General features: G+C 35.6%; 1 protein-coding gene across 1 annotated transcript; it reads left to right on the plus strand.

Moving 5' to 3' along the window:
• Positions 1–1,779: 1,779 nt before the first annotated feature.
• On the plus strand, positions 1,780–55,233 carry LOC101891318 (galactose mutarotase). The gene is made up of 7 exons (XM_059122112.1): positions 1,780–2,284; positions 11,583–11,676; positions 32,264–32,637; positions 37,321–37,568; positions 37,830–37,932; positions 52,082–52,171; positions 54,941–55,233. Exons 1-7 carry the CDS (start codon positions 2,174–2,176, stop codon positions 55,040–55,042), a joined length of 1,122 nt encoding a protein of 373 aa, XP_058978095.1. The 5' UTR covers positions 1,780–2,173; the 3' UTR covers positions 55,043–55,233.
• The last annotated feature ends 16,856 nt before the right edge of the window (positions 55,234–72,089 follow it).

Here is a 72,089-nt window from a genome sequence, read left to right on the forward strand (position 1 = left end):
AAGCGTGATTCTATTCACGATGATTTTTCAGAGTATGCTGAACAAATAAAGAAAAAGTTTCATCAAAATTTAATTTTTTGTGTTACTTTTTACAATTCAAAGTGCATTCATCTTACATTTTATCTGTGACCCTCATTCCGAATTAGGAGCTCTAGCTCCACTGGTTCGTCATAAACAAAGGATACCATATTGATAGGTCAAAACGTGCCTAGTCGAAATAACAGAATCCGAAATCCAGGATAACTCTCAAAGGCAGTATCCGATTTAGTCCAATTTAGTACATCGTAATATTTTTGTCAAACTTAGATCGAGTTCGGAGATGGGCAATATCGGTCCCCAACAAAAGGCCGAAATTTTCAAAAAATATATTTTCTTTTTATTTTGAATAATTACAACTCTTTTAAAATGTTCACACATTTTAATTAACCAAAGGTCTGATGTTAAGATGGAATATATCGGACCACTCCTTTTCTTACCTCCCCCACAAAGGGCCAAAAATTTTGAATATCTTTGAAAATAGTAAGACGCGAAATTAACATTCAATTCGATTCAGACTTGGCATATCTAAATACTTCTATCAACACAAGATCTGTTATAAAGATGGTACAGATCCAACCATTTCTTCATGTAGCTTCCCATAAAGGGTCAAAGTTTTGAATAACCAAATCGATTATAAAATCCGAAACAAGCATCCGCTTCTCTTCATATTTCACATATCTCATTATTTCTTCTAACACAAAATCTATCAATACAAGATCGTATATAAAAATGGTAAAGATAGGACCATTCCTTCTAGTACCACCCCCAAAAAGGGTCAAAGTTTCAAATAATAAAAAAACGATCATAAAATCCGGAAAAAAAAAACATCCGGTTCTCTTCATATTTCCCACATCCCATTATTTCTACTGATCACATGATCTGCTGGGAAGATGGCATATATCGGGCTACTCTTACTGGTACCTTCCCCGCAAATGGTCAAAATTTTGAATATCCATGAAGCTGATAAAACGTAAAATTAATATCCGATTCCATTCAGACTTGGCAAATATCAATATTTTTATCAATATCAATATTTCTGTTAGAAAGATGGTAGATATCGGACCTTTTCTTCATGTACTTCCCCCACAAAGGGTCAAAGTTTTGAATAACCAAAACGATTATATAGTCCGAAATAAGCACTTTATATTTCACACATGCCATTATTTCTACAAACACATAATCTGCTGTGAAAATGGGATATATAGGCACGTTCCTTCTGGTACTTCCCACAAATTTATATATCTGGTATCTCAAGCATATTTCCACATTTCCCTATAAGGTACAAGAAAATATCACATATATAGTGTAGGAAGTAGATAATATAGTCCAAATATGGCACGTTGTAATACTTACCTCTGCTATAAAGGGTCTACACTGTGAATAACCATAACTCAAGGTTGGGGGTATAATATGTCGGCAATACCGACTGATACTTTTTAACATGTTCTAACAGACATTTTCCCCCCAGTGTAAACCGCAACTTATTTCAATTGATTATTGTTGTTGTTGTTGCTTCCAATCTCAAACATTTGCCATTCTCCCGCATTTCTTGCTTGCAAATAAATGATGAGTGTTTGAGCGACAACAATGCAAACGAAAAGAAAACAAAACAACAAAAAACAACTCATTCCATTGTCTGGAAAAGATTCTCCCACTTCCATTCACATAGAGTGGGGGGGAGAGTGAGGGCCACCAGTCAATCGACGATGTTGTGCAAAATACAACGCTCACTCACTCAAAACTGATAAGAACGCATTTCGCTCGTCGAATGAATATAAAAATAAATTTCTCTTCGCATTGTTTGACACTCGATTCGGTTAAGTGAACATTTAGTGTTGTTAGGTTGTGGCTGCTGCCGGCATTTAATCGGCTCATAAAATTTTATTAATAACGCCAAATACCACTTGAAGCGTTTTCCCCATTCAATTCTTAGTCGCTGCTTTAAGAGACGAGACTGAAGCAAATCACAAAAAAAAAATACTAAAGGCAAACAGAACATTTTTAAATACTTTTACATATATCGCGATTTGGAGTCGTGGAAAACACTTGAAATTGTTTAGACGTGTTACTCTCGTCGAAGAAAATCTATCCATTTGCAGTTTTAGAATAAATCTCAGACAAAAATAACAAAAAAATGGTGCGCGTAATCGAAGATACTTTTGGCACTGCCATCAATCCCTTGACTAAACAAATGGAGGAAATAAAACGCTTTACCATCACAAACGGTATGCAAATGAAAGTGCAGGTGAGTTGGAAATTACGACGACGACCAAGAAGTAGAAGACGTGTGGCAGAGTGCGACAAAATGTAGCTGATTATGCAGGTTGTTTCTTTGTTTTCTATTTTTTGCTGGGCGAGAAGTAGGAGCGTTTAATGTAACGCCTATTTCTGGGATGGTAAAGTTTAAGGCGCTGAAGTTATATGCGAAGTAAGGCGATTACTTTTTGTTGTAGCAAAATGTAGCAAAGTGTTTTTTCCAAGTGTTTTGTTTTTTATTTACTTTTCTATTGGCATTTATAAAGGCCACGCTGAGATGTGATGACATGGGTTGGCATGTGACAAAATTGTATTATTTCTCTATAAAACAAGTGAAAATGTCAATACCCAGTTTCGGTATATGAGTGAGTTCTCTTCAGAGCTACAAGTACCAAACAAATCGATAGAAAATGTGGTAAAGTCTTAAAACATATATATGCCATGGTCATATCAAATTTTATATATGTATGCAAAAATTTGCCCAATTTACACCTTCAACAGTAATTATACATTTTTGGCCAAATCTTAAAAAAAAAAATTTTATCGGTACCGAAGAAAACGTATTCTTTCCAATTATTGTATTGTTATATTCTACAACAGTATGTGTGGAAAGTATATATGGATCTTCCGTCTGTATGTCCGTCCGACAGTCTGTCCGTATGTCCGTCTGTCCATGTTAGTTTGTAATCAAGCTACAGGTCGCAATTATGAACCGATCCACACGAAATTGAAAATGGAGGTGGGGTTATGGTCAGAATAGAACCCCATTGTTTTTGGAGATAATCGCACGATATTTAGGGGTTGAAATGGACCAAAAACAGAAAAATTTCCTGATTTTGCAGCTGCTCTATAGGCCACAATCATGAACCAATCGACGCGAAAATTTACATGGAGTTAAAGATTAGGAGTGGGCAGAAACCTACAAATTTGGCCAACAGAAGAAGTCAATTGTGAAAACTCAACGTGCTTTTAAAACATTAAAGAATGTGAGAAGTGCGCCTTCTAAGAACACCATTAAGCGTTTATACGAAAAATTTTCGACTGGTAAGGCTCTTTCTAATCCGAAGAGGCCATATAAAAGTCGACCAAGGCGATCGGCCGAGAATATCGCTGCCGTACGAGCCAGTGTTGAGAGGTCTCCAAGAACATCCCAAAACCGCCGTTCTCAGCAGTTGGGCATGGCTCGGTCCACTTTACAACGGATTATTCGCATTGAGTTGCATTTGTTCCCGTACAAAATTCAATTGACGCAAAGAATGTTGCCTGGGCCCATGGGCCCAAAGAGTCATGGGTCCGTCGAATATGGGCAACCCCCTATGTATAAGAATTGATCTTATTTATTCTGCTTATAAATCATGAACCGCTGGGACGAATTTTCACAATTCCCATCAATTCGGAATGGTCTCTTGCCAAAAAACGATAAAATCTAAGAAAATCGCGGAAAAATATACCAATAAAAAAGTGTATATATTTTGTCTAATTTTTTAAAATTTTGTTATATTTTTTATCGCATAGGATTTTTTCAATTTGACTTACAATTTTGAATTGAAAATTTTCTAAATTTTTACACCCCCAACACTACGCAATTATCGTCCGATTCTCAAGAAATTTTGCATGGGGGTAGGGTTAGGGTCAGAATTAAAGCCTATTTTTTCTTAAGATGTACATTTAGAGGTGCAAATGGACTAAAAAAATTTACTTTTTCTAATTTTTGTAGTCGCTCTATAGGCCACAATTGAAAACTAATCGACACGGAATTTCGCAAGAGAGTTAGGGACAGGGAAGAAGTCTAGCATTTTGGATGACCATTGGATTTTATTTAGCTGTAAAATGGACCACAACTTTCGTATGAAATTGTTTTGAAGACTTAACAACACTATGAAGTGCGTAAATATTGGCCAAATTTTCCGGGTCAATTAACTAAGGGTAACCTCTGGGCGGGGCTCTTTGACATTATTTCAAAAACGAAAACTTCCAAAATGGATTTAGATATAAGGGTACTTCAAACATATTGTGGTGTTGTAGGGTATCACATGGTCGGCCCCGCTTACTTATTTTCTATTGTATTTTATTCCTAAGAAAAATCTAGAGAATATCGGACCTTACAGTTGTATGGGACAAATTAGAAAATTCCAGTCGATCGGACAGATGTATACCCTCAGCCAATATTCGAGTATTTAAATATATTTTGAATTCAGTTATGATTATTGTAATTGTTGACTCTCTATGGAGTAGGTTCCGAAGGAATGGAGCAATATTGTCCATTTCGTATCGGAGCTAAATAAGTATATTATAAATATTGAAACGTGCCAAGTTTGGACTATATTTAGATAATTGTAAGGAATCGCTGACTTGTTTCGTAAGTTATGATAGACAAAAGTATTGAAAATTGTGACCCTTTGGGGATGAGGTATAAGTGGGGTTCACAGATATAAATCATATTCGCAACAGATCTTGTCTTAGCAAAAATTTTTGTATGTGTTAAATTTGAAGAGAGTTGACATGTGTAAAATTTAAAGAAAATCGAACATTTAATTCCAATTTCATCTGAATAAATAATATGCAAAATTTTGAACTTTTGTGGGGAAGGGAACGTTTCAGAAGGGGTTGGCCGATAGATTCCATATTCAAATCCGATCTCCGGTTGAGAGAGATATTTAGCTACCAAGTTACAAAAGCATCGCTGACTTGTTTCGCAAATGATGAAAGATGCAAATATTGAAAATTATGACCCTTTGAGGGGTGGAAAGGGCTGATATATTTTATATTCATACTAGATTTGCTTTGCTGGTAAAACATTGAGACATGCGAAATTAGAAGACAGTCGAATACTTATTTTTTATTTTATGAGAACTATAATTGTTAATTAAAATGTTAACCTTTTGAGGCGGAGGTGCGAGAAAGAGACAAATTTCTGGTTGAAAAAATATTAAGACATGCTAAGTTTGAAAACAATCGCTGACTTGTTTCACAGAAGGAGTGGACCGACATATTCCATCTTCAACACCAGATCTTGTTTTAAAAAAATTCTAGAATGTGTGAAATTTGAAGACAATCGGACTCTTACTTCTAATTTTGTAAGAGTTATGATTATTCCAAATTTTGACTCTTTGTGAGGAAAGTACATGATGGTGTGAGCCGATATTATCCAGTTTCGCTACTGGCTTAGCACTAACAAAAATATTAGGATGTGCAAAGTATGCACAAAATCAAATGATCCTCTATCTTTCTATGAAGATAATTGTTTTTTTTTTTTTTTTTTTTTTTTTTTTTTTTTTTGAAAATTTCGACCTTTTGTGGTGGATGTTCCAGAAATAGTGGACCGATGTTGCCCATCTCCAAACTCGATCTAAGTTTGATAATGGTATTACACTCTACGAAGTTTGGACCAAATCGAATACTCACTTCTGTCTGGATGCGCACTAGCTAGAAAAACAGCCGGACGGACGGACATCGCTGGATCGATGTCCGGATTTGGTCCAAAAAGAACTGGGGTCTAAAAGCGTTATTTCGATGATGATGATGATATATACCCTCTCTAGTCATATGACTGAGGGTACAAAAAGTAACAGTAAACAGTGTAACAGTAATTATGTTAACACAAAATCTTCCAAATGTACATGTTCTGGAAGCTATTCCTATATTGACTATTGATTTGTAAGAAGTTAAAATACCCAATTAGAACCCGATATATATTGTTATGTAAGAATGTACTCGTATTTGAATGTGAAACAATATTTTCACCAGCAAAATTTTCTTAATAGTACTGCACATATCTATGCCAAATATCATTCAATTATCTTGAAAATTATAACCTCTAACCATCGAAGGGTTCACCGACAAAAAATGAAAATTTCAAGCAAAATTCTTTAAAAATGTATAAAAACCTGACATATCTAAAGGGGATCCCGGCCCCGCCCTGGCCTCGTCGGTGCCTCTTTCTCTACCTTTATCTGGATTTCGACAAATGGACGGCCATCCTTAAATCGACTAATACTTATCACAGATATGAACTTTATAGGGTCTGAAGCGAATGTTTCATCTGTTATCTTTTTTTATGTTTTTATGTGAGAATTCAATCATACACGTTGTGATTATAATTATAATTTAAAGTTCAAAGGACAAATATGCCGAAGCATTTGTATCTTTTAAATTCGGACTTGTATTGCCCATTTGGTGCAAAATTAATTTGAAATCGGAAAAAATATTATATGAGAGCTATATTCAAATCGGAACCGATCTCGATAAAATTTGGCAAAGATATTTGTGAGCTGTATTTGACATATTCCCTAAATATCGTTGTTACGGAGTGCATATTACGGCTGCGGGTAACAAATATAACAAATCGGATGAACAGTATATATGGGCGCTATATCTGAACCGATCTTCACCAAATTTGGCATACTACCTTCTAGACTCAATTCGGTCGTATGCGCCAAATTTCATCCCATTTGGGCGAATATTAGACGTTTGGTGCATAATCAAAAGTAAATCGGACGAAGTTATATATGGGAGCTATATCCAAATCTGAACCGATCTCGATAAAATTTAGCAAATGTATTTCTGAGCTGTATTTGATATATTTCCCCAAATATTGTTGTTACAGAGTGCATATTACGGCTGCGGAGGACAAAAATATCAAATCGGATGAACAATATATATGGGAGCTATAGCTTTATCTGAACCGATTTCGATAAAATTTGGTATACTTATTTTCAGGTCCAATCTGATCGTACGTGCAAAATTCCATACTATTCGGACTGATATTACACGTTTGGTGCACAATAATAGGCAAATCGGACGAAGATATATATGGGAGCTATATATCTAAATTTTGACCGATTAAAAGGTTCGTCCTTGGGTCAAACAAATGATTTGTGCAAAATTTCATCTGGATAGGGCAATAAATGCGAACTGTACATTGTTTACAAAAATACATGGACAGACGGACGGACGGACATGCATAAATCGACTAAGAATGTGATTCTATGCAGATCAGCAAAATGAACTATGGGTCTATCTCGTTTCCTTTTGACTGTTTCAAACAAATACACAAAGCCATAATATCCTGACCACCTTGTGGTGTAGGGTATAATCAGAACACACTAAGTAATGTAAAACTTGGCAACCCTTTTGTAAAGAGAACTGATTTAAGTGTTTCGATTGCAAAAAGCCGCATATTGAGTGCAAAACAATTTACACCGCACTGCCAAAACGATACTCCCGATATCTCACTGTTTTGTGTCATAATTTCTTGTTCTTTCTTTTTGTTTGCTCTTAAATATCGCCACTATGAGAAAACGAATAGGTATGACATTACAAACAAAAGAAGTACATCGAAATGGTCAATTGTCCCAACGGATCTAAATTGCACAGTAATTTAATTATGTGCAAAGTTGAAACTATCTAGAAACCCCACATAAAAATTACAATTTTTTAAAATGTTAATTTGTTTTAGGAGGGGTTCCAAAAGTAGTAAGCCGATGCCAAACATTTTTCCAGCCGACCTTAGCTTTATTTTACGACGTGCAATGTCAGGCTGCATTGGCTACTCCCTTCGCATTGTTTGAGACACATGCTTTTGGCAAATGTTAATGAACCGATATTTTTAATTTCCATTTTGATACAAATATTACGACGTGCAAAGTTTGGACTTAATGTATTGATAATTCCAATATAATAGGAAATATGATATGCCGCAATTCGAAGAATGTTGGGAAAGAAATTTATTATTATTTCATATTTGAACCCCATTTGCGGAATGATACTTATATTGTACCCATAAACCTGAAATGTGAACAATAAATCACCAAAGGCGTTCAACCTTAAAAAATAAGGAAGCGACATCGACTACAAGTGACTTTTAAATTATTTGTCTGTCAAATTTAAATAACTCGTTTTGCACTCATTAATCTGCAAATGCATATCAAACATTTGCTTAACTTCTTCAACATTCTGATAACAATATCTAACAAGTATATAACAAATACATATGAATGTATATACAAATCTTATCTGGCATTTTTTATATCAAATTTCAAATAATCTTAATTGACAAAAATCATTTTCTGATGGAGTGATCTTGGAAAGCACGACACACAGTCGTGAAGATCACCCCTGTGTATAGAAAATCATTTAAAAACCTCTTAAGGCAATAGACTTGTTGAATGCCTTATATAGGTAGATGATCTTTCTGAAATACGTGACTGTAAAGATATTTAATAGATAAGGTCATCTATAAACAGGAGGGCTTTAGACATCTAAAGGCTAATAACCTGGTAAAATCGGGTAAGGAAGATTACCTCTTCAAGGAGTTTTAATAACAGAAAACCTTTTCAAGGTTTCCTAATTGAAAGTACTTTTTTTAGGTATTTACAAGATTTTGTTTAAGAGTTCATCAAATGACCTTTTATAGGATTATTGGAAGCAAAAGCCATGTTAAGGTCTTCATAGACAGAAAACTTGATGAATGTCTTTACAGTCGGTAGACCTTTAAAGGCCAGAACACCTTTTAACGGTGTTTTCTAGACAAAAATATTTGTTCATGTTTAGTGTTCAAATGTCTTCTATATACAAAAGGCTCGTTGATAGAAGACTTGTTTGCGCCCTGTACAGAGACATGATCTTACAATGATTTCCAATGGACAGAAGTTCATTTTAAGTTTTATGAACGAGAAACCTTTAAACGTATTCATGGCAGAGGATCTTTTTAAGGTATTTTCCTGACAAAATACCATCATCAGCAGAAGAACTTTTAAAGAACACCTATGGGAAAATATTCTTTATAGCGTCAACTATGGACAAAAGACCTTTAAATATCTTCAATGGAGAGAAGACCTTTTGAAGTCTTCTAAAGGCAAAGGACCTCTAGACAATGATCCTGTAAGGGCAAAAATTCTCTGTGGAAAGCAGACTTCTTGAATTTATTCTGAGGGCAAAATGCCTCTTGATGGCATTGATTGGACAAAAGGTCTGTTGAAGGACGTCCAGAGATAAAACCAGTAAGACCAAGTAAAAAAACGACAATTCCGACAACGAAAAGCTTCTTTATAGACAAAAGACATTAAAGGTCTTCTATTTAATGAAGACATTTTAACGGTCTTCCATGGACAGGAGACATTTTCAAAGTTGTTTGAAGACATATGACATCTCTTAAAATTCCCTTAAGACAGAAGTTCTATAAAAATGCCAAACTTTAAAACCACGGAAATTATCTATTGAAGAAAAAAAGATTTCTAGGCCATTGACTACATTTGATCTTTCCGAAAGAGTTATTAAGAAGACTATGGGGGCTATCTTAGCGACAGTTTCATTTTGGGAGTTTATATGTATATAACTTAAATTAACCCTAACCATGAATGCAAAGAACTTTCCATTTGCACCCAATTGAGTTGTAGACAAAACCATATTCATTGCTGGTCAAACAAATACCAATAAAGGATATAAATTTTATGACAGGTAGGTGACATGCAATCTTTAGTTTTTCTTTGCATTTCTCTCTCTATCTCTCCCTATCTACAAGTTTATGTTCCGTTCGGCTATAACTTGTTTATCCAGGCAATGAATTAAGGAATCATGTCCACCACAGCTATTTGTTTTTATCGAAATTTCCCCCAAAGGAGCACTTTGATGAAAGTCGAGACAATATCGTTTTGTTGTTGTTGTTGCTGTTATTGTTTCACACATCTATTCCAGCCAGGCCATAAATACCAGAAATGAGAAATGACAAAAACAAAAGAAAAACAAATGGCAAGAAAAAAGAAGAAGAAACCAAGAAACTTTATGCCATCCATATCTGTTACAGTATTTGTTTTGGATAATGCCGGATTGTAATATGTTCGAGAATATGCCATTGCCTGGCGAGCTATGAGATTGTAGAGTTACTGTAGAAATATGTCGAGACGGATGGTCATAAAAAGAAAGAAATAGCAAAAAACTTCAAGATTGCACTGAAACTTTCTTAATTCTCACATTGTTCGTTCACTTTTTACACCCTACACCACAAGGTGGTCGGGGTATTATGTCTTTGTGCATTTGTTTGTAACAGGCAAAAGGAAACGAGATAGACCCATAGTTCCTTTTAATGATCTGCATAGAATCACTTTCTGAGTTGATTTATGCATGTCCGTCCGTCTGTCCGTCCGTCTGTCCATGTATTTTTGTGAACAAAATGCAGGTCGCATTTATTATCCGATTGAGATGAAATTTTCCAAACAACATTTGTTTGGCCCAAGGACGAACCCTATTGAAATTTGAGATAATCGGTCAAAATTTAGATATAGCTCCCATATATATCTTCGTCCGATTTGCCTTCTATTGTGCACCAAACGTGTAATATCAGCCCGAATAGTATGGAATTTTGGACATACAACCAAATTAGGCCTGCAATCGAAATCGGTTTAGATATAGCTATAGCTCCCATATATATTGTTCATCCGATTTGTTATTTTTGTCCTCCGAAGCCGTTATATGCACTCTGTAACAACAATATTTGGGGAAATATATCAAATACAGCTCAGAAGTATCTTTGCCAAATTTTATCGAGATCGGTTCCGATTTGGATATAGCTCCCATATATATTTTAATCCAATTTCAAATTAATTGTGCACCAAATGGGCAATACAGGTCCGAATTTAAAAGATAAAAATGCTTCGGCATATTTATTCCTTTGAACTTTAAAATATAATTATAATCACAGCGTGTATGATTGAACTCTCCCATAAAAACTTTTAATTGTTATGCGGAGCTCTACCAAATTACAAAGTGGTGTAGGGTATCATAAAGTCGGCCCCGCCCGACTTTAAGACTTTCTTTACTGGTTTTCTTTTCATTTCAATTTTTTCTCACAACTTTAACAATTTTTGCATGAATGCCATGGAACCCAAACACCAACAACAACGATGGCAACAACAAAATCAATATTCGAACATGAACACCATTATGGGTAACGAACAAAAATCCACTTAACATGGGACTTGGACTGTGTTAAAATCTCTCTCCACTCTCCCCTCCACTCTCTCTACTGGATGATGGGTATGACAATGATGATGATGATAATACTGCCAATGATGACAATGGCATTTCATGCTGACGACGACGACGATGATGATGACGATAATGATATTCCTCTGCTACATCTTCTTCTACTTCTTGGCCAATTCAATTAAAATACATCAACTTTTTTCCCTAAAACAACAAAAACAACTCCATTTCACTTTGAAACTCTGTTGCAAATACTCACTTGCTGATATGTTTTGTTGTTGTTGTTTCTCTTCAAATCACAAAAGGTTATCACTTTGGGTGCTACCATTGCCAGCATTGAAGTGCCCGATGCAAATGGCCATGTGGAGGATGTTGTGCTCGGCTATGATGATGTTGCAGGTAAGTGCAATGCGAAAATCTAGAAGAAGAAGAAAAATAACATTTAGCATTAATACATACATACATATTGCATAAAGCTTAGTATAAGTAGAATTTCAGATAACATTCTGGACGGAGAGATTTTCAAAACTCTCAACGAATTGAATGAGAAATTTTGTAGATCGATTTGCTATTCAGGGTATTTTGTCGTTTTGCTTTTTTTAGTACCATTCAACTTAGTTGGGGACTGTTTAGGGCGGATTTGGAACCACAGTGTCAGTAACTACTTACATCTCATTATTTTTATACCCTCCACCTTGGAAAGGAGGGTATATTAACTTTGTCATTGCGTTTGTAACATCCTTAAATATTCGTCGTAGACCCCACAAAGTATATATATTCATAATCAGCATAAATCTCTAAGTCGATTTAACGATGTCCGTCTGTCTGTCCGTCCGTCTGCCTGTCTGTTGAAATCACGATACAGCCCACATTATATGACGTAGAGCGCCAAAATTTAGCAGAGCAATTTGTGTTGTGCCTAGGATGGTTGGTATTGAAAATGAGATATATCGGTCCACGATCTGGTATAGTCCCCATACAACGGTACCTCCCGATATTCGGTATTTTGATGATTTATGCCACATTTTTTCACGGATTTGTCTGAAAATTGGTATTTGTAAGTCATAACGGGTTCCTGAGCGTGTGGCAAGACATTGCATGTATAGGTCCACGTTTTGGTATAGACCCCATATAAAGGTACCTCTCGATATTCGATATTTTGATTATTTTTGCCACATTTTTTCACGGATTTGTCTAAAAATTGGTATTTGTTGGTCATAATGGGTTCCAGCTCCGGTAGCGAAACATTGCATGTATGGGTCCACGATTTGGTATAGTCCCCACATAACAATACCTCCCAATATTCGACATTTTAATGGTTGTTGTCAAATATCTTCTAATGTTTCCTTTACCCTAAGGTGGAGGGTATTAAAAGTTTGGCCCGGCCGAACTTAATGTTTTTTTACTTGTTTAACATTGATGTGTTATAGAAAGTATGTACTATGTACAAAATGTCATTAATTCGAACATCTTTATACCCTTCACCAATTGGAAGAAACTTGAATAATCCCAAAAAAAATCTTCCTAAATGAAAACCGTTATAAAGGGACTATACCATAATATAAGTATTATTCTGTCATAAGTTATAATACTCATTACAAACTTCAAATACGAAATTTGAATCAATTCCGCTGAAAAATTTCGTTAATATCATCAAAATAACGAATAAAGGGAGGTACCATTTTATGTGGTCTAAAACTAGAAAAAGGTCTATTGAAGGACGTCCAGAGACAAAATCAGTAAGAACAAGTAAAAAAACGAAAAGTTCCGCCAGATCAAACCTTTTTGACCCTCCACAATTTGCAACGAATTTGACAATTTTTAAAAACAAGAAATTCGTTAAAATTGCTCTTAAAATCTCAAAAATACAGAATGTAACCATTAAATTAGGGTCTGTACGACGATGTGGACCTGCATAGGCAACTTCTTCCATTGGCCATTACAATATTCAAATACAAAACTTGAATAATGTAGCTAAAATCATTAAAATACCGAATATAGGGAGGTACTATTATATGAGGGCTACACCAAAACGTGAACCTGCATAGGCTATAGTATCCATTAGGAACTTCAAATAACAAATTTTAAACAATTCCGGTGAATAATGTCGCTAAAATCGTCAAAATACATAATATCGGGAGGCTCCGTTATATGGAGGCTATACCAAAATACCAATACCAAAAGTCCTACAGACATAATATACATTTGAGTGAATTTTTATCAACCTACTTAATTTCGTTCGGAAGCTAGATTGATTTCCGCAGACGGACAGACGGAGGTGGACAAAGGGATGTACCATAATATGTGGGCTAAAAATCGCTAAATCCAATTAGAATTTTACGCTGATCGTGAATATGAGATGAAAAAAGGCAACCAACTTCAGACTGCTGTCATTTCTAAGTCACTTGTCCAACCCCTGTTAAAATTATTCCAGTTACAGCCCATAATATTGTTTACAAGCGTACAAAAGCATTTTGGTGAGAATTTTCCAGAAAAAAAGTTATTCGTGATGGAATTCAAGCGTGATAGTATGATTTCTTTATATTTGGCTGGGAAACCACAAGTGGCTATCGTTAGGGCACTCCAGCATTTAAATGTGAATGAATCTTTTGTGTCTCGTACCACCGCTCGTAGCCCGACGTCAAGGAAGTGGACGGAAGAAAACAGCAGTGACCGAAAAATGGCTCGTGAGCTGAACATATCGGAATATTCCATTCGGCAAATATTGAAAAATATTGAAAAAGTTCGGGGTAACGCCACCGCAGCAGAAAGAAAATATACTCAAACGAGCCAAAGAGTTGATATGCTTGGCCGAAAGTGGTGATCTGCCGAATTTGGGTTTCCCCGATGAGAAAACATTCGTTGTCCAGCAGTTTGTTAACAACCAAAATAATTTGGCTTTATTATCCGGCCATGGTGATGGTGTGGGCCGCCATAACAGCCGATGGTCGCTCTCCGCTCGTATTAATCGACCGTGGCATCAGAATTAATGCCGAATAGTATCCCGAAAATATTATGACACGCAAATATTTTGGAAGCAGACCTTCGACATTCCATCAGTATTCAGCACCATCGTATTCAAGAATGGTTACAAAATGAGGTTTCTCGCTTCATATCCAGCACACAATGGCCACTAAAATCTTCGAATACCAATCCGTTGGACTATTGCGTCTTCAGTATTTTGGAAAGCAAGGTTGGCACTAAAAAATAAAATAAATATCGATCACCTCAAGCAAGCGGATTACCGGGAATGGGCCAAAATATCGTAGAGCAACATTCGGGCAGCGTGTGACGGTTCTATTAGCCGTTTGAAGGCCATAATTTGTGCCAAAGGTGATCAATTCGATCAGATCTAAACTTATTCTAAAATTTGAGGCCATTTTCGACATTTTTTGCTTTCATTCAAAAAAGTTTAAAACAAAAATATAAAAATTATGGTGTTTGACTTTGTTGCAGTTTTTTTATCTCATCCTGTATAAAGAAGTCACACTATCACGCTTGAATTCCATCACGAATAACTTTTTTTCTGGAGAATGCTCACAAAAATGCATTTGTACTCTTGTAAAAATATAATGATCTGTCACCGGAATAATTTTAATAGCTGTCGGACGAGTGGCTCATATATCAATGAAGGGCATGTTAGTTAGACCGCTTATAACTCAAGAACGGTCATATATTTTATCGCATGAGTTTTCTTCACATTTGCCTTAAAATATTGAATTTTACGTTTGGTAATATTTCTTCACCTTACAACACCATGTTTTGGGAGTGTTATATTCATGTCGTCATTATCATCCGATTCTCAAAAAATTTTACATGGGATAGAGTAGGGGTCAGAATTAAAGCCTATTTTTGCAAGATGTATATTTAGGGGTTAAAATGGACCAAAAATTAAAAGTTTCTCGATCTATTTCTACAGGTCACAATTAAAACTGATACAGAATACAATCGATACAGAATTTTGCATGAGGTTAGGATTTAAGACAGCACAGAAGTGTAGCATTTTGGACGACCCTTGAATTATATTTAGGTGGTAAAATGGACGACAACTTTTATGTGAAATTGTTTTGGATACCTCTCGGCACAATATAGAGTGTAAATATTAGAAAAATATCCTCGATAAAAAACCAAAGGTAGCAGGACAGTATGTGAAAAATGTGTTTGGACCTACGGAGGTTGTCCAATATTTTATAGTGTTGTACGGTATCACATGGTCAGCCCCGCACGATTATAGCCTTTGCTTACTTGTTTTTAACTTGTGTTTGTGCGTTTTCTTTAATAGATTACAATATTCCCAAGAAACCCAACATCCGATTCATTTTGAATCATGCTAACGCGGGTATGCTTTAATACTAATTTTAAGCTACAAAGTCATTGTACAGCGCAGCATCTGAAAATTGTCAACTTCGCTAAAATACATTGCACTTCCAATTGGTATTTCTGCAATTTTTCTTTTAATAACGCGAACGCAATGACAACGTCTTTTTTTCGCAATTTTGACCAGCTCCATTTAGAGGTTAGCCACATCCGATGGCTTGCGAAAAATCGTGGAAGGGGTTAAAGACAAAAGTTTTAGTGCTTTGACGTTTTTCAAACGCTTAGTCACGAAATATGCTGTGTAAAGAATGATGATAGTTATTTCGTTTCTTCTTTGGTAACATTCTTCTTGTTTTTCCCCACTGGTTCTTTTTTTTATTGAAGTGCTGAGTTTTTTTGGTGTTTTGCCTTTTTTTTTTTTTTTTTTTTTTTGTTTTTCAGGATTTTTTGATGAACAGTCATATTTTTTGTTTTGCTTTTTGGTTTAACGTAGCTGGGTAGCACCATCACCGCTATCCGCTGATGGAGTAATAGTTTGGCCAACTATGGCCATAGCATTCTATTTTATGACCTCAAGTTTTTGTCTCTCGTTTGATGGAAGGAGTTTTATGACTTTGATGGCACAAGGAACTCTTTTTTTGGAAGAGCAGGAGGGGGGGTTAGATGAGGAGATATTGAAGAGTTGTTTCGTGTTCTGTCTCCATTGTTTGAAGGGGGGACAAATTTAATCTAGAAACCCAAAGAAGAGAATAAAGCCAAAACGACAGTTGGGTTAAATGATGACATGCAGCATTTCTGATGTGGTTGACATTGATTTACATAAAAGTGTTATGTCCATGTGCGAATATAAGATAATGGAGGGACATATGTATATGTCCTTTGTGCGAAAACAAAAAATCAAGATTTGTTTTGAATGTTACATCGTTTTCCAATACTTATATCACTTTGAATGATACCAGTTACAAATATTGTTTTGAGGGAATGTATTTTAATCTGTTTATTTAGGACAGAAATAATGAAGAAAGTCCAGGCATGGCACATTTTAGTTTGCTTATAAGATTTATAGCATATTTGGCAATATCTTGTTTAAGCAATGACAAGCTTTGAGCATTAAGATGTCGAAAAGCTCGCCTAGGGGACAGTCACTCCTGTAGTAGAAGTAGCAGTGTAGTACTGCGTAGGTATGGAATGCCCCGAAATGGTCTTATATGCCAAATAAATATTGTGACGTACCAGGTTTGGACTACATCGACTAGTTCCTTCACTTTATATGAGATATGTAATATTTTTTGGAAAATGTTAAAATTTACGTCAGGTACAAGATATAGCCGACCGAAGTATCCCATTTTCAAACTTCATTCAATACAGTAAAAATAATGGTATGTGCAATATTACAAGAAAAAAGCCAGTAAAGAAAGTCTTAAAGTCAGGCGGGGCCGACTTTATGATATCCTACACCACTTTGCTAATTTAGGTCCAATCTGATCGTGCGTGCAAAATTCCATACTTTTCGGACTGATATTACAGGTTTGGTGCACAATAAAAGGCAAATCGGAAGAAGATATATATGGAAGCTATATTTAAATTTTGACCGATTATCTCCAATTTCAATAGGGTTCGTTCTTGAGTCAAACAAATTATCTGTGCAAAATTTCATCTGGATAGGGCAATAAATGCGAACTGTACTTTGTTTACAAAAATACATGGACAGACGGACGGACATGCATAAATCGACTCAGAATGTGATTCTATGCAGATCATCAAAAGGAACTATGGGTCTATCTCGTTTCCTTTTGCCTGTTATAAACAAATGCTGAAAGACATAATACCCTGACCACCTTGTGGTGTAGGGTATAAATATTCATCATAGGTTTCTGGTGTAGAGAAATATTTAGATATAGCAAGTTGTAAAGAATCACTGACTTGTTTCGCAAGTAATGAATGATAAAAGTAGTGAAAATTGTGACCCTTTGTGGGTGAGATACCAGAAGGGCCGTGCAGATATACATTATGTTCACAACGGATCTTGTGTTATGTTTGTATGTGTGAAATTTCAAAAGAATTGGATGCTTGTTTAGCTTTCTTTGAGCATCTTGTTTTTCAAAATTTTGAACCCTGTCAGAGAGGTACCAGAAGAAAGTGTCCGGTCACTCCCATCTTTATAAAATATCTTGTGTTTATAGAAATATTAAGATGTACCAAGTCTGAATGGAATCGGATGTTAATTTATCGTTTTATGAGCTTCATGGATATCCAAAATTTTGACCTTTTTTGGGGGAGGTACCAAAAGGAGTGGACCGATATATCTCATCTTCACAGAAGATCTTGTCGCAGTAAAAATAATGACGTGTGTGAAATTTGAGGAGAACCGGATACTTATTTCGGATTTCATAATCGTTTTGGTTATTCAAAACGTTGACCGTTTGTGGGGAAGTACCAGAAAAAATGGTCCGATCTCTACCATCTTTATAACAGATCTGGTATTAATGGAAATATTGAGATGTACCAAGTCTGAGTTAAATCGGAGGTTAATTTCGTTTTATGAGCTTAATGGATATCCAAAAATTTGACCCTTTATGGGGAAGGTACCGGAAGGAATTGACCAATACATTCCATTTTCACATCAGACCTTTGGTTAATAAAAATATCATGTTGTGTGTAATTTGAAGACAATCAGACTCTTATATCGCATTTTATAAGAGTTATAATTATTATCAACTGACCTAGCACTGATGCAAATAAAAAGATTTGCAAAGTTGGAGCAAACTCGGATTATCCTTTCTTATTTTGTGCAGTAAAATGTTCTTTTGAAAATGTTGACCTATTTGTGGGGACGTACCAGAAGGAGTGGACAGATATTGCCCATCTCCGAATTTGATTTAAGTTTGATAATAATTTTACGATGTACCAAGTTTGGACCAAATCGGATACTCCTTTCGAGAGTTAACGTGGGCGCCAGCCAGACAGACGGACGAACGGACGGGCATAACTAGATAGACTCCAAATGTCTTAATACGGATTTTACTCTTTCTGTTCTTATATGTGGGAACCCTGATTTGTGTGAACGTATGTGTAACAGCAAACCGGTTTGGATGTTGCAGTGAGCTAAATAAGAGGTGGTGATCGTGTAAAAAGACGAAAAACATTAAAACAGTAGAAGCAAGGGGTCGGTGCATTCATTTGCTTTGTTGGTACAGATTATCGACAATGCAAAAGTAGAATATGTTGGTTTTCGAATGTTCGAACGAATATTCCTCTTACTCTACAACGAGCAAAGTATACTCGTCCTTATTCGAGCGAAACCAAAAAATAGAGTTTTTTTTTTGCTTACTCCCGAGTGCTCCCGCTGAAATTTGAGCTAATTTCTTCTCGAATTTTACGTAGTTTTTCGGAGGTTGTGCCAAGTTTAACAAGAATGAGCTGCTGATGTCGCGTTTTTTGAGCGTCATGTTTGTTTTTGTATTTTATAAGAGATATGATTTCTCAAAATATATATATATATATATATATATATATATAACAGAGGACGAAGAGAGTATTGCGTCTACGCTGAATTCGGACGGATGTGCCAAAATACTGGATTTGGAAATTTGAACAAATAATACACATACAGGGTGAGATAAAAACCTGCAACAAAGTAAAATACCATATTTTTTTATTACCCCCTGGTAAACATTACCATCGTTCTCCACTAATAAACAAACGTTGTTTTATAAAAACAACAATAAAGAGATAAAGCCTGACCATTTTGCAACAACAAAATACTACGGTATCCCGAAAAAACAAGCCAACACTGTTCTCTATTTTTTTTTTTTTTTAATTTTATTGAATGAAGGCAAAAATGTCGGAAATAGCATCAAATTTTAGAATAAGTTTAGATTTGTTCGAATTGGTCACCTTTTGCACCTTTGGCCTTTAAACGGCCAATGAACCGTCACCCGAATGTTGCTCTGCGGTATTTTGGTCCATATCCGTCGAAGCGCTTGTTTGAGGTGATCGACACTTTGACATTTTTTAGTGCCAACCTTGCTTTTCACAATACTCCAGACACAATAGTCCAACGGATTGGTATCAGGAGATTTTGGTGGCCATTGTGAGCTGGAAGTGAAGCGAGGAACCTCATCTTGTATCCATTCTTGTGTATACGATACGATGGTGCTGAGTCCTGTTGGAATGTTTAAGGTCTGCGGCCCAAAATTTTGTCGTACCCAAGGCTTTAATGCACCCTCCAGAATATTTTACGATAATATTCGGAATTTATTCTGATGCCACTGTCGATTAGTATGAGCGGAGAGCGACCATCGGCTATTATGGCGGCCCACACCATTACCATGACCGGCGCTTGGGTTCAGGTGGCCAACCGAAGGTGCACATTTTCAGCTGACCTCTTTGGCAAGTAAAAATGTTTTCTCATCGGAGAAAACCAAATTCGGCCAAGCGAAGCAACTATTTAGCTCTTTTGAGTCTATTTTCTATATGTTGCGGTGTAAGTTCTTGAAATGTCAATGGCAAAGGTCATTTTTCAATATTTACGGAATGGAATATTACGATATGTTCAGCTCACGAGCCATTTTTCGGCCACTGCGTCGCTTCTAATTTAGACAAAGTGTTTTACCCGCCAAGTATTGCCTTGAACCAAGTTTGAACTATATCGGGTACTCGATTATTTCATACTATGTAAATAAATGATTTTTCAAGAACTTTAAGTTCAGTGAGGGTTGTGCCCGAAAGAGTGGACGGATATATTTTATTTTCACACTAACTCTATCGTGGACAAAAATATTGGGGGATGTGCAAAATTTGCGAATAATCATATTGAACTATATCGAATATCCCGTTAACTGAATATGAGATTTGCAGACCTTTCCTTCTGTGGATGAGGTATCTTAAGAAGTAAACCTATAATTCCTATCACCGAACTAGTTCTAAGGTTTGAAATAATATTAAATTGTGCCAACTTTGGACGAAATCGAATACTCTCCTTTGAGACTTATCATGCACACAGGTAGAAAAAGGGACAAAAATATGGACATGCCTAGATTGACTCCAAATCTCCTGAAACGAATTTCGTGCAAAGAGGTGTAGGGTATAAGCCTGTTTTCGATTGGGCACATTTTGGCCGCATGTCATTGTCGCTATATGGTTCTGGTTAAAACAAAATTGAAATTGGAAATAATCGGTCAAAATTTATATATAACCCCCATATATACCTTCGTCCGATTTCCTTTTTATTCAGCACCAAACTTGTAAAGGGTGATTTTTTTGAGGTTAGGATTTTCATGCATTAGTATTTGACAGATCACGTGGGATTTCAGACATGGTGTCAAAGAGAAAGATGCTCAGTATGCTTTGACATTTCATCATGAATAGACTTACTAACGAGCAACGCTTGCAAATCATTGAATTTTATTACCAAAATCAGTGTTCGGTTCGAAATGTGTTTCGCGCTTTACGTCCGATTTATGGTCTACATAATCGATCAAGTGAGCAAACAATTAATGCGATTGTGACCAAGTTTCGCACTCAGTTTACTTTATTGGACATTAAACCAACCACACGAATGCGTACAGAAGAGAATATTGCGTCTGTTTCTGAGAGTGTTGCTGAAGACCGTGAAATGTCGATTCGTCGCCGTTCGCAGCAATTGGGTTTGTGTTATTCGACCACATGGAAGATTTTACGCAAAGATCTTGGTGTAAAACCGTATAAAATACAGCTCGTGCAAGAACTGAAGCCGAAAGATCTGCCACAACGTCGAATTTTCAGTGAATGGGCCCTAGAAAAGTTGGCAGAAAATCCGCTTTTTTATCGACAAATTTTGTTCAGCGATGAGGCTTATTTCTGGTTGAATGGCTACGTAAATAAGCAAAATTGCCGCATTTAGAGTGAAGAGCAACCAGAATCCGTTCAAGAACTGCTCATGCATCCCGAAAAATGCACTGTTTGGTGTGGTTTGTACGCTGGTCGAATCATTGGACCGTATTTTTTCAAAGATGCTGTTGGACGTAACGTTACGGTGAATGGCGATCGCTATCGTTCGATGCTAACAAACTTTTTGTTGCCAAAAATGGAAGAACTGAACTTGGTTGACATGTGGTTTCAACAAGATGGCGCTACATGCCACACAGCTCGCGATTCTATGGCCATTTTGAGGGAAAACTTCGGAGAACAATTCATCTCAAGAAATGGACCGGTAAGTTGGCCACCAAGATCATGCGATTTGACGCCTTTAGACTATTTTTTGTGGGGCTACGTCAAGTCTAAAGTCTACAGAAATAAGCCAGCAACTATTCCAGCTTTGTAAGACAACATTTCCGAAGAAATTCGGGCTATTCCGGCCGAAATGCTCGAAAAGGTTGCCCAAAATTGGACTTTCCGAATGGACCACCTAAGACGCAGCCGCGGTCAACATTTAAATGAAATTATCTTCAAAAAGTAAATGTCATGGACCAATCTAACGTTTCAAATAAAAAACCGATGAGATTTTGCAAATTTTATGGGTTTTTTTAAAAAAAAAAAAAGTTATCAAGCTCTTAACAAATCACTGTTTAATAGCATCCCAAATAATATGGAATTTTGCAAATACGACGACGAATTGGAAATGAGTATGGATATAAGTAAGCCAAATTTGTTTGAAATCGGTTCAGATATAGCTATAGCTCCCATATATAATGTTCATCCAATTTATTATTTTGGTCCTGCTCAGCCTCAATATGCACTCTGTAACAACGATATTTGGGGAAATAAATCAAATATAGCTCAGAAATATCTTTGCCAAATTTTATCGAGATCGGTTTAGATTTGGATATAGCTCCCATATGTATCTTTATCCGTTTTCGAGTTAATTGTGTACCAAATGCCCGAATTGAAAAGGCACAAATGTCTCGGCAAATTTAGTAGAAATCGATTCAGAGGATTATATTACTCTCATATATTAGATCCTTTGGACTTCAAATTATAATCATAGTTGGTATGAATTAATTCCCACAAAGTGGTGCAAAGTGGTATAGGTTATCATAAAGTCGGCCACGAATGACTCTAAGACTTTCTTTACTGGTTAAACTTCTGGTAATGCAAAAGGTAGTTTGTTTACATTACCTCTTAACGCCAGGCACTATACTTTATCTTTGGGTACTTCCGAAATGCAGAAATGTTGGAGGATCTTTCAATAATTGAATTTTTAGTCCACAAATTACATAAGGTATTTACTGTATATAATAGAGGCTCAACGAAACTGTTTCATTTGAGTTCAAATCTAACTTATCAATATAATTTGGGTCTATATACCATTTTATAACATAACTTCCATTTATATTCCTTTTTTCTTATGTTACTTCCTTAACAATGAAATTGGTTAAGAAAAAAACCTCACCCATTAACCACTCGAAATAGAACTCACAAAACTCTCATTATGGAAACATTAATGGCCAATACCACTATTGTGTGCCTTGGACAAAATGACACATTTAATGAAGTGAAACACCAAGCAATTTTGTAACTTACCACCACGGCGTGGCGGCTTCCTGCAAGTCCCGCATCACCCACTTTTTAACTGACCATAATGCTATTTCATGCATAACCCAGCAGCCCAACAGCAATGGCACTTTAAAAACTATTTAGTGGCCTAGGAAGAAGAGAGAACTTTTGTAGGAGACAAAGAGAGCCATGAAAGAAAAAAACGAACAAAACTATTCATGGTCAAATGTCCGCACCATTAATCAGAAATTACAAAGTTTGCATAATACAATGTTACGATGAATACTGAAACTGCTGCCCTTACATGGTTGGAATGCTCCGAAACTTTGTCATCATTCAATTTGGATAGAGCAGCAGCAATGGGGTCGTTTATTTTCCGGCACTTTTTTCACTTCTCATGATTTGCGATGGTAATCTCATTGATAGTTAAATAACTTTTGATTGTCGAGGGTCAATCACATAATCAGCAATGGGGAAAACTTTAGAGTTTAATCTTGGGGGCAGATCACAAACCCCTGGAACACTTATTCGAAATGGGATATTCATGGTGGTTGGTAAATGTTGTTAAACTTATTGTGTATTCCTCACCCTTTCCCCTTTCTTCCCTTCCCTTTCTGCAAAATGTCTCATCTCCGAATAACTTGTCCTTTGGCAATCAGATTCCCTCTCTTTGACTGCTGCAATTTAAGTTAATCTTTGACCATTTGCATTCATATTTTTTTTGGTGGTTTGTTTGCATGTTGCTCTCATCTCGCCTCTCGCCCCATCCCCACCCCTCGAATAATGCAACATAAACAATTGAACAAAAAGATTTTTCCAAAAGACAGCACACACAAATCTTCCATAAAGAGAAAAAATATTTAGGGAAAATATTTTTTGCTCCGCACTTGCATTCAAGTTCGCCACTCATCATTTTGAACAAATCTTTTCGACAACTACTTCAGACCATCAATTTGTTACTTTTGCTCCTCTTTCAAAGTAGCTTCCTTCAGCTTTGAGATTTTTTCCATTTGTTTGTTCCGACCACCATCATTTGGTTTTTTGGAAATCGTTTTTGGTCAGCTTACATGCTGCTGCAGAGACAGAAGTTACAAATCGATTGGCATGACGCTGGCATCATTGGGGCCAAAATGGCAACACTAATTTACACCGCTTACAAGTATTTTGGATTTGTGGCGTTTTGGTGTCCCCTTCTGCCTTCCCCTGGTGTGGGGGTCTATCCATGAATCGAGTAACAACAGATAAAACTCATAGGTCACAAAAATATCATCAGCGGGTGAAAATGAAAGAAACAACAAAAAATATTTCAGACACTCGAGGGGGCTAACATAAAGTGTCACTTGATGTCTGAACGTGGCTGTGCGGCAGCAAGGGTGGACATGGGATTGGAGGAAACAAATGTTTCTGCTCTAGTTTTTAAAAAAATATTTAAAAATAATAAAAAATATTCTTCAACAACATTGGATATTCTTAAAATAATTTCAAAAATCAAGGAAGCTATAAAGAAATTTCAGAACCAACACAGCTATAATGCTAAATTTTCAAGGACCAACAATAGTGGAACTATTACCAATTACCAAACGTGGATTTTTAACATAATATTTTCAAGGACCAAACGTGGATTTTTAAGACTTTTTTTCCAAGGACAAGGACGAAACGTGGATTTTTAAGATTTTATTTCCAAGGACAAGGACGAAACGTGGATTTTTAAGATTTTATTTCCAAGGACAAGGACGAAACGTGGATTTTTAAGATTTTATTTCCAAGGACAAGGACGAAACGTGGATTTTTAAGATTTTATTTCCAAGGACAAGGACGAAACGTGGATTTTTAAGATTTTATTTCCAAGGACAAGGACGAAACGTGGATTTTTAAGATTTTATTTCCAAGGACAAGGACGAAACGTGGATTTTTAAGATTTTATTTCCAAGGACAAGGACGAAACATGGATTTTTAAGATTTTATTTCCAAGGACAAGGACGAAACGTGGATTTTTAAGATTTTATTTCCAAGGACAAGGACGAAACGTGGATTTTTAAGATTTTATTTCCAAGGACAAGGACGAAACGTGGATTTTTAAGATTTTATTTCCAAGGACAAGGACGAAACGTGGATTTTTAAGATTTTATTTCCAAGGACAAGGACGAAACGTGGATTTTTAAGATTTTATTTAAAAGGATTTCGATTCGATTTCGAAGGATTTTTTAAAGATACAAAATATCTGCAATCGTTGATTTTTAAGAAATACTTTTTGAAGGATCAATTTTTTTTTAAAAAGAAACTTATTTTACGGCCTTATCGGGAACCTTTTGAGTAATATTTCGCAAGTAGCAATACATGTTGGAGGACCACATGTGGATTTTTCAAAAATAATTTTTAAGACTTTACATCGGTTTTTTAAAATATTTTTAAAGACCAATTGCGGATGTTTGTGAAAAATTTTTGCTATAAACTTAGATTTAAAAAATATATCTTGAGACAATATAATCCGTTGATTTTTTTAAGGACCAACAGATCTACACACCTTTATTTTTTAAAAGGACGCGTCAATCGTGATTTTTTTATAAATAAATTTTCACAGATTATGAAAGCAAACGCAAATTGATTAAAAACATATAAAAAATATAGCAAAGTAGCTTTAATCGTTATATATTTAAGAATACTTTTTTAAGAATAATTTTTTTTAAATATATATTTCTAAGAATGTAACAATGTTTTCAGAAAACTAGACCTTTAGAAGCCTAAGTAGATTTCTAAAACAATTTTCAACTAACAATAGTTACAAACTTGGATTAAAAAAAATGTCTAGAGACATTCGAGCTACAATCCGTTGATATTTTAAGAAATTTGTTTTGAAGAACAAACAGATCTACAAGATTTTTTTTTTCAGTGAGCCTATCGTGATTTTTTTATAAATTAAATTAAACGGATTAAGATGTTTACTGTCGTAAATTATTTTCAGGGACCAAACACGATTTAAAACAAAAGATCTTTATGAATCAAAAATTAAGATTTTTTAAAGAATTTTTGGAGACCAAATGTAAAATTCTTAAAATTTATTTTCTAGAACCAAACATGAATGACTTTCGAAAGAATATTGATTCAAGGACTAATAGAGCCACAAAAAGAAGATTTTTTTTAAATGCAGGGTGAGTTAAAAAAGACTGCAACAAATCAAACGCCATAATTTTTACTTTTTTTAATTTTATTGAATGAAAGTAAAAAATGTCGGAAATAGCATTAAATTTTGGAATAATTTAGATTTGTTCGAATTGGTCACCTTTGGCACGAATTATGGCCTTTAAATACGGCCAACTAAACCGTCACACGCTGCCGAATGTTGTTCTGCGGTACTATGGCTCATTCCCGGCTAAGCGCTTGCTTGAGGTGATCGACACTTTGGTATTTTTAGTGCCAACCTTGCTTGCCAAAATACTCCCGTCACAATAGTCCAACGAATTGGTATCCTGAGATTTTGGTGGCCATTGTCGCTGGAAATGAAGCGAGGAACGTCATTTTGTAACGATTCTTGGGTGGCGCGTGCTCAGTGCGATGGTGCTGAGTCCTGTTGGAATGTTCAAGGTCTACGGCCAAAATGTTTGCATTCTCAAGGCTTTAAAATACCCTCCAGAATATTTTCGTGATAATATTCGGCATTTATTCTGATGCCACAGTCAATTAATAAAAGCGGAGAGCGACCATCGGCTGTTATGGCGGCCCACACAATCACCATGGCCGGCGCTTGAGTTCTGGTGGCCAACCGAAGGTGCAAAATTTCAGCTGATCTCTTTGGCAAGTAAACACGATCATTTTGTTTGTTTACAAACTGCTGAACAACGAATGTTTTCTCATCGGAAAAAACCAAATTCGGCAGTTCACCACTTTCGGCCAAGCGAAGCATCTCTTTGAGTCTATTCATCACACATTTAAATGTTGGAGTGCTCTAACGATAGTCACTTGTGGTTTTCCAGCCATATATAAAGACATCACACTATCACGCTTGATTTCCATTACGAATAACTTTTTTTTTGACAATTCTCACCAAAATGGTTTTGTACGCTTGTAAACAATACAGGGTTGCCCATATTCGACGGACCCATCTGGCAACGCCATAACTTTTGAAAGAGATGTCACATCACTTAATGACATACCGCGTTTGAACGTCAGTCCAAGCAGATTTTTACCATGAACCAATACACGGCACGTGAGCGCTCTGAAATAGTTGAAATTTACATTCAACAGAAGAAGTCAATTGTGAAAACTCAACGTGCTTTTAAAACATTAAAAAATGTGAGAAGTGCGCCTTCTAAGAACACCATTAAGCGTTTATACGAAAAATTTTCGACTGGTAAGGCTCTTTCTAATCCGAAGAGGCCATATAAAAGTCGACCAAGGCGATCGACCGAGAATATCGCCGAAGATGACGAGCGATTTTGGAACAAAATTATCATGTCCGATGAAGCCCATTTCACATTGAATGGGACCGTAAATAAGCAAAATTGCCGTTTTTACGCCACTGAAAATCCTCAGGAGATTCAAGAAGTGCCTCTTCATGACATAAAAGTCACAGTTTGGTGCGGCGTTAGTGCGAAAACGGTCATTGGGCCGTCATGGGTCCGTCGAATATGTACAATGAGCTGTCACTGGAATAATTTTAAGAGCTGTTGGAGGAGTGGCTTAGAAATGACAGCAGTCTGAAGTTGGTTGCAGATTTTTCATCTCACCCTGTATTAACTATCTTCTAGATCGATCTGGTTTTTTAACACTATATTGTTGAGATCACTAAGCACATGGTCGAGGTGTTCTGGCGTTCGAGTGAGCTGTTGTCGAACAACACCTTTCTTCACTAACTTGCCTCTCAATATCATAAGACAAATCCTCTAACATCTTGATCTTCCTGATTCTTTGTCACCATTTTCCTGCACCTCGACGTGCCCCTCTTGAAGACTATATACTCCCTCGGAATTTAAAAACAATACTGCTTAGACCAAAAAATAACCACTGTGACCACCAATGTTCAAGCGTTGACACCATAAAGACCATTTCATAAATACTTGGTTGGCAACCAGTCATCTTAAATGTCTGATGGTGACGATGAACATAAAGTCAAATAGTCAATTTTTGTTTCCACCCTCTAAACGTTTGCAGTTTTTTGTTTGCTTTTGCTACCACTTGTGGATCTACTATTTTTTCGTATTTTGAGGTCTGGTGGTGGTAAGAAAGCCAAATGGCATGAAGGAGGCGGAGACGTTATGACAGAGGAAATAACACAACATCAAACTGCATCATGCCAAAGCCAATAGAGCCCCTTCTCCGCTCACCGCCCACCCAAAGGAGGAGAGAGAAAAAAGTAGCATATTTTTCTGTTACACTTCAGCAAACATAAGTGCGGAATGCTGGTTTGCTTGTTTTTTTTTTTGCGGTAAACGAGTGACAAATTTCAACTTTGATGGCATTTAGAGGGTTAGGCAGCAAATTCAGGATAGCGCAAATATTTTTAAGGATTTATCAGGATATATTTAATAAATTATTTTATTTAAAAATTTTAATTCTTGGGCCATTTTGAAATTTCGTATTCTTATTATGGCTGGTATATGATTTTTTAAGGACGTTTAAGTTTATAACATATTTGAAGCATGATGTAATTAACGGTAGTTTTTTAGTAAACTTTCACCTTTCAGGTTAATTATATTCTCAGGCCCTTCAAAGGCTTATATCGCCTGGTCTCCTATGAGAAGACCTTCCAGTCTCCCAATGTATATTCCCTATGGGCATATATTATTGATTTTAAGGTCACATAAATTTAGGATTATTGAATCTAACCTCCCGAATTATTGTCCCAACTCCGTTCCATGTTGGTAACAAATTCATTGCTTGCTTGTGTATCAGGGCTGTTGCAAGAAATTTCACGAAGAGTAAAAATAATTTTTATGACACAGAGAGAGAGCGAGTTCATTTTCCAGCCACCATTGTTTGTCATGGTTGCCGTGGCCGTTGGTGTTGATTTTGCTACCGTTTTGATTTTGTGCAGCAGCAACAACAACCCAATCCCAGCAACTCAAACACACATTCATTCGAACATATTCTCTTGCTCTTTTCATTAAACTCTCACCCACTTAGACAGTCAACCAGCCAGTCACCCAGCCAACCAACAACAAACGATGACGACATGGTGAACGTCATCATCGCCATCATATTGTCGTTCACATCGTCATCGTCAAGTTTTACAATGACCACTTCCGTTGTAATGGTGTGAGACAAACAAAAAACAAGAGCCCGTGGTTCTCGGCATTCCCAACCCGAACACGAACACCACCCAACACCAAACCACATCCAACATTCTTTCATTTTGTAAGCACTGGTCAGCGGAAGGGGGAAGGTTTTTGTTGCGAACCACTTGTTTTGTTGCCTTCTGGAGATTTGCAACATTACCCCCGGCGGCAATTTCAACAGAGTTGCAGCAGCGACAGTAACGACCGCAACCCTCCGCCTCGCCTCCATGAAAATCCTTGCACGAGAAATGATTTGTAAACGAGCAAAACGCTGATGTTGGAATGAGTTCGTTCCCCATTTTGGGTAACAAAACTTTTTTCGTCGACGAAAAATAACAGACTAACATTGCTTTGCAGTGAATGCCAAATTTCTAAGATTTCCTTGTAGTCAGATGTCGTGGGTGCCGGTTTTAAATGTAGAGCGAAATGAGTGCACACACACACAAGCTCCCATACCATCATATAGGCTTAATTTCAGAAATGAAAAGCGGGTAATGTTTAAAATGCTGCTGTCATAATAATTGAACACGTTAGACATAAAAGCAAAACATATAACAACGTTGAGGCAAAACATTTATGAGCTCCCTAAGAAAAATCACCCAAGAAAGGTGCTAATTGAAGTTATAAAAAAAGTCTGCTCAGAGAGACGCAGAAAGTCTTCTCATAGAGGAGCTAAAGATCTTTAAACGAAGAGCTAAAGGTTTTCGCCCAGAAAAGCTAAAGGTCTTCTCCTAGAAGAGCTAAAGGTCTTTTCCTAGAAGAACTAAAGGTCTCCACCTAGAAGAGCTAAAGGTCTTCTCCTATAAGAGCTGAAGGTCTTCTCCTAGAAGAGCTGAAGGTCTTCTCCAAGAAGAGCTGAAGGTCTTCTCCTAGAAGAGATGAAGTTCTTCTCCTAAAAGAGCTGAAGGTCTTCTCCTAGAAGAGCTGAAGGTCTTCTCCTAAAAGAGCTGAAGGTCTTCTCCTAAAAGAGCTGAAGGTCTTCTCCCAGAAGAGATGAAGGTCTTCTCCCGGAAGAGCTGAAGGTCTTCTCACAGAAGAGCTGAAGGTCTTCTCACAGAAGAGCTGAAGGTCTTCTCACAGAAGAGCTGAAGGTCTTCTTACAGAAGAGCTGAAGATCTTCTCCCGGAAAAGCTGAAAATCTTCTCCCGGAAGAGCTAAAGGTTTTCTAACAGAAGAGCTGAAGGTCTTCTCCTAAAAGAGCTGAAGGTCTTTCCCTAGAAAATGTTTCTCAGAGAAGATGAGAAGGTCTTCTCCTAGAAGAGCTGAAGGTCTTCTCCTAGAAGAGCAGAAGGTCTTCTCCTAGAAGAGCTGAAGGTCTTCTCCTAGAAGAGGAGCTGCAGATCTTCTCCTAGAAGAGGAGCTGAAGATCTTCTCCTAAAAGATCTGAAGGTCTTTCCCTAGAAAAGTTTCTCAGAGAAGATGAGAAGGTCTTCTCGGAAAAGAGCTGAAGGTCTCAGAGGAGACGAGAGGTTTTTCTCCGAGAAGCTTTAAAGAAGGTCTTCGTACATAAGACCGAAAGGACTTGGCATATAAAAACGAAAGGACTTCGTATAGAAGACCGGAAGGACTTCGTATAGAAGACCGGAAGGACTTCGTATAGAAGACCGGAAGGACTTCTTATAGAAGATCGAAAAGGACTTCGTATAGAAGACCGGAAGGACGTTGTATAGAAGACCGAAAGGACTTTGTATAGAAGACCGGAAGGACTTCGTATAGAAGACCGGAAGGACTTCTTATAGAAGATCGAAAAGGACTTCGTATAGAAGACCGGAAGGACGTTGTATAGAAGACCGAAAGGACTTTGTATAGAAGACCGGAAGGACTTCGTATAGAAGACCGAAAAGACTTCGTATAGAAGAACGGAAGGACTTCGTATAGAAGACCGGAAGGACTTCTTATAGAAGATCGAAAAGGACTTCGTATAGAAGACCGGAAGGACGTTGTATAGAAGACCGAAAGGACTTTGTATAGAAGACCGGAAGGACATTGCATAGAAGACCGGAAGGACTTCGTATAGAAGACCGGAAGGACTTTGTATAGAAGACCGGAAGGACTTCGTATAGAAGACCGGAAGGACTTCGTATAGAAGACCGGAAGGACTTCGTATAGAAGACCGGAAGGACTTCGTATAGAAGACCGGAAGGACTTTGTATAAAAGACCGGAAGGACTTCGTATAGAAGACCGAAAAGACTTCGTATAGAAGAACGGAAGGACTTCGTATAGAAGACCGGAAGGACTTCGTATAGAAGACCGGAAGGACTTCTTATAGAAGATCGATAAGGACTTCGTATAGAAGACCGGAAGGACGTTGTATAGAAGACCGAAAGGACTTTGTATAGAAGACCGGAAGGACATTGCATAGAAGACCGGAAGGACTTCGTATAGAAGACCGGAAGGACTTTGTATAGAAGACCGGAAGGACTTCGTATAGAAGACCGGAAGGACTTCGTATAGAAGACCGGAAGGACTTCGTATAGAAGACCGGAAGGACTACGTATAGAAGGCCGGAAGGACTTCGTATAGAAGGCCGGAAGGACTTCGTATAGAAGGCCGGAAAGACTTCGTATAGAAGGCCGGAAAGACTTCGTATAGAATACCGAAAAACCTTTTTTCAAAAGACGACCCCATGCTCTGGCAATTGTGATGCTTTAATAGATCTAGCTGATGTTACCATTTGCCTAAAGAGCAACTCACTGGTATTTAACTTTCCTGAATTTCTCAGAAAATTTTCTTGAAAAACTGAAAATGTAACCGAATAAACTGCAGCCAATTCACGTAGATTGAATGGCGAAGTTTTCCGCCTGGCCAACAACAAATCATTCATATTGCCCATATGCATGCATCTTGTTTTCGCATTGCTTCCAATCATTTCCTCTGAATTGCTTTTTTGAAATATTCTCCACTCTTCTCCCATTTCCAGGTTATCAAACGTCAACAAATCCATATTTTGGTGCTACCATTGGCCGTGTGTGTAACCGTGTCGGCCATGGCCGTTTCCCATTGAATGGTCAAGAGATACAGGTTTCTCGTAACATGAACAACAAACACCAATTGCACGGCGGCTTTATTGGCTTCGACAAAGTCCACTGGCAAGTGGTGGCCCAGCATCAAGACGGTGTAACACTTCAGCATTGTTCACCGGATGGCCATGAAGGATATCCGGGCGAAGTAACCGCAACAGTCAAAATCTCATTGACCGAGGACAATTGTCTGCATCTGCTGATGCGGGCAAAGACGACCAAAACAACGGCTGTCAATATGACAAATCATTGCTATTTCAATTTGGCCGGACATGTAAGTACAAATCGATGGATGGATGCTTGGATGGCATTCGCATTACGTTTTCAGATTAAGGCATATTTTTTCCGGCTCCCAGAAAATGACATGCAAAGGACAGTGAAGGAATGAAAGGATGCTTAGCTGGCTGGCTGACTGCCTGCCTGCCTGCTTGGCCATTGAGCACATATGTTAGAATCTCTCTCTCTGTCCTGCAATAGTTTTGCCATGATTGAGTTGAGGATTAGATTGCAACGGAACACGATAAAAATCTGTGCAAATAGGAAATGGCAGGGAATTCAAATGAAATTGAAATTGTCGGAAGTAGATGTTAGGATGTTATCGCAAAAAGGGCAAAACCTGTACACCTGTCGGCCGAATACAGAATATGTCGAAGAATTTTTCCGCATAAGGTGGTATGGGAACAAAAAAACAACAACAGCATTCTCCATGAGACTAAGATTTATGACCGGCATGTCACCAGCAATCCGAACATGTTCGAACCCAGTGCACTTAGGTGGAAGAAATGTAGCTCTCCTTGGAAAGGCACATCATGGCATGGTGTAGATCGTTGAAATTGAAAATGTCAGTTTTATAACGCCATAGGAATTTATTCAAATTGTATTAAGACATTTTGAATCAGATACAGTTTTCTTGATGCTCATTCAATGATATGTTTATGGCATGGGAAGAGAAGAGAAGAAAAGGGAACAACAAAATTGGTATATATTTGGATATTTTGGAAGATCGAACATGGGAAAGCATCTAGAGTCGTATTAAACTGAGAATCCATGACAATGACAACTTGGGAGGATCATGTTTGGGTATCCCAATAATTCTATATCCCATCCACTTTTGCATACTGGAATTAATGGCAATATCTGCTAAGATATGGATCTCTTATAGCATGAAGCACCAATAGAGCATCAACCCGAGATGTATTTTTATACCCTCCACCATGGAGGAGTATGGAGGGTATATTAAGTATAGAGGGTATATTAAGTTTGTCATTCCGTTTGTAACACCTCGATATATACATTTTAGACCCAACAAAGTATACATATTCTTGATCAGCATAAAATTCTATGTCGAACGAATTGAGATACAAGGCTAAAATTTTGTTTATTTATTATTTTTACAGTAGGCAGGTTAAATTCGTAAATGGGCCATGTAGGTCCACGTTTTCATATAGCCCCCATATAACGGTACCTCCCGATATTCGGTATTTCGATGATTTTAGCGACAATATTTACCGGAATAGCGACAATATTTACCCATATAACGGTATCTCCCGATATTGTCGTTCGGATTTTATTATTTGGTATTTTGATGATTTTAGCGACATTATTAATCGGAATTGTTCAAAATTTGGTATTTGAAGTTCGTAATGGATACTACAGCCTATGACAGAAAATTGTACGTTCAGGTCCACGTCTTCCTATAGTCCCCATATAACGACACCTTCCGATATTCGGTATTTTGATGATTTTAGCGACATTATTCACCAGAATTGTTTCATATTTGCTATTCGAATTTCGTTATGGATACTACAGCCTATGATAGAAATTTGTCTGTCTTCGTGTAGCCCCTATATAATGGTACCTCACGATATTCGGTATATAGGTGATTTTAGCTAAATTATTCACTGTTTTTTTTAAAAAAGTTTCGCATTTGAATATCGTAATGGCTTATAACAAAATTTGCCTAAGCAGGTCCACGTCGTCATATAGACCGTAATATAACGGCTACATTGGGTATTTCTAGATTTTAACAGAATTTTTAACGGATTTCATATCATTTTATTTTATTTATTTATTTCTTTTTTTTTGAAAATTGCCAAATTCGTTGCAAATGGTGGAGGGTATTCAAAGAACGGCCCGGCCGAACTTACAGCCTTAGTTAGTTGTTGTTGTTTTTTTTTGTCATTTCGATTGCTATATTTTGGGCATTTTGATGAGATTCCGCACATTTTTCGTCAGGCCCAACCTAAGAGCTTCATTACCGGTTTGAAGATAATTTTAGAATAAAATTTTTTTTTTTTTTTTGATTTTTTTTGGAAATCCCCAAAATAGCTCTAAAAGCAGTCAAAATGTTTTCTCTGTGTAATTATTAGAAAATAAGCAATGATATTCTTAAAATTCATATGTTAGTAACTAAAATCCTGTTTAAAAAAAATTAACCCCATAAATTAACCAAACATTTGGCCAATTTCATGTTATTCTCAATTAAACGGAAATCTAAACGATTAATCAACCCCTAAATCTAAATGTAGAATTAGAATTGTATCCCTTCCCTCATTATTAATGATATTAAATATGAATGGAATATGCGAAATAAATCCTTTTATGACATCACTGTGACATAATTTAATTAATGATGACAATGCCCTTAGAAATTTTTAATCCCCTAATAAAATCAATGGCATTTCAATGTAGTTAAAGAAACAGTGAGAAATAAAAATGAAAGTTTGAGTTGTAGATTCCATGAAAAATTATAAATAATGGGTAAATTTAAATTATAGATTGAATAATTTAAGGAAAAAAACAAATTAGTAGTTTGCATTGTGTCTAGTAATATATACGATTATAAAGATGATCTCCGAAAAATTCTTTAAAAATCCACGATTATGAAGCTGAAGATGGTCTTCGAAAAATTCTTTAAAAATCCACGATTATGAAGCTGAAGATGGTCTTCGAAAAATTCTTTAAAAATCCACGATTCTGAAGCTGAAGATGGTCTTCGAAAAATTCTTTAAAAATTCACGATTATGAAGCTGAAGATGGTCTTCGAAAAATTCTTTAAAAATCCACGATTATGAAGCTGAAGATGGTCTTCGAAAAATTCTTTAAAAATCCACGATTATGAAACTGAAGATGGTCTTCGAAAAATTCTTTAAAAATCTACGATTATGAAGCTGAAGATGTTATTTGAAAAATTCTTGAAAAATCCACGATTATGAAGCTGAAAAATTCTTCAAAAGTTGACTATTATGAAGATGGTCTTTGAAAAATTCTTTAAAAATCCACGATTATGAAGCTGAAGATGGTCTTTGAAAAATTCTTTAAAAATCCACGATTATGAAGCTGAGGATTGTCTTAAAAAATTCAAAAATAATAAAGCTGAAAGTGGCTTTTTTAAAAAACTACGACTTTGAAGCAGAGAACGGTGCTTGAGAAATTAAAGATTATGATCCATAAGAAATATTTAAAATTCTCGATTTTAGAACGTTCTATGGTCATTGAAATACTTTTACAAGGTATTTTCAAAATAAACAAGTAAAAATCAGTAAGTTCGGCCGGGCCGAATTTTTAATACACTCCACCATTTGGAATGAATTTGGAAATTTTCAAAAAAATAAAATTCGTTAAAAAATCTGTTAAAATTTTAAAAATACCGAATATAGCCGTTATATTGTGGTCACTACGAAGGCATGGACCTGCAAAGGCAACTTTTGTCATAAGCCATTACAATATTTAAAAACAAAAAAATCCGGAGAATAATGTGGCTAAAATAATCAAAATACGGAATATTGATAGGTACCGTTATATCGGGGCTATACGAAGACCTGGACTTGCATAGAAAATTTTTAGCCACAAGCTGTTGTACCCATTATGAATTCTAGATACGAATTTTTAATCAAATCCGGTGAATAATGTCCGATTCGATTTCGTGAACCAATATAGACATTTCCCTTCCATTGGGTAAAGAACTAAGAAGGAACTCCTTTTTTGGATTTTGAAATATTTGGTTACAATCATCAAAATACCGAATATCGTCGGGTACCGTTGTATGGGGCTATACGATATCGTGGAGCGATGTTGCCCATATTCGAACTTGACCTGCCTGCAGACAAAAGACTGCTCTGTGCAAAATGTTAGCTTCCCATCTTTGACTTGATGTGATTACAACAGACGGATGGATGGACATGGCTAAATCGTCTTGGAATTTTACACTGATCAAGAATATCTATACTTATGTCTAAAATTATTACGTATTTTTAATATACCCTTCATACTACATATGCTGGAGGATATAAAAATTTAAAATTATTTAAAGCAGATTATTAAAATATAAATTTAGTTAAAAAATAACTTTCTATTTGTGGAAAATGTTGTCTTATGGCGTATAAATGCATCGACTCTGCCCATTCGTAAGGGCATTCCTTTTAGAGCTTCAAATACATATATATTGTTAACCAGTTTATTGAGGATCCCAAGTAGGACACGTATAGATGCTTGTATTACTTCTACTGAAAGAAACATGAAATAAGATACACCATAAGAGACAGAAACATATTTTTTTCTGATAAAAATATTGGATTTATTTTTAAAGGGTTAAATATTTCATCACTCAAATCACCCATTCACAACAAAAAGTTATTACGAATTGAAATGCTTCACAAAGAAACAAAGCCCAGACAAGCAACTACGTCACCATCTTTCACTGTCCTCACAACCGCAATTGTGGCAAAAGACACGTGTCTAACAACAAAAAAGAAGTAATACCCACGTAAATCAATACCGCAACATAATCTGGAGTCATTAATTGGCGACAAAATGAGTGTTACAAAAATGACACCTGTCAAATAAAAACAGATTCTACTCCTTCCTTATTATGAAATTTGAAATACAAAGTTGGAGATGCGGCGAGCAAAAAACAAAAACACAAGAGATAATTTAATTGAATTTTATGTCTTTGCAGGCAGCTGGGAAGCAGGCCATCTATGGGCATGAAGTAATGATTAATGCCGATAAAATTACCGAAACGGATGGTGATTCAATACCCACTGGTAATTTTACCCCAGTCGAGGGAACTGTCTACGATCTGAGGAAGATGAAGAATATGGGTGAGGGTATTAAGAGTCTATTGCCCAGCCCCATCAGTGGATACGATGACAACTATTGTGCCGACGGAAATTACGATGGAAATCGTATTAATGTTATTGCCAAGTGAGTTGGAAATTGAAATTACATATTTTGGATATAATTTTCATTTCTTAAATATTTAAATTTTAATTTCAAATATTCATTGAAAAATATCAAAAATAATTCATTTTAAGTTCATTTTAAAATGACTTTAAATTTTCTGAATTCGAATTGATTCCGATATTATCATTAAAATAATATTTTTTATTTTACATATATATTGCAATTGTTCTTAATTATAATTTCCAATATTTCTCCTTAATATTTATGTTATATTTGCCGCAGAGCCCTTTATCCGCCCAATGGTAGATGGCTTGAAATTGCCAGCAATCAGCCAGGAGTTCAATTCTATACTTCGAATGGCATGCCGGATACCGAAAAGGGAGAGGTAAGTTCATTCGAATTTCAATATTTTATTATTTTACATTCAATGGAAAAAACAAACCTCTGTATTCAACTTAAATGCATTAAGAATGTATATTTTACATGAGTTCTACGTTATCGTCATCCATTATAAAAAAAAAAAACATTTCAGTTTCATTGAAAAATGGCGCACTGAAATCCTTGAATTTGAAAAAGAAAAACTTTTTTCTTGCAAAAAAACCAAGCATCAGAATAACAACTGCAGATGCAGTGCATTCATTCTTATTTATCGCATATGCGGAAAACTCCAATCAAATGAAATTAATTAAAAATCTATAATCTGCAAAGGTATGCAATGTTTTTGGTATGGTAAAAAGATACATTGGGAGGGAGGAGAAAAATACAATAACAAAATCTAGAAGAAAAGACGTTAAATTCAGTCACATCGAATTTAAGATGCCCCTACATGTTGAACATCTTTCCACAGAAATTCATGATTATAAAACTGAAGATGGTCCCTGAAGTAATCTTCAAAAATCCACACATATGAGGCTAAAATAGTCTTTAAAAAAATCTTGAAAAATCCCCAATAATAAGGGTAAAGATGGTATTTGAAAAAAATCTTTAAAAATTCAGAATAAGAGGCTTTAGATGGTCTTTGAAAAAATCTTTAAAAATCCACAATTTGGAAGCTGAAGATGGTTTTTAAAAATCCACGATTATGAATTTGATAAAGAGCCACGATTAAAAAGCTGAAGATGGTCTTTGAAAATACACGATTACAAAGCTGAAGATGGTGTTTGAGAAATTCTTTAAAAACCTACGATTATTTAGCCAAATATGGTTGTTTAAAAATTATTTAAATACCCACGTTTATGAAGCTGAAGATGGCCCTTAAACATATCCTGTTATAAAGCTGAAGATAGTCTTTGAAAAATCCACAATTATTTAGCTGAAGATGATCCTTAACAAATTCTTTTAAAATCCACCAAGATAGTAGTTTCAAAAATCTTTAAAAATCCACCATATCCATTCTAGATGAATCTGAAATTCTTTAAATATCCTTCAAAAACCGCGATTATAAAGCTGACAATGGTCTTTGAAAAATTCATTAAAAAATCGACGCTTATGAAGCTGAAAATGATCTTTGAGAAATTCTTTAAAAATCGCCAAAGATAGTCTTTGAAATATTAAAAAATTTCTTTGAAATATTTTTTTAAAACTCCACGAAGATACAGGGTGAGTAAAAAACTGCAACTTACTTAAGAATGCTGTCATTTCCACGCCACTGGCCCGACAGCAGTTAAAATTATTCCAGTGACAGCTCATTATATTGTTCATTAGTGTATAAAACCATTTTGGTGAGAATTTTCCAGAAAAATAAGTTATTCGTGATGGAATTCAAGCATGATAGTGTGATTCTAAATGTAAAGCCAAATATAGTTCGTTAGAAACCTCCAGCATTTAAATGTGATAAATCGTTTGTGTCTCGTACCATCGCTCGTTACCATGATACTGGTAGCGTAGCCCAACGTCAAGGAAGTGGACGGAAGAAAACAGCAACATCAGCAGAAATGGTTCGAAAAGTAAAAAAGCGACTAGATCGAAACCCGCGTCGCAGTGGCCGAAAAATGGCTCGTGAGCTGAAAATATCGCAATATTCCATTCGGCAAATATTGAAAAATGTGCTCGGGGTTAAGCCATTGAAATTCCAAAAAGTGCAAGAACTTACACCGCTACAGAAAGAAAATAGACTCAAAAGAGGCAAAGAGCTGCTTCGCTTGGCCCAAGGAGGTGAACTGCCGACTTTGGTTTTCTCCGATGAGAAAACATTCGTTGTTCAGCAGTTTGTAAACAAACAAAATGATCGTGTTTACTTGCCAAAGAGGTCAGCTAAAAATGTGCACCTTCGGTTGGCCACCAGAACTCAAGCGCCAGCCATGGTGATGGTGTGAGCCGCCATAACAGCCGATGGTCGCTCTCCCCTCGTATTATTCGACCGTGGCATAAGAATAAATGCCAAATATTATCACGAAAATATTCTGGAGGGTGTGTTAAAGCCTTGGGCACGCAAACATTTTGGCCGCAGACCTTGGACATTCCAACAGGACTCAGCACCATCGCACTCAGCACGCGCCACCCAAGAATGGTTACAAAATGAGGTTCCTCGTTTCATTTCCAACGCACAAAGGCCATCAAAATTTTCAAATATCAATCCATTGGACTATTGTGACTGGAGGCCGTTTGAAGGCCATAATTCGTGCCAAAAGGTGACCAATTCGAGCAAATCTAAACTTATTCTATAACTTGATGCTATTTCCGACATTTTTTGCTTTCATTCAATAAAATTAAAAAAAAATAAGATTATAGCGTTTGATTTTTTACAGTTTTATATCTCACCCTGTATTCCTTAAAATTTTCTTAAAAAATCCTTGGAGATAGTTTTCGAAAATTTATTTAAAAATCCACGTTTATGAAGTTGAAGATGGTCTTTGAAAAATTCTTAAAAATTCTTAAGAAGCTGAAAATGGGCTTTGAAAACTTCTTTAAAAATTCACGAAGATGGTCTTTCAAAAATTCTTAAAAATCCTCGGTTAAGAAGCATAAAATGAGCTTTGAAAATATCTGTAAAAGTTCACGAAGACTAACTTCTCTAAAAACCCACGAAGATGGTCTTTAAATTTTTTTAAATCCACGAAATTTGTCTTTGAGAAATTATATAAAAACTCACGAAGATGGTCTTTAAAAAATTCTTAAAAAATCCACGATTTGAAGCATAATCTACGATTATAAAGCTGAATATGCTGTTTAAAAACTCTCTAAAAATCTACGATTATAAAGCTGAATATGCTCTTTGAAAAACTCTTTAAAAATTCACGATTATAAAGCTTAATATGGTCTTTAAAAATTCTTTAAAAATCGAAGAAGATAGTATTTGAGAAATGCTTTAAAAATCCACGAATATGGTTTTTGAAAAAATCTCTAAAAGCCGCGAAGAAGGTCTTTGAAAAATTTTTCAAAAATCCACGAAGATTGTCTTTGAAAAATTCTTTGAAAATTCGCGAAGATGGTCTTTGAAAAATTGTTCAAAATTCCATGATGATGACCTTTGAAAAATTCTTTAAAAATCCACGAAGATAGCCTTTGAGAAATTAAAAAAAAAAACATGAAGTTGGTCTTTGAGAAATTCCTTAAAAATCCGCGACGATGGTCTTTAAAAAATTCTTTAAAATTCACGATTATAAATTTGAATATGGTCTTTTTAAAAATTCTTTAAAAATCCACGAAGATGGTCTTTACAAAATTCTTTAAAAAATCACGAAGATGGTCTTTGAGAAATTCTTTAAAAATTCAGGAATATAAGCTTTGAGAAACTCTTAAAAAATCCACAAAGATGATCTGAAATTGAAATTATTTTCAAACCCAAGATTATGAATTTGAATATGGTCTTTGAAAAAATTCTTTAAAAATCCACAGTTCAATGGACTTTGAAATATTATTTATAAAACACCGATTATGAAGCTGAAGATGGTCTTTGAAAAATTTCCATGAAAATTCTTATAAAATCTACGGTTAGGAAGATGAAAATGGGCTTTGAAAAATTCTTTAAAAATCCACGAAGATGTCTTTGAAAAAATATTAATAGTCCTCGGTTAAGAAGATTAAATCTTTAAAAATCCATCTTCGTGGATTTTGAAAAAATCTTAAAAATCCTCGGTTGAAAAGCTTAAAACTTTAAAAATCCACGAATGTGGTCTTTAAAAATCCATGAAGATGGCCTTTAAGAAATTCTTTAAAAATTCACGGTTAAGAAGCTGAAAATAGGCTTTGGAAAATTCTTTAAAAATCTACGATTATGAAGCGACGATTTATGGACCAAATGCTATTCTTTAGATACTTCCTAAATCCAAGTTATTGTAGCCTCTAGCCAAAACTCAAATCCAACATACCCTCTCGCTCGAGTATAGAGAGCACCATGCTACCGTTAAGAACAATGCTTTTAGCATTTCTCTGCTAAAAGTTCATAAAAGTGCAATTTATTGACCAATGATGCCTGAATTAGTGTTAACTTTTGCAATGCGTTTGCTAGGCGTGTGTTTGTTGTTGTTGTTGTTGATGTTCTTTTCCATTTTGCTTTTGTCCATTTTTGAGTGAGTACTACTGATGCCCTTTATTGCAGTTTATTTTCCTTCTGGTATGGTATGAATCCCTTTTTTCGCATTTGGCTTAATTAAAAAGTTCAACTGTTTTAACCAACAACAAGAGCAACAGCATCAGCATCAACATCACAACACATCATCAGTGGCGAGCTATGTGTTTGGCCGCAATGGAGCTATCAAAATACCCATACAACCCGACTCCATCCGTTCGACCACACACCACAGAATTCTCAGCGTTTTTCTAGATGATTACTTTGAGAAACTACCATAAATGTTTTTATGCATGCTTAAAATAAGTTTTGAAAAATGTTTTGTTTTGTTTTTTTTTCTCTCACACAGTTTTGTTCGATTTTTTTCCTCTCTCTCTCTGAGTTTTGTTTATTTTTTGTTCGTTTGCTGGATGTTTGTTCATTCGTTGAATTCTTCTTCTTCAGCTCCTGCTGTCGGTGTTGTTGCTCTTGTTGTTGTTGCTCTTGTTGTTGTTGCTGTTGTTTTATTGACTGTTTTACAACCGAAACAGCTTCAACTACCAATAATGGCAAGTACAGAGAGTTAAAAGCCAATTTTATATCCATGCAGCCATACAAATAAACAAACAAACACAACACAGCAAGAACAAACAAGCCAACAAACAAAGGTAACCACCCCACCCTATGTAATTTGCCGTAGTCTTTATTATATGATTGTGGCTTATAGCCGAATAATTTACAGTGGTGTGGAATAAGTGGATTTTTTATTATTTCTTGAGGATCATCTCAGGTACACAGTCTAGGATTTTTTTTTTGAAAGTTTTTAAAGATATTCTTTAGTTTCTTAATTGTTTTAACACCATTTGTCAAATAATCGCGGATTTTGAAAGATTGTCGAAGGATTTGAGTACCTTAATTTTTGTTTTATTAAGTTTTCATAGGATCATATTAAAGAAGATGATCGTGGAGATATTAAAAAATTTTTCAAACGCCCAATTTTTTTCCATAATCGTGGAATTGAAATTTTCGAAATTAACCCATAGTTAATTTTTAGTTAGGCTCAACATTTTGTATTGTAAGAAGTTTGCATATATATGCGATTGTTTTAAGATATTTAAAAGATTTTCAGATTCGCAATAGACGATATCAAGACCATCTCATGGTTCGTAACATGAATTTTACAAGAGTGTTTCAAAGGCCCATAAACGTAGATCTTTGGGCCATAAATTTGGATTTTAAAAGTCCCAAAAACCAATGTTAGGTCCAACAAGTAAAAACACATTAAGTTAGACCGGGCCGAACCTTAGAGCCCTCCACCTTAGAGTAAAGGAAACATTTTTATATAAAAGTATATCCTATATCGACAATTTTATACTTCAAGGAAAAATGTGGCAAAAATCATCAAAATACCGAATATCGGAAGGTACCGTTTTATGGGGGCTATACCAAAACGTGGTCCTATACATACAATGTTTCGCTATACAAGCTAGAACCCATTATGACCCACATGGACAGTTTCGTGGGAAAATGTGGCAAAAATCATCAAAATACCGAATATCGGGAGGCACATTTTTATGGGGCTATAAAACAACGTGACCTATACATATAATATTTCGCCACCGGAGCTATAACCCATAATGACCAACAGATTCCAATTTTTAGACAAATCCGTGAAAAAAAATGTGGCAAAAATCATCAAAATACCGAATATAGGGATTTACCGTTATACGTGGGCCATACCAAAACGTGGACCAATACATACAATGTTTCGCCACACGAGCTAGAACCCATTATACCCTACAAATACCATTTTTAGGCAAATCCGTGAAAAAATGTGGCAAATATCATCAAAATGCTAACTATCGGGAGGTACCGTTATATGTGGGCTATGCGAAAACATGGACCTATAATACATGCAATGTTTCCCCTGTGAAACTAGACACCATTATAGCCTACATATACCAATTTTTAGACAAATCCATGGAAAAAATGTGGCGAAAATCATCAATATACCGAATATCGGGAGATTCCGTTAGGTGCCGGCTATGCCAAAACGTGGACCAATATATCTCATTTTCAATACCAACCTTCATAGACACAAGTGTTCAATTGTTTGAAGGTCTACGTCAAAATATGTGGGCCCATTCCAACCGACGAGGCTTGTCCGCAGGCAACATTATTTGCGTCAATTGAATTTTGTACGGGAACAAATGCAAATCAATGCGAATAATCCGTTGTAAAGTGGACCGAGCCATGCCCAACTGCTGAGAACGGCGTTTTTGGGATGTTCTTGGGGACCTCTCAACACGTTGACTTTTTTTAAATTTCAACTATTTCAGAGTGCTCGCGTGGCGTGTATTGGTTCATGGTAAAAATCTGCTTGAACTGACGCTTCAAACGCGGTATGTCGTTAAGCGATGTGGCATCTCTGTCAAAAGTTATGGCATTGCCAGATGGGTCCGTCGAATATGGACAACGCTGTATATATACTTTATGGGGTCTACGATGAATATTTAGGGATGTTAAAAACGGAATGACAAAGTTAATATACCTTCCCTTCCGTGAAGGGTAAAAAAACCGCACATCCACAACCAAATTTTTCTATTTTTTTACAAATATACGACTTTTCACTGGCTTATTTCAAGGTCTGGAGGATCACAATAATGATTTTTGAGACCATTTTAATTACTGTCCTCTGATCTATTCAAGTTCGAGATTTTAAGAGCTTTTAGTAAATTCTATAATTTGATTATGCGGAAGAATCTTCTAATCACATCTCCAGTCCCACAATCGTTCAGATGCTTAAAATTTCGGTCGACAATTTTCTCAAGATTTTTATAACCATCAGGTCCATAATCGTGAATTACTTCCAGATTTGTTAAATCAACTATCTATCAAAAAGGTCTGGAATTAGATTTTAGATGTTCCATAAATATAAGCCCGTTCTCATTTTCCTATAAATATACAAAATTTCGTGGAAGCTGAATTGTACATTTGGTGTTTTACCTCTACAATCTCCTAAAAAAGTGAGGACTTTCATAGGTAGAATATAATTTCACAAATTATCTGGAGATACTACATGTTTTCTATATACGGAAAACTTTTCGTAAGTCTTTTGTAGATAAATGATCATTTATCCCCTCAAATATATTCTACCGATAAAAACATTTTAGAGGCGTTCAATAGAAGAAAGATCTTCCGCATGTTATAAACTTTGACAAGCCTTCTTGTCAGAAAACCTTTGTTACATCTTCTTTGGAAAGGGGAAATTTTAACAAGTCTTCTGCCGACTGAAAATGCTTCGCAGGTCTTTAAGGAATAAAAAAACATGCACGTGTCTAATATGGATTAATCATCCCTTACAGATCTCCTATGAATAAAAGCCCTTTAACAAGTTTTCCATAGGTTTTTTCTTTATGTAAAAGACTTATTGCAAGCATTTAAAAGGTGGAAGGCATTTCACAGATTTTCTAAGGTTTTTCTTAGATTTTCTTTGTAAAGTGGACATGCCACTACTCTTCTTCGGAAAACGAACTTTATCAGATTTCAGCAGCAAAATTTTTGAGAGGATTTCTACGAATAGAAGATTTTTTGTATATCTTATTTGTATAAGAGATATTCCGTAGTTCTTCAATAAATAGGACGCCCTGCATAAATCTTCGTAATTAAGAAGTACCGTTAAAGGTTACTTATAGATAGTACTTACATCTTGTCTTCTCCAGACAAGAGATATTTTGCACATCTTCGTATGGACAGTTCTCGTATGAATAGAAAAACATTAATAGGTCTCAGTCTTATGAATGGAAGACTGAACTCCTATATATAGTAAAAAACCACAAAAAAAAATTAAAAAAATGGAATTCTGATAGATGGAGGATATTATATAGATAGTAGATGTTCTATAGAAAAAATGCTTTATGTTTAAAGGACTCTTAAAATATTTACAGACAGGTTTCAGGTCTTCAAAAAAAATTTTTGTCTTCAAACAAACCACTGTTCCCATCGTTCGTGTTCGTTTTTTTTTTCATTTTTTGTACGCAGCGAAACAAAACTCATCCAAATAAACCGAGAGGCGTTTAAACACTTTATGGTTAATTAATATTTGTTTATTAAAGTAATTATGATGAGCATCGTCGTGTACGCCGCGCAATGCAAAACTGAAACCCAATGAAGGGGAATAATGATATTAAAATTATGTTTCGACCGGTTTACGTTCCATCCTTCGGCTGGCTTTTATTTAGAAAATAAAGCTTACACAGAAAGAGAGAATAACAATGGCTGGCAGGCATGGCGGACATAGGCTTTAAAGCGAAATCAATTTCAAGGACTTCTTTTTTGCGTTGAAAGTATTTAACATTGATTGTGTGTGTTACATGAGTGTGAAGGAGAGAAAAAAGAGAGAGAGAGGGAGGGTGGGAGTCAGAAGAAAGGTCAAATTTAGTTGTATGTAATCAATGCGAGGTCAACAATGTTTGAAGGATAATCTTCAGGTTACCCTCAAGGTGTGTTGGATGATTGTTGTTACAGCTAAATGGCAGGGAGTTGGTGTAGAGAATCTTGTTTTTTTTTTAACAAAATAATGTTTGGATGGAGATTTAACTTTTATACAATTTTGTAGATTTTTAACCAATGCAGGTATTTCTTTAATTTTACTAATTTTCAAATGCTGTTCGATTCATACAGCGAGAGATGAAAAAACTGCAACCAACTTCAGACTGCTGTCATTTCTGAGCCACTCGTCCGACAGCTGTTAAAATTATTCCAGTGACACCTCATTATATTGTTTACAAGCGCAAAAAAGCATTTTGGTGAGAATTTTCCAGAAAAAAGTTATTCGTGACGGAATTCAAGGGTGATAGTGTGATTTCTTTACATTTGGCTGGAAAACCACCAGAGGCTAACGTTAGAGCACTCCAGCATTTAAATGCGAATAAATGTTTTGTGTCTCGTATAATCGCTCGTTATCGTGATACTGGTAGCGTAGCCCGACGTCAAGGAAGTGGACGGAATAAAACAGCAACATCAGCAGAAATGGCAGAACAGAAATACCGCAGAACAATATTCGGGCAGCATGTGACAGTTTCATTGACCGAACAAATATAAACTTATTCTAAAATTTGATGCTATTTCCGACATTTTTTTTTCCGACATTCAATAAAATTAAAAAAAAAATACATGTAAAAATTATGCGTTTGACTTTGTTGCAGAGTTTTACCTCTAGTGTCCACCGAATAATTTTATAGAGATTCTTCGAGATTGAGAACCATTATTTTTTTTTTCAATAATAAAAGCATTTCAAGTTATTTAACCAAATGCTCTCTTATATTCCTGATTTTTCATACATTATTTTCGACATTAAAAATAATATGTCTCTCAGCCTAAAAATTCAATCCAAAAATAATTTACCATAAATGTCATCGCAAAATCTCCCCCCAAGGTCAATCCCACATCCTTGCATGCATTCATTACATCCTCTTCGCATTATTGTTTTAAATCTTCAAAAAGTTAATTTTCACAATTTCATTGGCATTTAGAGCTGCCCTGTGTGCACAATCACAATGGCAATTATATAATTAACTTTCCGTTTAGAGCATCTGGTTACGTTTTGTTGTGCAATTCAATGGAATCGGACAAACAAAAGAAAAGAGTTTCTTGGAATATAACGTCTCCGACAATTGAAAATAATTTCTATGGAATTTTATTTTACCTTTTTTGTGGTTGTACTTCTGCTGCTGCTGTTGTTGCTGCTGCCATTGTATATTTTGACATTAGAAGCCGCTGGCTAATTGCTTGAATGGGCAGAGAAAGGTTGCAACATTATTTTTGGTGTTGCAAAAGGTGTAAAGTCTTTATTTTTTTAAGACTCGAAGTAAATGTTTTAGGATTTTTTTTTAAATTTACAACAAATGATAATAAAACGCTTTACAAGAAAAAATAAGTATTTTCAGATCTAAATATAATATTCGCAGAAATGTTGTTATTTTAAAATAGGCTTTGTCACTCCGCTTGTAACTCCGAAATGTACAGGGTGAGATAAAAAACTGCAAGAGAGACAAACTCCATAATTTTGACATTTTTTTTTTTAATTTTATTTAAAGTAAGCAAAGATATCGGAAACAGCATCAAATTTTGGAATAAGTTGAGATTTATTCGAATTGGTCAACTTTGGCACGAATTATGGCTTTCAAACGGCCAATGAAGCCGTCACACGCTGCCCAAATGTTGCTCTGCGGTATTTTGGCCCATTCTCGGCGAAGCGCTTGCTTGAGGTGATCGAAACTTTGGTATTTTTTAGTGCCAACTTTGCTTTCCAAAATACTCCAGACACATAGTCCAACGGATTGGTACCCGGAGATTTTGGTGGCCATTGTGCGCTCATTGCGGTTACCGCATTTTGTAACCATTCTTGGATAGCGCGTGCTGAGTGCGATGGTGCTGAGTCCTGTTGGAATGCAAAATATTTGTGTGCCCAAGGCTTTAAAACACCCTCCACAATATTTTCGCGATAATATTCGGCAGGGTCGGTTAATACGAGCGCAGATCGACCATCGGCCATTATGGCGGCCCACACCATCACCATGGCCGGCGGCAGTTCTGGTGGCCAACCGTAGGTGCACTTTTTCAGCTGACCTGACTTCTTTGGAAAGTAAATACGATCATTTTGTTTGTTTACAGACTCTTCCGAGAAACCCTAATTCGGCAGTTTACCACTTTCGGCCAAGCGAAGCAACTCTTTAGCTCTTTTGAGGCTATTTTCTTCCTGTTGCGGTGTAAGTTCTTGAACTTTTTGGAATTTCAATGGCTTTACACCGAGCTCATTTTTCAATATTTTCCGAATGGAATATTGCGATATGTTCAGCTCACGAGACATTTTTCGGCCACTGTGACGCGGGTTTTGATCAAGTCGCTTCCTTACTTTTCGAAACATTTCTGCTGATGTTGCTGTTTCTTCCGTCCACTTCCTTGACGTCGGGCTACGCTATCAGTATCTTGGTAACGAGCTATGGTACGAGACACAAAAGATTTATTCACATTTAAATGCTGGAGTGCTCTAACGATAACCACTTGTGGTTTTCCAGTCAAATATAAAGAAATCACACTATCGCGCTTGAATTCCATCACGAATAACTTTTACTCTGGGAAATTCTCACCAAAATGCTTTTGTACGCTTGTAAGCAATATAATGAGCTGTCACTGGAATAATTTTAACAGCTGTCGGGAAGAGGGGCTTAGAAATGATAGCTGTCTGAAATTGATTGCAGTTTTTTTCATCTCACCCTGTACATGGACAGACGAACGGACTGACTGGCATAAATCGACTCGGAAAGTGATTCTATGAAGATCCTCAAAAGTAGCTGTGGGTCTATCTTGCTTCCTTCTTCATTTTACAAATAAATGCACATAATACCCTTACCACTATGTGGTGTAGGGTATAAAAACTACTTAAATTAGGTATATGATTTATTTAGAGATTTATAGTGTAATTTTGCGTAGAATATCTATCCTTTCGAAACCTCACACGATATTTTATATTACATTCAGACAACAATTCTAAAAAGGGATAGGAAAAAATTCGTTAAAAAAAAAACTAGAAAATATTTTCGAGTTGAATCAAATATTTCTTTTAGTATTGAATGGAAATAGGTATTTCTTTTCTTTGGTGGGTTATTGTGACTTTTGATGAATAATATTTTCTAAAATTATGCTTTGTTGCAGATATTTGCATATACTCACATGAATTTCGGGTTTAACTCCTAATACATTATTAATGAATTCCTGGCGTTAAGGCAAGATTTAGATTTTGATGTATTCTGGGACCTATAGTAGAATTTTAAGAAATATGAATTTGTGGAATATTTTGACTTGCTACAATCCCGATTAAAAGGAATTAAAACCAGTAAAGAAAGTCGCGGCCGCGCCCGACTTTATGATACCCTACACAACTTTGCTAATTTAGTAGAGCTCCACATAACAATTAAAAGTATTTATGGGGGAATTCAATAATACACACTATGATTATAATTATAATTTAAAGTTCAAAGGACTAAATATGCCGAAGCATTTGTATCTTTTAAATTCGGACTTGTATTGCCCACTTGAAGCACAATTAATTTGAAATCGGATAAAAATATATATGGGAGATATATACAAATCGGAACCGACCTCCATAAAATTTGGCAAAGATATTTCTGAGCTGTATTTGATATATTTCCCTGAATATCGATGTTACGGAGTACACATTACGGCTGTGGGTAACAAATATGACAAATCGAATGAACAGTATATATGGGAGCTATAGCTATATCTGAACCGATCTTCACCAAATTTGACATACTAGCTTATAGACTAAATTCGTCGTATGTGCCAAATTTCATCCCATTTGCGCAAATATTAGACGTTTGGTGCACAATCAAAGGTAAATCGGACGAAGTTATATATGGGGGCTATATCTAAATCTGAACCGATCTCGATAAAATTTAGCAAATGTATTTCTGAGCTGTATTTGATATATTTCCCCAAATATTTTTGTTGCAGAGTGCATATTACGGCTGCGGAGGACAAAAATAACAAATCGGATGAACAATATATATGTGAGCTATAGCTATATCTGAACCGATTTCGATAAAATTTGGCATACTTATTTGCAGGCCTAATTTGGTTGTATGTGTAAAATTCCATACTATTCGGACTGATATTACACGTTTGGTGCACAATAAATGATAAATCGGACAAAGATATATGGGAGCTTTATCTAAATTTTGATCGATTAACTCCAATTTCAACAGGGTTCGTCCTTGGGCCAAACAAATGATTTGTGCAAAATTTCATCTGCATAAGGCAATAAATGCGAGCTGTACTTTGTTTACAGAAATACAAGGACAGACGGACGGACATGCATAAATCGACTCAGAATGTGAATCTATGCAGATCATCAAAAGGAACTATGGGTCTATCTCGTTTCCTTGTGCCTGCTGCAAACAAATGCACAAAGACATAATACCCTGACCACCTTTTGGTGTAGGGTATAAAAAATCCTATGAAGACTCATAAAAAAACATTTTTAAGAAATAGAAAGGTCAATTCGGTGACTAGCTCGAGAGTTAAAATTTTCAACCAAAATAAGTTCCGCAGTTATCGGTAATGTGGCCAAAGAATCTACCAAAAATACAAGGATTTCAAGAAATTTTAATTCGAAAATTTGCAATTTTTTTTCTAAATTTGATTTCAAAAATTTGGACGTAAACTTTGAAAACACCGTCACATGTGTCTATTTATTTTAGCTCTACTTTCACATCAACTGGGGTTTTTTTCCGTAATTATTTTTTTGCTCATTGTAATTTTGTTATGTGTAGATTTACATCATAAAAATTCACTTACACACTTCGTAGATAAGTAAAAGCAATACCATCATCTAGTAACGAGTTAATGCAACTGCTAAATTTTAATTTAGCTGTATTAAAATTTTCTGTTATTTTTTAATTTGAAAAATAAACAAAAAAAAACATAATTGTAATAAAATTAACATTAATTTCAATATCAAATTTTTCATTCGAAAAATTACAATTAAATTAATATTAATTAAAATATTAAATTTCATTTTAAAAACGAATCGCATAACCGTGAACAATCTTTGAACGTATAAATCATTATTTGCCCAACATTCTCAGCAAACCAAACAACAAATAAACGCAAATAAAATGCCCCATTAATGCCCCATTACCATCGGTTACGTCAAAAACGTATCCCCTGTAATTACCTAAAATATCACTCCCACATTATAGCCGTCATACCAAAGCAGAAAAGTTTTACCTTAATCTGTTTCCAATTAAAAATGAAATTTATAATTCATTGATCCCCAGAGATTGGCCATAACATTAAGCGCTACACAAATTCTGACATTTTTGGCATTTTCATATTTAATGCGAATTAATTTTGCGGAAATCTAAAAAGTTGTATCGATCGAACATTTTCGAAACAGCAATTAAATTTGTAACACTCTTCCTCTCACATTGCCTTTCTCTCCTTTCTTTCTCTATCTTTACAGACCCCCATTTATGGCAAGAATGGCGCCCAATACACTAAACATGCTGCCTTTTGTCTAGAGACTCAAAAGTATCCCGATGCTGTCAATCATGTAAGTTTTCCCAATAACACCTGCCTGCCTGTTTCTGCTGTTTTCGTAGGAAGAGAAGAATTCCTCTGGCCATGCGAAAGGAAGGCCAGCCAGCTAGGCAGGTTGGCGAACATAGAATAGAACTCTAACAAGCACAATCAAGAATCAACCACAACACCGACAGCTTGATTCTGTTCTCCTCCAATGATGCACCAGCACCGCACATCATGGACTGGTTGAAATAACAAAGTACCGAGCAAACAAAATTCGCACGACCAACCATCCAGCAATCCATCCAGCCTTTCATACAGCAGAGACCATTTAGCCAAATGAGTATCTTAACTTGCTGGCCAAACAGCAAAAATGGCCGAAGAAACGGTTGTGTCGATGTGAGGATGAAAGTAACACGAAAGCGAACACAAAATTAACGAGGGTGGATTGGTCAACACACAAATAGAAGTTTAGAAAATGAGAAGTTATGTCTGAATCTGCCCTCATTGGAAGGGTAAATGGGGCAGATGTCCTCAATGCTGTAGAGTAAAATTACCTCAATATCCCTCTACTGTAGAGTAGGTGACCTCAATGGCCATCCACTGTAGAGTAGATGACCTCAATGGCCATCTGTTGTAGAGCATATGACCTCAATGCCCATCTACTGTAGAATAGTTGACCTCAATTGTCATCTACTGTAGAGTAGTTGATTTCGACGGACGTCTACTGTAGAGTAGGTGACTCAACGGACATCTACTGTAGAGTAGATTACCTAAACCGACATCTACTGTAGGGTAGATGACCTCAATGCCCATCTACTGTAGTGTAGAGTAGGTGACCTCAACGGACATCTACTGTTGAGTAGATGACCTCAATGGCCATCTACTGTTGAGTAGATGACCTCAATGGTCATCTACTGTAGAGTAGATGACCTCAATAGCCATCTACTGTAGTGTAGATGACCTCAATGGCCATATACTGTAGTGTAGATGACCTCAATGGCCATCTACTGTAGTGTAGATGACCTCAATGGCCATCTACTCTAGAGTAAATGACCTCAATGGCCATCTACTGTAGAATAGATGACTCCAATGGTCATCTACTGCAGAGTAGATGACCTTCAATAGGTATTCCGCAGCCAACGACCTTCTGTAGTTCTTTTATAAACAGAAGACCTTCTGTAGGTCTTCTATTGAGAGAAGACCTTCTGAAGGTGTTTTAAAAGTAGAAGACTTTTTTAGAAAACTTTTTTTATGGGTCTTCTATAGACAGAAGAGCGTCTGTAGGTATTCTATAACCCCTCTTTTTTAGTTTTTCCATAAACAGAATACCTTCTGTAGGTATTTTATAAACAGAAGACCTTCTGTAGCTCTTCTATTGAGAGAAGAACTTCTCTAGATCTTCTATTGGCAGAAGACATTATATAGGTCTTCTATAGGCAGAAGAACTCCTCTAGATCTTCTATTGGCAGAAGACATTATATAGGTCTTCTATAGGCAGAAGAACTTCTGTAGGTCTTGTATAGCCAGCAGACCCTTCGTAGGTCTTCTTTCTATAAACGGAAGACTTCTTCTATAGATATACCAATATACCTTATGTGGGTCTTCTATAGACAGAAGAGCTTACGTAGTCAGAACGATTCTGTCTTCCTTAGATAAAAAGCCCTCTGTTGGTCTTCCGTAGCCAAAACAAAAAAAAAAACTTCTGTAGATCTGCTACAAACACAAGACCTTCGGAAGATCTTTTGTACCCAAAGTATCTTTTGTAGGTCTTCTGTATGCAATATACCTTCTGTGGGTCTTCTATTGACAGAAAGCCTCCTCTTGAACTCCTCAGACATAAGACCGTCTGTATATCTGCTATATACATTCTATAAGTTTCTGTAGGTAGAAGAAATTCTGTAACTCTTTGATCGATTTTAACTCTGTCTGAGAGATGAATCTTGAATTTTCTTCCATTTCCCGAACCTTTGTGTACCACCCAATTTAGGCACCTTTTCCCCGGTGGGCACCAACATTTGAACTGTTTGTTTTGTTGCCTAAATTGTTTGTGTTTACAAACCGACAGTGATGTCTGGTGTTTTCCTCTTTTTAAGCTGAAATGTGTTGTGTTTGCAATGCAGGAACCCCCCCCCAAAACACCACCTACACAATAACCGAATGACTGACTGACTGATAACTGCTACGGCTTCGAATAGATACCCCGTAAACACACACACAAAGAAATACACATAGAAAATCACATTTTCTTTCGAAAAAGAAACACACACACATTGACACATACACATATGGATGTATGTGTGTGAGTATGTTTGTGGGAATAGTATCTCTTCATTGAGCTATAAGGTGTTAAAGTCTATTTTAGCTGTCAAATAGTGACTTATTGTCTGACAGGGCGTAAATCCTGTAATTGTTTGTTGATAAACTTAAGCTCAGCGTTTGCAAAACACCACATCGAACAGAATAGAAATCCAAGATTCATGGAGGACATAAAACAGCATGCATAAGAAGAATATGAAGGAAGTAGAAGAAAAAACGGAAGAGAACAAAAGGTCCCCGTGTCACTGGCAACGGATGAGGGGCTGTGCCAAAGGTCTAGTAGGCCAGAGAATAGCACATTATCCAGCCATGGCATTAATGTTTAAGGCACTAACAAACATAAGGAAATTTCCTACCCCCACTCTGCCCTTGGCGACAATGTGTTGGTGCTGATATGCTGGTGTGTGTGTGTGCGGCTTGGGCATCAAATAATCTAATCAATTGACTTTAACCATCCTTCTTTGCCATTTTCTCATTTCAGCCCAACTTCCCATCGATCATTTTAAATCCGGATGAAGAATACAACCACGAAGTGATTTACAAATTTGGCATATGTCGTAACTCGGGCTGTGGCAAACATTAGCCGAACAAGGGTAATTCCAGGAAATAACAATAATGCAAAGACAAACAAGGCGAGAATGGAATGGTACGAGGAAGCAGGAAATGAATGGAAATCAATGTCTGTCAGCCAGTTAGTCTGACAAGATTTTAAACTATATTTAAATGAAATCCAATGTAAAAATTTTAAACAAATAAAATGAGCTTAAATATTTATTGAATTTGTTGTTGGTAGATTGATATAATTGCTGAGAAATCCGATGAAACCTAATCGCATCAGCATCAGCTGATTTTGAAAAGAATGAAAGAAAAATGGATGAGGGGTGGAGCCAACATCACTCGGTTAGACAATGCTTTTGTGGTTGCTTTCGTGTTTCTTCCGATGGAGGTTCAAAAAATATGGGCTTAGTATAAGAAATAAAGTATGCTTTACAAAAAAGCTTATTAAAATTAGACACATACAATTAAGTTCGCCCAAGCTCTATGACTTTTTTTGTCACCAAAGAATCTGAAAACTTGAAAATATAAAAAAATCTGGACATAACGAACTCCAAAAACTATGATTTTCTTTTTTTCGGAAAATAAGTACTTTGCGTAATTTCAGTAGAAAGAAATAGCCATTTCTTGCAAACTATATTGGAGAAACGGATTTTTCATGAAAGCGGTATTCAATTATTACTTAGGAAATACATTTTTGTAGAATTCTAATTAAAAACAAGTAAAAATTCTGTAAAAAAGCTTGGTATACCCTCCACCATTTGCAACGAATTCTGCAATTTTCAAAAAAAAAAAAATAAATAAAATCCCTAAGAAATTCTTTTAAATATAAGGGTCTATACGACAACGTGGAACTGCATAAGCAGCTTTTATCATAAGCCAATACAATATTCAAATGCGAAACTTGAAAAAAATCGGTGAATAATGTCGCATCAAAATACCGAATATAGGGAGGTACCATTAAATGGGGGATATACCAAAACGTGCACAGACAATTTTCTTTGTTGGGCTGTAGTATCTATTAGGAACTTCTAATACCAAATTTGAAATAATTCAGGTGAATAATGTCGCTAAAATCATCAAAATACCGAATATCGGGAGGTACCGTTATATGGGGGCTATACGAAGACTTGGACCTGCATAGACAATTTTCTGTCTTAGGCTGTAGTATCCACTACGAACTTCTAATATCAAATTGGAAACCATTCCGATTAACAATGTCGCTAAATCAACAAAATACCGAATATCGGGAGGTACCGTTATATGGGAGGTACCTGAAATTGATCATGATGGATTTTAAAACGATATTTCGACTAAACTCATTTTTATCCATTAAATTATATACTCCTTATAACGGTAAATCTAAGGGTATAAACAAATATTCGTCAATTCTGAAGCATACCAAAAGTGTTAACTAACTTTATTCCATTCTTAAGAACTACGTACCTAATTTCCCTGCACACCGATTAACTTCCAAGAACTCTGTGTGCCCACCACAGCTGATGACTTTGTGTATTTATACCCTACACCACAAGGTGGCCTTTGTTTGTAACAGGCAAAAGGAAACGAAATAGACCCATAGTTCCTTTTGATGATCTGCATAGAATCACATTCTAAGTCGATTTATGCATGTCCGTCCGTCCGTCTGTCCATGTATTTTTGTAAACAAATTACAGTTCGCATTTATTGCCCTATCCAGATGAAATTCTGCACAAATCATTTGTTTGGCCCAAGGACGAACCCTATTTAAATTGGAGATAATCGGTCAAAATTTAGATATAGCTCCCATATATATCTTCGTCCGATTTGCCTTTTATTGTGCACCAAACGTGTAATATCAGTCTGAATAGTATGGAATTTTGCATGTACCATCAGATTGGACTTGAAAATAAGTATGTCAAATTTGATCGAAATCGGTTCAATTATAGCTATAGCTCCCATATATATTGTTCATCCGATTTGTTATTTTTGTCCTCCGCAGCCGTAATATGCACTCTGTAACAACAATATTTGGGGAAATATATCAAATACAGCTCAGAAATACATTTCCAAAATTGTATCGAGATCGGTTCAGATATAGCTATAGCTCCCATATATAACTTCGTCCGATTTACCTTTGATTGTGCACCAAACGTCTAATATTTGCCCAAATTGGATGAAATTTGGCACTTACGACCGAATTGGGTCTAGAAGCTAGTATGTCAAATTTGGTGAAGATCGGTTCAGATATAGCTATAGCTCCCATATATACTGTTCATCCGATTTGTTATATTTGTTACCCACAGCTGTAATATACACTCCGTAGCAACGATATTCAGGGAAATATATCAAATACAGCTCAGAAATATCTTTGCAAAGATATTTGGATATAGCTCCCATATATATTTTTATCCGATTTCAAATTAATTTTGCATCAAATGGGCAATACAAGTTCGAATTAAAAAGATACAAATGCTTCGGCATATTTAGTCCTTTGAATTTTAAGTTATAATTATAATCATAGCGTGTATGATTGAATTCTCCCATATAAACTTTTAATTGTTATGCGCAGCTCTACTAAATTAGCAAAGTGGTGTAGGGTATCATAAAGTCGGCCCCGCCCGACTTTCTTTACTTTTTTTTTTGTAACATGGAGAATGAAGCGTGATAAACTCATAATTTCTATTTAGGATATTCATAGAATCACTATCTGAGTCTATTTACGCATGTCAGTCCGTCCGCCCGTCCATGTATCCTTGTGAACAAAACGCAGGTCGCATTTATTATCTGATTGAGATAAAATTTTGCAAACAATATTTGTTTGGTCCAAGGACGAAACCCCTTTAAATTGGCGATAATCCATTTAAATTTAGATATAGCTCTCATATATCTTCAACCGATTTCGGTTGCACCAAATGGCTAATCTAAGTCCAAATTACCTCTATTCTGGTACATCCGACCGAATTCAGCCTAGAAGCATAGCTATATAGCTATTGCGCCCATATATATGTTTCATCCAATTTATGGTTTTAAGTCCCTTACTGCGTAACATGCACTCCAGAAGAATAATATTTGGTAACGGACATCATATACAGCTTGGAAATACCCCTGTCAAAATTTTGTCGAGATCGGTTCAGATTAGGATATAGCTCCCATATATATATATATCTTTATCCGATATCAGGTTTATTGTGCTCCAAATGGCTAATATCAGCCCAAATGGACTGAGTTTTAGCATTTACGACTGAATTCATCCTATAAACCAGTACTTCAAATTGGGTGTAAATCGGTTCAGATATGGCTATAGCTCCTATATATATATTTTATCTGCTTTGGGATTTAAAGTCCCACACAAGCGTAATATGCATCCCACAACAATCAACTTTGGTACCAGATATCAGATACAGCTCTTAAATAAGTGTTTCAAATTTTGTCAAGATCGGATCAGATTTGGATATAGCTCCCATATATATCCTCAACCGATTTCGGGTTAATTGTGCACCAAATGACTAATATAAATCCTAATGACCTTAATTTTGGTACATCTGACCGAATTCAATTTAGAAGCAAGTGCGTCAAAGAAAATCGATTCAGGTATAGCTATAGCTCCCATATATATGTTTCATCCGATTTGGGGTTTTAAGTACCTTACATGCGTAATATGCACACCAGAAGAATGATATTCGGTAGCAGATAACTTACAGAAATTTAGCCAAATTTTATTAAGATTCCATATATATCGTCGACCGATTTCAGGTTAATTGTGCACCAAAAGACCTATATAAGTCATAATGACCTGAATTTCGATACATCCGACCGAATTCAGTCTAGAAGCAAATACATCAAAGAAAATCGGTTCAGATATAGCTAAGGCTCCCATATATATGTGTTTCATCCGATTTGAGGTTTTAAGTACCTTACATGCGTAATATGACTTCGACAACAATGATATTTGGTACCAGATATCTTATAAAGCTCGGAAATACCTTTGCCAAATTTGATCGAGAACGGTTAAGATTTGGATATAGCTCCCATATATATTCATAGCTTAGATATATATTCATTTTAGGTTTATTGTGCAAATAATAGCTAATATCAGCCCAAAGGGAGTGACTTTCGGGACGTACGTATATACGATATACATTGTTTATACCCTCCACCATACTATGGATGGTATATTAATTCTGTCATTCCGTTTGTAACTCCTCGAAATACTCATGTCGGACCCAACAAAGTATATACATTCTTGATCAGCGTAAAATTCTAAGACGATTTAGCCATGTCCGTCTGTCTGTCTGTTTATCTGTCTGTCTGTTTATCTGTCTGTCTGTTTATCTGTCTGTCTGTGTGTCTATCCGTATGTCTGTCTGTTGTAATCTTTCGAACGAATCGAGATAGAAGGCTAAAATTTTGCACACATGTTTATTTGGCGGGTAGGCAGGATAAGTTCGTAAATGGGCCATGTAGGTCCACGTTTTCATATAGCCCCCATATAACGGTACCTCCCGATATTTGATGATTTTAGCGACATTAATCACCGGAATTGTTTCAAATTTGGCATTTGAAATTCGAAATGGATACTACAGCCTGAGACAGAAAATTGTCTGTGCAGGTCTACGTCTTTGTATAGCCCCCCATACAACGGTACCCCCCTATATTCGGTATTTTGATGATTTTAGCAACATTATTCAACGGAATTGTTTCAAATTTGGTATTTGAAATTCGAAATGGATACTACAGCCTGAAACAGAAAATTGTCTGTGCAGGTTCACGTCTTTGTATAGCCCCCATATAACGGTACCTCCCTATATTCGGTATTTTGATGAGTTTAGCGTCATTATTCACCAGAATTGTTTCAAATTTGGCATTTGAAGTTCGTAATGCTAACTACAGTCTGTGACAGAAAATTGTCTATGCAGGTCGAGGTCTTCGTATAGGCCCCATATATCAGTACCTCCCTATATTCGGTATTTTGACCATTTTAGGTACAATACTCAGCGAAATTGTTTGAGATGTCGTATTTAAAGTTGGTAATGGATGCTACAGCCTGTGTTAGAAAATTGTCTATGCACGTCTAGGTCTTCGTATAGCTCCGACATAACGGTACCTCCCTGTGTACGATATTTTGATGATTTTAGCTAGATAATTCACCGTTTATTTCAAGTTTCGAATTTGAATATGATAGTGGCTTGTGACAAACAATGCCTTTGTAGGTGCACGTCGTACAGACCCTAATATAACGGCTATATTCGGTATTTTTAAGATGTTAGCCGAATTTTTGGCGAATTTTATCTTTTTCGAAAATTTCGATTTCGATTTTAAATTCGATCTAAATGGTGGAGGGTATTCAAATATGTACTGCTTTTTTACTTGTTTTAAATATAAACCTTCTCCAAGTGATATCATGCACTCTATAGCAAGCTATAACTGCTCTAAGGCCAAATATTGATATGTGGCATGATCTCTTTGAAATAAATTCTTTTGTTACGGGAGCTCTACTAAATAACACAGTGGTGTAGGGTATCATATTGTCGGCCCCGCCCTTCTTTTGATTTTATCTTACTGGTTTGAAATAAATCAAACAAATCCTCAAAATTAATAAGCAATGAAGCATACCATAATTCCAATGAAGTGTTAATGTGAAATCTATGGCCTCTGTGGCAACACCAAACTATATTAACATTCTAAATGGAATTACCTAAATTCAAATGAAATTTCAACAATTCAGATTTATGGTAAAATTCCATTCCATGCCATTTACTTGGAATCCAACATTACCTTTTCAGTGTGAATTTCAAATTACATGCAAGCTCGAGAACAACAGCAACAACAATCACCTTAATTTTGGAATATTTCTAACTAACAAGATTAGATGGCTGCCCGCCCAATTGCCATGGAAATCATAGAGGAAATCTTAAAGAGATGCCCCCCGCCCTTTGCCCACCAACAATTCATTCACTTCTTCGTTGCCTGCAGCTGGGGATCAAAAAAACGCCCACCTCTGAAGCCATAATAAAATGCGTTAATATAAATTTTGAACAATTGCTTGATTCTGCGAAAAGTCGGAACACAATCGAGAAAGGGGGAAAACATTATTTTAACTCATGAAAGAAATATTAAAATGTAATTAATTAATTAGTTCAGAGGCTAAGGGAGACCAAATCATTTCGCTCGCCTGTCACACCCAACGCTTGGTTTGGTTATTTTGTCATGCTGTCAAATTTAATTTTCCGTCAAATCAATTGAAATGACAACGGACATTAACTCTTACTGGGTAAATATTGAGCTGTTGTTGTTGTTGCTGTTCTTCTTCCATAAACGGAAGGAAGGACGGAAAGAAGGATGTTGGGTTAAAAAGTATGTGCACTGATGATGAAATTTTGTATTATGGCTTACTCTCTCTCTCACTCTCTGCCCGTTCTTTGGCCCGCTGACCTAAATTTCAGCCACCATTAACAGCAGCCACCACTGAAACAAGAAAAAAAAAATTGGGCCATAGCAGTTCATTTCCTGCTTTTATGAAGTTAATTAAATTAAACCCTCATTTTTAGTGTGAATGGCTTTTGTTTGCTGTTCGGCGTTCATTTTTGCACTACTTCAGCCATTTTTTTTCGCTTTCGATGATGCTGATGTAAAATATAATTTTTGTAATGAAGGGATTTATTCTGTTTATTAAGCTTGAAATGAGAAAAAATCAAATTTCATGGTTAACACCAACTTTTTATCCAAGTAAATGAATCCAGATTTTTTTCTTTTGGCGGTCAGCCAACTTTGTTGAATTTTTTAATTGAAGGAGTATAACTATTTCCTGGAAAATATAACAAGAAATATTTTGAACAGGAAAGAAGAACAAATCTACAGGAAAATCAGTTTGATCCAAAGAAGGGAGCTTTACTTATACTCTATAAAGACTTGTATCTGATATGAGTAGGATATCTCCATAAGGTCGCCGAAAGCGCTTCTTTCCATAAAGAAACGTAAGAGGAACTTCATTCAAAAAAATCCAATTTATGAGATCTAGTTCAAAAGTCCCTTATTCATAGCAGACTGTTGAAAGGTTTACTATCTAAAGCAGAACACTTATCTAACATCCAGTGACTTTCAGTATTTTTTTTTTAATTATTATTTATTTATCCTTTGGTCCTTGAAAAAAGTAATCTTTATAAAATCCACGTTTATTTGTCCTTTGGTCCTTGAAAAAAGTAATCTTTATAAAATCCACGTTTATTTGTCCTTTGGTCCTTGAAAAAAGTAATCTTTATAAAAAAAAGTAATCTTTAAACAATCCCCATTTATTTGGTCCTTGAAAAAAGTAATCTTTAAAAAATCCACGTTTATTTGGTCCTTGAAAAAAGTAATCTTCAAAAAATCCACGTTTATTTGATCCTTGAAAAAGGTAATCTTTAAAAAATCCACGTTTATTTGGTCCTTGAAAAAAGTAATCTTTAAAAAATCCACGTTTATTTGGTCTTTGAAAAAAGTAATCTTTAAAAAATCCACGTTTATTTGGTCTTTGAAAAAAGTAATCTTTTGGTCCTTGGAAAAAGTAATCTTTAAAAAATCCACGTTTATTTGGTCCTTGGAAAAAGTAATCTTTAAAAAATTCACGTTTATTTGGTCCTTGGAAAAAGTAATCTTTAAAAAATCAACGTTTATTTGGTCCTTGGAAAAAGTAATCTTTAAAAAATTCACGTTTATTTGGTCCTTGGAAAAAGTAATCTTTAAAAAATCAACGTTTATTTGGTCCTTAGAAAAAGTAATCTTTAAAAAATCAACGTTTATTTGGCCCTTAGAAAAAGTAATCTTTAAAAAATCCATGTTTATTTGGTCCATTTTTTTTTTTTTTTTTTTTTTTTGTGAACAAAATGCAGTTGGCATTTATTATTAAAATCGGTTAAAATTTAGATATAGCTCACATATATCAAGCGCCGGCCATGGTGATGGTGGGGGCCGCCATAACAGCCGATGGTCGCTCTCCGCTCGTATTAATTGACCGTGACATCAGAATAAATGCCGAATGTTATCGCGAAAATATTCTGGAGGGTTTATTTCCGTTGGACTATTGTGTCTGGAGTATTTTGGAAAGCAAGGTTGGCACTAAAAAATGCCAAAGTGTCGATCGCCTCAAGCAAGCGCTTCGCCGGGAATGGGCCAAAATAGCGTAAAGCAACAATCGGGCTGCGTGTGACGGTTTCATTGGCCGTTTGAAGACCATAATTCGTGCCAAAGATGACTAATTCGAACAATTCGAACAAATTTAAACTTATTCTAAAATTTGATGCTATTTCCGACATTTTTTGTAAAAATTTAAAAATTATGGCGTTTGCCGTTGTTTATTTTTTTTTTCTCATTCTGTATTATTCATCCGATTTGGGGTTTTAAGTCCCTCACATGCCTAATATACATTCGACAACAATGATCTTTAGTACCAGATATCAAATACAGCCCAGAAATACCTCTGTCAAATTCTATTCAAATTTAGTGAAAATCGGTTCAGATACAGCTATAGCTCCCATATATATGTTTCATCCGCTTTGAGGTATTAAGTCCCCCCATGCGGAATATGCACTCCATAATGATATTTGCTACTTCAATATCGACACCAAATCCGACTAAATAACGTATTCATTGACACTTCGAGTTCTTAACAAATATCCAATATTTTTCCACAATTCATTATAGGCCTCATTTTACTGTACCTCTTAATTTATGATATTGTGAATGTTTCAGCCAAAATTTCAAACTAATTTGTATGTAACTTGATATTTCGTTTTCTGAAGATATGATCTTTCTATGATGATAGATCCAATATTTTGCAATGCCCAATGCGAAGATATCCCACAATTTACCTCAGAAAACTCATTGATTGGAATTCTGTTTCGAACTGGATAGGAACCACAATACAGACTAAACTGCTATGGAAGAAATCCGTTTTAGGAAATTTAGAGTTGTTCTAGCGGCGTCCTTGAGTCGTGGATGGTAGGCACGATAACTCTCGAAGAGAATTTGGTCCAAGCTTGCTAAATCGTAATATTATTATTAAAACTCAGAAATATTGGTCCACTCCTTCTGGTACCTCTTTTCAAAAATATTCAAAGTTTTTATAGAATATAATTTATACTAATGGAAGAGTAAGAATCAAACTTTGCTTTAGTTCGAACATATCATATCATAATATTTGCATCAGGTGCATCATTTAGGTGTAAAAATATCGACATTCTAGTACCTCCCCCCAAAAATTGTCAATATTTTGAATAATCAGAACAGTTATAAAATTTTAGTGAAAAAAACTAGCTAATTGACTGACCTAGAATCTACGCCCAGACGAAGCGGCTGAAGTTGTAATCCTAAAATTTTGAAAGAGGGTAAGTCTTTGTGCGTATGATAAAGCTGAGTTTTTGAAAATTCGTACTTAAATGGTACGAAAAGTTCTAAGATGTAAAGGTGAATACATTGAATTCAACAACCAAACTGAGCTAGAATTCTGAAATTTGCAATGCGAGTCAGTCAGAGCCAGGAAAATCGAGCGTTCAGATTATGAAAAGTTCTAAAATGGTACCATTTGGTCTTAAGTGAACGTATATAGATGCAAGTACAGTTGTAAACCACTATTTTGAAGACCTTGAGAAAAATTATTTTAATCAGGGGATAGAATTGCTAGAAGAGCATTGGACTGAGCGTATTGAAGTTCCAGGAGATAATATTGAAAAATAAAACCAGTAAAGAAAGTCTTCAAGTCGGGCGGGGCCGACTTTATGATACCCCACACCACTTTGCAAATTTAGTTTTTATGGGAAAATTCAATCATACACGCTATGATTATAATTTAAACTTCAAAAGACTAAATATGCCGAAGCATTTGTATCTTTTAAATTCGGACTTGTATTGTCCATTTGGTGCACAATTAATTTGAAATCGGATAAAGATATATATGGGAGCTATATCCAAATCGGAACCGATTCCCATAATATTTGACAAAGATATTTCTGAGCTGTATTTGATATATTTCCCCGAATATCGTTGTTACGGAGTGCATATTACGGCTGTGGGTAACAAATATAACAAATCGGATGAACAATATATGGGAGCTATAGCTATATCTAAACCGATCTTCATTTCAATTTGATATATTAGCTCCTAGACTCAATTCGGTCGTATGTGCCAAATTCCATGTTATTTGGACAAATATAAGACGTTTGGTGCACAATAAAAGGTAAATCGGACGAAGTTATGGGAGCTATATTCAAATCTGAACCGATCTCGATAAAATTTAGCAAATGTATTTCTGAGCTGTATTTGATATATTTCCCCAAATATTGTTGTCACAGAGTGCATATTACTGCTGCGGAGGACAAAACAAATCGGATGAACAATATACAGGGTTGCCCATATTCGACGGACCCATCTGGCAACGCCATAACTTTTGACAGAGATGTCACATCGCTTAATGACATACCGCGTTTCAAGCGTCAGTCCAAGCTGATTTTTAACATGAACCAATACTCGCCACGCAAGCGCTCTGAAATAGTTGAAATTTACATTCAACAGAAAAAGTCAATTGTGAAAACTCAACGTGCTTTTAAAACGTTAAAAAATGTGAGAAGTGCGCCTTCTAAGAACACCATTAAGCGTTTATACGAAAAATTTTCGACTGGTAAGGCTCTTTCTAATCCGAAGAGGCCATATAAAAGTCGACCAAGGAGATCGGCCGATAATATCGCTGCCGTACGAGCCAGTGTTGAGAGGTCCCCAAGAACATCCCAAAAACGCCGTTCTCAGCAGTTGGGCATGGCTCGGTCCACTTTAGAACGGATTATTCGCATTGATTTGCATTTGTTCCCGTACAAAATTCAATTGACGCAAAGAATGTTGTCTGCGGACAAGCCTCATCGATTGGAATGGGCCCAAAGGGCCCAAAAGTCAGTCAAATATGGGCAACCCTGTATATGGGAGTCATAGCTATATCGGAACCGATTTCGATCAAATTTGGCATATTTAGGTTGTATGTGCAAAATTCCATACTATTTGGGCTGATATTACACGTTTGGTGCACAAGAAAAGGCAAATCGGACGAAGACATATTTAGGAGCTATATCTAAATTTTTACTGATTATCTCTAATTTCAGTAGGGTTCGTCCTTGTGCCAAACAAATGATTTGTGCAAAATTTCATCTGAATAGGGCAATAAATGCAAACTGTACTTTGTTTACAAAAATACATGGGCCGACGGACAGACGGACGGACATGCATAGATCGACTCAGAATGTGATTCTATGCAGATGATCAAAAGGAACTATGGGTCTATCTCTTTTCCTTATGGCTGTTACAAACAAATGCACAAAGACATAATACCCTGACCAACTTGTGGTGCAGGGTATAAATATTTATGGAAAACTAACTATTTTTTTTTATTGATAGGCTAAGAAGTTTTCGAACCGCCCTTGTAGGATAAATACACCTGACGAGAGTTAGTAAACTTAAAAAACAAATTTTTGAAACCATTTTAAATGTTGGTGTCCGCGGTTTATTCCTCGTACGAGTCGCCCGCCATCTCTTGATAGCATTCCACAATTCTATGAAATTAATAACAAATTTAACAACCCTGAAATAACTTTACTTTATAGAGCTTTCAAAAGCTTAACAAAAGCAACTAACAATAAAGAAAAGCTCACCATTGTCTAAGTTTATTCCACGCGACAACCGAACGCTTTGGTGTATCTGAAAATAAAAAAAAGTTATCTTACAACTTTTATGAAAGCTCTTCATTGTAGATAAAAATTGAAATTCAAATTTTTTATTGATTCGATATTTACAATGCCGTTACCGGGTGTGTGTATAGCTAAATAATTTTGCGTGTACTCACTATAATGCGTTGTAGCATTCAACGAGAATATTTCTTCCGAATTAATCGCATGGCAATTAAACCCAACTTAAAATTCCCATCACGTGCCGGTTATGGTTCGTTAAGTGTCAAATGTGTGTTGTAACTGCCGTATGATGTATAGCGGCATTCTGTAAATCAATTATAACGTACAAATAAACATACCTATAAATGTTTGCTAAAAATGTATATAGATTTTCTACCGAATGTTTTGTCATAAAACTGAAAGTATACTCGGAACATTTTTGAAATATGGTTTGATTTGAGTTAAACGCAAATAATGGTTTTTATACCCTACACCACAAGGTGGTCAGGGTATTATGTCTTTGTGCATTTATTTGTAACAGGCAAATGGAAACGAGATATACCCATAGTTCCTTTTGATGATCTGCATAGAATCACATTCTGAGTCGATTTATGCATGTCCGTCCGTCCGTCCGCCCGTCTGTCCATGTATTTTTGTAAACAAAGTACAGCTCGCATTTATTGCCCTATCCAGATGAAATTTTGCACAAATCATTTGTTTGGCCCAAGGACGAACCCTATTGAAATTGAAGATAATCGGTCAAAATTTAGATATAGCTCCTATATATATCTTCGTCCGATTTGCCTTTTATTGTGCACCAAACGTGTAATATCAGTCTGAATAGTATGGAATTTTGCATATACACCCAAATTAGGTCTGAAAATAAGTGTGCCAAATTTGATCGAAATCGGTTCGGATATAGCTGTAGCTCCCATATATACTGTTCATCCGATTTGTTATATTTGTTACCCACAGCCGTAATAAGCACTCCGTAACAACGATATTCAGGGAAATATATCAAACACAGCTCAGAAATATCTTTGCCAAATTTTATCGAGATCGGTTCCGATTTGGATATAGCTCCCATATATATCTTTGTCCGTTTTCAAATTAATTGTGCACCAAATGGGCAATACAAGTTCGAATTTAAAAGATACAAATGCTTCGGCATATTTAGTCCTTTGAACTTTAAATTATAATTATAATCATAGCGTGTATGTTTGAATTCTCCCATAAAAACTTAATTGTTATGCGGAGCTCTACTAAATTAGCAAAGTGGTGTAGGGTATCATACAGACGGCCCCGCCCGACTTTAAGATTTTCTTTACTGGTTTTACATACTGTATGCATACATCAAATGTAATTTATTACATTGAACTTGGAAATTTCGCAATTTTTCCAGATCAGCACCAACATTTTCAGTGTCAGCATCTGATCATTAAGTTCCTGAAGGTTATTCAGGGGAGGCCAGCCCACAAAGATGAAAGACACATTCATACGCTTTTTTCGAATAATTAAATTTGAATTTGTTTGACAAAAATATGAGTGATTTCTGTAAATGGTTTTGGCGCCCCACAAAACAATTTTCAAATCGAAATCATGTATCGTTTATTATTGCGAGTTTGTTGTCATTAAAATGTCAAAGACCCCCGCCATCCCTGGTATGTGTATAACGAGCATTTGAATTCATTTTGTCTTTGATATGCTATTTTTTATGGAAATGCTGGTGAACACTTTAGACAAATTGTGTTCAATGGAGTCTCCCCCTCCTCCCAATGTGCGTGCGTATATTTTTGCCGCCAATGTTCCGCACAAGTGGCCATGATTTTGACACACTGACACACACATGGAGGTGTTAAGATTTTCGAACTCAGTTTCACAACAACATCAAATGCTCTTGATAATTATATGGGCCCTTTTGCTTGTTTTGTTTTTGTTTTTTATTTCGGAAAATAAATTAAGAATAATTAAATTCCAATTAACACATTTCCGAGCGAAAAAAAAACAGATACATCAGGGGATGTATTAATACTATAGGTAATGAAAAAGTGAAACATTTCTTTCGTTAAGGGCAAATTCGTGAAACTTCCTGATTACAAAGAGTGCTAATCAATTATTAATCGGATTTCTGTTGAAAAGTGGAAATTTCCGGTTCAGAATAAATTAGATTTGTGGTTTACTAAATTTACAAATCAAAAATCATGAAAAATCGTCCAATTGATTTTAAAAGCTATAATTTCCTTTGTGCCACAAAAAAAAATTTAAATATTATACGTCAAAACCAAATCAAAACCAGACAACATAGAATTGTCAGACATTGTATTTTCAAAGATTTAAAATGTTTTACTCCATTGCAGCTATTCAAATGGACGATGTTTGAGATCACACACAAGATATACAGAATATATGTATATGTTCAAAACATGCTAAAAATATGTACGCACGGGCAGAGTAGAGGTCTGGTAGGACGAACATGTTTCATCCACTGTCCTCGTATGAAGAATCCGATAGAAATATTTAAACTATTTTATTAAAAACTGGGTTAGATGAGAAAAACTGCACCAACTTCAGACTGATGTCATTTTTAAGCCACTCGTCCAATAGCTGTTAAAATTATTCCAGTGACAGCTCATTATATTGTTTACAGGCGTACAAAAGCATTTTGGTGAGAACTTTCCAGAAAAAAAGTTATTCGTGATGGAATTCAAGCGTGATTCTTTATATTTGGCTGGAAAACCACAAGTGGATATGGTTAGAGCACTCCAGCATTTAAATGAGAATAAATCTTTTGTGTCTCGTACCATTGCTCGTTACCGTGATACTGGTAGCGTAGCCCGATGTCAAGGAAGTGGACGGAAGAAAACGAAAAATGGCTCGTGAGCTGAACATATCGCAATATTCCATTCGGCAAATATTGAAAAATGAGCTCAGGGTTAGGCTATTGATATTCCAAAAAGTGCAAGAACTTACACCGCAACAAAAGAAAATAGACTCAAAAGAGCTTAAGAGTTGCTTCGCTTGGTCGAAAGTGGTGAACTGCCGAATATGGTTTTCTCCGATGAGAAAATATTCGTTGTCCAGCAGTTTGTAAACAAACAAAATGGTGGTGTTTACTTGCCAAAGAGGTCAGCTGAAAATGTGTACCTTCGATTAGCCACCAGAAATCATGCGCCAGCCATGATGATGGTTTGAGCCGCCATAACAGCCGCTGGTCGCTCTCCGCTCGTATTACTCGACCGTGGCATCAGAATAAAAGCTGAATATTATCGCTGAATATTATCGCCACCCAAGAATGGTTACAAAATGAGGTTCCTCGCTTCATTTCCAGCGCACAATGGCCACCAAAATCTCCGCATACCAATCCGTTGGACTTTTGTGTCTGGAGTATTTTGGAAAGCAAGGTTGGCACTAAAAAATACCGAAGTGTCGATCACCTCAAGCAAGCGCTTCGCCGGGAATGGGCCAAAATACCGCAGAGCAACATTTGGGCAACGTGTGACGATTTCATTGGCCGTTTGAAGGCCATAATTCGGGTCAAAGGTAACCAATTCGAACAAATCTAAACTTTTTCTAAAATTTAATGCTATTTCCGATTTTTTTTCATTTTACTCAATAAAATTTAAAATGTAATCTAAAAATTATAGCGTTTGACTTTGTTGCAGTTTTTTTTTATTTTATTATTATTATTATGATTATTATTATTATTATTATTATTATTATTATTATTATTATTATTATTATTATTATTATTATTATTATTATTATTATTATTATTATTATTATTATTATTATTGTTATTGTTATTATTATTATTATTATTATTATTATTATTATTATTATTATTATTATTATTATTATTATTATTATTATTATTATTATTATTATTATTATTATTATTATTATTATTATTATTATTATTATTATTATTATTATTATTATTATTTTATTATAATTGTTATTATTATTATTATTATTATTATTATTATTATTATTATTATTATTATTATTATTATTATTATTATTATTATTATTATTATTATTATTATTATTATTATTATTATTATTATTATTATTATTATTATTCTTATTATTATTATTATTATTATTTTATTATTATTATTATTATTATTATTATTATTATTATTATTATTATTATTGTTATTATTATTATTATTATGCAATCGTAATGCATGTTTTCATAATTTTTTTGGGATTGTGCGTTCACATGCCCAATTTAATGTGTGAAAAAAAATTCTCCGAAATTATGTCAATCAAGGTCCAGGTTTTGTAATTTACTTCCCTATAAAAGTAGGCCGCAATTATTGGATTTTGAAGGTACTCGTACTGGTCAAAGGTGGTACAAATAACCCGTTTTTATTTGCTTAATATTATCAAATGTGTAAAAATGTTGGCTTGACCTAACGCTAATCCATTTGAAATACCTTCTGTTTATATTCGCTTCCATTTAGTCTGGACAGCAACCTCTCCTTATATTCACCACGAAAAGAAAACATATGAAACACGCATACCTATAAAGGATAGTGAAATAAAAACAAAGCAAAAAACTCAATGTCAATGTGTTGGGCGCAAACATTGCGAGACATACAGTCTTCCGTACAACGACGAAAATGGTAAGCAAAACAAAAGATAAATAAAAACAAATTATGGGCGAAAAACCTACAGCCACTACCGGACAACAAAGTCATGAGGGTTGTTGGCTGGCGGTCGTTAATACTGAGTACGGACGATTTGGGCATACCAAGTGGGGGTGGTGTTCGAAGATCATAATTAAGTTGGACCGATGGGGTTGTTGTCGTTGTGGGGATTGCTGGTGTTTTGTTACTGTGTCGTTTTAACAGATGTTTGTGAGCGCTAACTAACAGAGCCGCAATTTTTGCGGCGAACATGAAGAACATGATAATGATGATGAAGACGAAGACGACATCGACAACGACGTTGTCGGTGCTGAGGAGGATGACGACGATGATGATGATGAGTTTTAGGTTTTGGCAAATTTATTATTGTGAAAACGAACATTTCGCTGCGAAACGTTGGCCGGTTAACATCGCGACGCGCTTTTCTTCTCAACGAGAATACTGAGGCAAAACGTTCTAAGGCCCTTTAGGAAAAAGTAAACATGTCATTCTGTAAAAGATTAATGGAGAAATGGAAAATATCAAAACAGAATGAAAAAATATCAAAATTTGAAAATTGAGGAGTGAATGACAAGGAAAATATTGAAATTGTTTGGTTATTTGAAAATTAAAAACTAAACGTTTTTCTTTCGCTGATTTATAAAAATAAACAAACCGACAGTGAAGTGATTGAAAAAGGGTTGGTGACAACCACCTGTTATAATGTGCAACAATTAAACGGCAACAAATACAACAACAAGGAAAAATACACATA

This window comes from Musca domestica, unplaced genomic scaffold, assembly GCF_030504385.1.
Source record: "Musca domestica strain aabys unplaced genomic scaffold, Musca_domestica.polishedcontigs.V.1.1 2, whole genome shotgun sequence".
Lineage (NCBI taxonomy): Eukaryota > Metazoa > Arthropoda > Insecta > Diptera > Muscidae > Musca > Musca domestica.

Coding starts and splice junctions, on each gene's coding strand:
- LOC101891318 (XM_059122112.1), top strand. CDS start 2,174: ATGGTGCGCGTAATCGAAGATACTTTTGGCACTGCCATCAATCCCTTG. Junction 2,285..11,582: donor GTATGCAAATGAAAGTGCAG/GTGAGTTGGAAA, acceptor AAATCACAAAAG/GTTATCACTTTGGGTGCTAC. Junction 52,172..54,940: donor ATCCCGATGCTGTCAATCAT/GTAAGTTTTCCC, acceptor TTCTCATTTCAG/CCCAACTTCCCATCGATCAT.